The following is a 72089-nucleotide window of genomic DNA, read 5'->3' as shown; positions in this document are numbered from 1 at the left end:
GAGCTTTGCATGCTCTGCACAGAGGCAGTCTACACAGCATTTAAGTTAAAAAACAAATAGCGGCCAATATTTACAGATTGGGAGGTTCATATAGAAACATTTGGAGTTTATTTTTTTGTTGCTGTTTTTTATAAGGAGGCAGAAATAAACAAATAAAAATTCCAGAAATACCAAGCCCATATTTCCCCATATTAACAGTGAGCTATAGCTGATAAAAGGCCTACCCCTATTAAAGTAAACTACAAAATAGAGACCAAACTTGAAAATTTTCTGAGAAGAAAAAAAATCATTTAAGCCATACAAGCAAAACTAGATCTCTGAGAATCATAAAATAAATTTAATTCATCTTCCTAAAATGGTATAAGATAAATCATTTTTAACCAATCCTCTCCCACTGTGATAACCAATAGTTGTAAAGTTAAAGGACTTCATTTTCACTTTATAAGCCATCCTATCACATCAGGCCTCCGAGCTTCAAATCAGTTTTGGGTTTGAAGGCTTCCAGTTCACAAACAAATTTTCTATGCACAATGAACTATTTTACTGACTTGGTTTTAATTTTTACTATTCCTGGATTTGGCACTCTTTATAGTACACTTTCTAGTTTGCTCAATCACTCCTCCTCCTAATTACTTCTCAACCTTGAAGCCAAGAGATGATTGTCCTTTTATATAGTAATTATGCTTAAATTCTCAGTAGTTTTATTTTTTAATTAATTAATTTATTTTATATATCTTTATTGATTTCAGAGAGAGGAAAGGAGAGGGAGAGAGAGAGATAGAAACATCAATGATGAGAGAGTCATTGATCGAGCCTGAAACCCGGGCATGTGCCCTGACCGGGAATCGAACCCCGATCGCCTGGATCCTAGGTCGACGCTCAACTGCTGAGCCACGGCCAGCCGGGCGAAATTCTCAGTAGTTTTAAAGCAAAGGAAAATATTTATTAGCTTCATGTTTCTGGCAGAAGTGTGACCATTAAGCTAGAACAAAAGACTAGGATGTTTGTAATGATTAACGGATACGCAAGACACCACGCTTTTCTGTAGAAGTAAAGGCTATGGCCCTGTTGTGTTTAAATAAGCAAACTAAATTGGAATTTGGGGAGGAGGGGATCAATCCTGGTTCACAATTTAATCTATGAGTAAGGGTCCAAGAAACAGAAAAAATACATGTCATTTAGATACAAGTACTATTTAGATATTGAAGAGTTGAAAAGGTAGAAAGAGACTTAATGTATTATGATGCTAACAAGATCTGAGACTCTTGTTAGTTTAAAATAGTATTTCCCTCGCCCTGCCACTGCCCTACCAGGTGAATTACTGTGACTTATAGAAAAAGAGAATGCACCCCTTTCTGAAGTGATGGCATTCCCTTTTGCCATCTGCCAAAAACAAACAATGGTTTAAAGGCTACACATATTTGTGATGACTATAAGGTTAATGGTAACTGGCCATTTTTAGTTGTGCAGTATACAACTTAAATAATTCTAAGTGGCAGCCAGTTTTCCACAAAACACCAGTTGCATAGGTCTTTGATAAATGCTTTTTTGGGGGGATGTGTGTGCATGTTTTTTAATTCGTTTAGCAAGCATATGCTGTTTTAACTGCTAGACTCACCAGTCTCTACTATTTTAATGTGCACTATGGAGCTTTATATATTTAATCTCCAAGCTTTTAATGCCAAAATACAAACAAAACTTTTTCTAGGAGCATTTGCAGAGAATTAGGCTAATGGCCCATGGAACATATTTGGAGAAACACTTATTTAAGAAAATAACAAGGCTGGCCCTACCACTCATATCTTATCCAACTCTTACTAAAGATTTGTCTGGAAAGAAAAATTCCTCTTATTCTTAAGTGTTTTCTTAAACTCCCATTTCATATCACACACTCATACACACAAGTTGCTTTTGCTGTTTAGTACACAGCTATAGTTCTCTTACAAAAGACACAAAAGATTATAGACAGACAGTTCGCCAAAGAACCCTCCCCAAGTCTAAGATTTTTCAACAGGGTCATTTCAGTTTACTCTGAAATGTCTTCAAAATTCCACAATAGTCTCGGCTCTCCAAGCATTCGTCTCTTTTCTTCCTAAAAACCCAGTCCATTCCCTCCACTCTCTAAAAATGTGCCTTGTCACTTGTGAAATAAGTGTAGAGATTCCTGCATCTTTTTCTTGTGTCCCTTACCTAGTCTCAGACCCTCCTCAAAGTCAGAGGGAGATTGGGGTGACTGTGGCCTTTCCTTTCTCAGGGGCAAAGATGGACACAGGGAGGGAGGCATGAAATTGGCCGAGATACTTCTATCTTTTCATTTCACACTGCCTTCTCCTATCACTGGGTATTAGAACTAGAAAGGGCATCTGAACATTAACTTATCCAATGAAGAAACAAAGCTGTGAGGGGACCCTTTCCAAAGCCCACAATAAGTTAGCATCTGAGCCAGAAGTAAAGATGGGATCTCCTACCCGTTTCTCCTGGTCGGAGCTCTTCATTCACTGAAGAGCCTTCCTAGAGCAGGCTGTGTTAGGCTACAATGACTTGCATCTGACCTAAATCAATGCCATCCAAGCCCGATTAATCAACAGATTCACCTGGGTTGCCCTTACATCTCTAGATTCACAAGTCTCATCCCACACTATGTGGTATCAAAATCATGGAGCCCATACTTCTCCAATCTAAAATCTGTCCCAGGAGGTCTGAGATCATAAAGGTTGGGTAATTCTGGAGGACCATGAGATATAACTCCATTTGTCCCAGACTTGCTTTTTTAAAATATATATATCTTTATTGATTTCAGAGAGAGGAAGGGACAGGGAGATAGATAGAAAGGTCAATGATGAGAGAGTCATTGATCGGCTGCCTCCTGCACGCCCCCCCACTGGGGATCGAGCCCACAACCCAGGCATGTGCCCTGACTGGGAATCAAACCGCGATCTCCTGGATCATAGGTCAATGCTCAACTGCCTGAGCCCTGCCTGGCCGGGCCCAGACTTGCTTTTATTCTGTAAGTATTAGACATGGACTTTCTTAGTCAAAGAAGTCAAGGGTATAGTTGCTACTTTGACCAAACCTAGCTAGATCTTGCCATGAAACTATGGTAAGTTACTTAATTTTTATGTTCAAGTCATATCCACTATGAAAGCTGGGTTATAAGGACCTGCCTCTGGGGCCCTATCAAAGCCTAATTGATTACTAGGAGAAAGGAGCTTTAACTTTCCCATAAAAAGTATGAAAAAACATTTAATCTGTCACTCTCTCTTTTTTTAACAACACTCTGAAGCCCAAATATGCCAAGGTGATAGAGAAACTTCCAAGTGATTAGAAGCAAACAAACAAAAACATAAACAGAACAAACTGAAAAGCCGGATCTATAGCTGGGCCCCGAACCTGGAGCTCCGTATTGAACCCCTGGCTTGGCAGAGAAACAAGTGCTCTGCATTCTAAAAGCATCTTTCACCTTAAGTGGAATAGTCTCTCCCATTCCTGTCTCTCTCACTCTCCCTTTCAAGTTGGCCGATCTCACCTTTTTTTAAAAAAATGAGAATAAAAGGACAAGTGGTATTTTCATTACAGATAAGAAATCTATGTTTTGGGCATAGTCTGGGGACATTTACCAGCTGATCGATTACTATTAGAAGGAAACTGCGACTGAAAACGCAGCTCCACGGGGGTCCCTGAAGTCTCTGCGTGTTTGCAAGGTGCGAGTGTTTGTGCCAACAGAAAAGGGGTTCAGATCTTACAGGCGATAAGGCCAAACGACACATTTCAATCAGGACAAAGCAGAACCTGAAATCTGACGGCTAATTACCAGAAGTCTCTTGTGATCTGTTTTCTCTTTCATTGCAGGTACGAAGAACCTAAACCGTGTTGGAAATTCTGCAAATTCCAACCGTGTTGGAAATTCTTACAAACAGCTCGCTTTCTTGGACCGGGTGAGAGCAGGTGTCCCCTGAGTCACCGCTACCAGCAGCCTTCATTGTCATATATACCCAACACCCTTCCTGGGCACGTGCTGCGTGTGAGGGAGTCACGGAACCAACCAAACGCAGTACCAAGTGGCAGTTAAGAACACGACAAAGAAAACAGAGGACTTCAGGAATAAATTATGTATCTGCACCAAAAAAAAGAAAAAAAAAGAATATGAGTTCTGTCTGACATTACGCTTTTCGGTACCAAAGCCTGGGTCTGTCACTTGCCAGGTGTGTACATCTGGGCAGGTTACTTAACTTCTCTGTGCCTCAGTTTAGTACATGAAAGATGACAGAGAATACAGTATCTTCCACACTGAATTTTTTTCCAAGTGTTAGGTCATGTAGTGAATGAGGAATACCAGCAATGTATATATTGAGCAGTGGGAACACAATGAACAGAAACTATTGATATACAGAATGGGGGGAGCATCCCGCAGAGTTCTGACAATTAGCAAGTGCACACACTCTTACAAATGATGCCATTTGTTTGTGACCATGCCATTTGTTTATAACAATAACTCTGAATGAGTCATCTGAAACTTTATTATATAATATTTTTATTAATGTATAATAACACACTGTACCTGGCCCAGCTCCCTGCTTTCAAATGATTATTCAGAAGGGTCTCCCCCAACCTGAGCAGATATCACAATCTCATACTACAGGAAACCGAAAGGTCAAGAAACAGTAAATGAAAAACAAGTGGTAACTGAAAGAAAATTTGTAGATGCAAGAAATAAATACAAGAGGAACTGTAAAGGGGCGTTGATAAGAGCATTATTTTACCAATGTATTAGCAAGCTTGCCTTGAGCCTCTGTTATTTCCTACATATATGCATTACTGGAAATACTGAGCAGGAATTTTTGTGAATTTTGTGAATGTGGCATGACAAAATTCTCAGAGGCTGAGATTTTTCTAGAAGGAGAGTTCTGTGCCAAAATAGAGAATGTAGGAGAAATTTCCCGGGGGAAAGAAAACCGAGTTGGGCTTCAAAGGCTGGGTACAACTGAAAAATATAGATAAGAGATGAAACACATTAAGAAAGGAAAATTATAGAAATACAAATCAGAGGTCTAAATCACAGAACATGTTGTATCCGAGCTTGGATTGATTGGAAAGACGAAGAGTGGTAAGTGGAATGAAAAGAAGCAGAGAAAGCCGAAAAGATGGGGGGAAAAATTGAAAAAAGATGGGGGAAAGATGGGGTAAAGAATGGGGAAGGAAAAATGAAGAGGAGGAGAAGAGTGAGAGACAGCTGTAAGGCAAACATCACTTGGGATGTTCACAAATTTCTGCGCTTGAACCCACCCTGCTGGTCTCAGAAAGCCTGGTGCTGCCCAGGAGTTCTGCCCTTGTCACTGCGCGTCGCTGTTGGTTTGCCAGATGGATTGTGGGCAGAGAGTCCGCATGATGTGTGGGTGCGATGTCTTGAATCATAGTTCATAGTGCAATAGAAGGTATTTTTAAAGCCTAAAGTAAAAAGAGAGAATCGAAACAGGAATATGTAAATTCATTCGGGGCTGTGTGGGAGAGTTTCTGTATCACATTAAATTTCTTTCAAATATTTTATTAATGATATAAATAGGAAAGGGTTTGGTTGATTTGCTTTGCATACTGGTTACTAATGCATTAATAAGTTATCACTATTGAGATTCAATTATGCCATCTCAATTATCAACATTTCTATGGGGGAAAACTCAAAACAAAACAAAAACCGTGTCAATCATACGTATCCTTCACGATATCCAAACACTTTAACGTGGTCTCCTTGGCAGCTTGGCCCTGTGTCAGTTTAGCTAAGATGGAAATTTGTTTCCCAGACAATATGAGGTGATCAAGCAAAGTTTTTTTCTGAGCAAAGCTTCTTGAAGAGGTGATATTTTGACTGGGAAAGGATTTTGATAGGCAAAAGGGGAGGGCAGAGCACCCCGAGTAGAAGGAATGGCTGAAGATGAAAATGCAGGAGAGGGCAACACACGCTACAATCTGAATTCAGAACATGTAGGAGACAGTGGCAGGAAATCTGACCTTGGCTTCCAACCTGTCCGGGAGGATTTGTCAACCCTTCAATGCTCATTTTCAGAAAACTTACTTTTGCATCCAGACAACTTTGCATCCAGCCTTTCTGATGGCTCAGAAACAACCTGGTAAAAACTGGTACACCAATTTGAAGACACAGAAACATTCAATTAGTTCCTACTGTATTCCTAACGTAGGTCAAGTCCAAACTCTGCTTCCCAAGCATGCTTCACTCTTTCATTTTTCCTGTTCCATTTTAATTGTCCCTTAATTGTTCTACTATTGACTTTCTTCCCTTTGACTCCAGACTATATTTATTAACAGAAGTCTATCCAACCTTTCTCTAGAGTCTATATATTTGGGGACATAAAAGGGGTAGCAACAGAGACAAAGACCTAGTTAAAGAGGAAAGTATTATAGAATGTCGTAGAGGCTGTATGACTTTCAGCAGAGCCAATGTGTCTGAGTAAGCAGAATTGTACAGCACAATTGCCTCATTGTTTTCTGCAGAAAAGTAATTATCTCTAGAGTTAATAGGGTGGTATATTTACAGTGCTGTTATGCATATAAAATAAATATACTCACCTAAATAATAATTGCCTCTTGCCTCTGCTATTGATAATTCTGGGTATATAGTCTATGTTGCACTAGCCCATAATGATGGCAGCTTCAAGCCTCTTGATTTAATAAAAGAGCCAGAAGCAAAGACAGCTAGACGTCGATTGGCTGTTAATGAAGAAAGTGCCAAGGCTAACCTGACCTTTACTTATCCAGGTCCCATTTTAATTCAGAAAAATTTCATCAGCTTGAAATGGAAAAAAAAAAGGGAAACATGATTTTCTTGTTTCCCTTTTCCTACCCTGAGGGAAGGAATAAAGCAGTAAACAGAGCTGCCTATTATCACAAAGGGCCTCTTGGTCTTCCTTTGATGTGAAGACACGGGAAATTGAAATTTACAGCACCGAGGGCACTGCTCCCTCCCCCGGGACAGGAAATCTTGACTGTGTTTGTGCTTGGGGATGGTTCTACATGTTCATCGCCTTTCTGCCCAGCCAGCTCATTGGGAGAAAGCTCTGTCTTGCATTGAGAGCAGAGCTGCATTACACACAGGCAGGCCGTCCGGTACGTTAACTGCAAAGCCATCATTCCATTTGAAAATGAATTTTTCTCAGATTTTCTTTTGCCTCCTTGCCCTTGCCCCTTGTCCCTTCTTCTTGAATTAATTTTACTCCTAAACTCACAGAAGCCAGCTGAGATCGCAGGGGAAGGTTGAGAACCTGGCAGCCTCCGGTGCTCCCTTTGAATGTTCTGCTCACAAACCCAAAGGCACGTGTTTTGTCCAGTATTCAAGAGCGCCCTGCGCTTTCCAGGCATAAAAAAGACACTGTGCGCAGTATGCGTAGTGACTGAGAGGAGATGAAGTCACAATCGTCTAAAATAAAATTACTGCTCCATCACGTACCAGCTACATAACCTCTCGAAGCCTCAATTTTCTCATCTTTAAATGCCTATGTACCCCAGAGAGATGGGATAAAAATAAGATAATACAATGAATGTAAAGAGAAATATCACAGTATCCAGACCAGAGTATATACTGAATAGAATATTTTAAAAGAGAACCTCTGGGCTAAAATGGGCGTTTAGAAGAAACCCTCTTACTCTATGACTCCCATGGGGAACACAGGCTTAAAATGGGGACATCTGGATGGACTAGAAAAAGCTAAGTATCGTCAACCTCTAGTCTCTCGTTACCTATTTCTCCCTCACTATGTCTAATGCTAAAACCCATTTGGAACAGCCCCATCAAATGTTACTTTAATCATCATTTGCATATCTCCACTGAGAGAAATTCACCAGTTTTTCAGAAGCTTTGTCCATATTGAGCAGCGTTGGAAATCTTTCTAGTATCCAAGCAAGACTGGACCCAGTGCCTTCCACTCACTGATGCTAACTGTAATCTTGGGGTCCTAAAAAACAAATTTAACCTCTCTCTCCATTGGACAGCTCTTTGGATATTCGAAAATACCTACAATGTGTTCCCCTGACTTCAGTCCTCTAATGTTGTAATATACTGTCCCAAACTATCTGTCCCTGAAATTCAACCTTTTGTTTGCTGTCCTGATCAAAATGCTCTTGTCAGATACATTTCATATCTTAGTTGTCTATGTTCTTTCTGTTCTCTGACAAGTAATCTACCTTTGGCATTTTCCCTTTTCCTGTTGTAATCAATCCTTCCCTTGACAAGTGAAGACCAAAGTTAATTTGGGGAGTGGTATTGTTTAGGCATCTATAAAATAATTTCCACATTTTAAAATCCATTTTCCATCTCCCAATAATGCACGATACTTAAAGACAAAGATCATTCCTGTTAACGTGACAATCCAAGATTTTTAAGTTAAGACTGGAATGGGGGTAAAGAACATACATCAGAAGAACATGTGGCCCAAATCCATAAATTTATGCAATAGTAGTAGGTTCCTTCCCACTGTTCAAGGGCTCCTTGTAACAACAGGATTTTCCACAGACTTGGCACGGATATCTCAAGTCAGAGCCCAGACGTATTTTTTCTACCTGAATACCTTTTTTTAAAGATAAAATTCAGATTTTACATTAAAGTTATAGCTTTTTAGTCTCCTTTAAAATGTGAAACTCTTGCACTTCTGAATGCACATTCCCACTTCCTACGGAGATCAATGTTACCTGTGCCATGTAGAAAGTATCACTCTCTCCACCCGACCTGGCTGGCTTTTGTATGCATATAAATTGACTATGCTACTTTTTCTATGGCACCACATGCTTTTATAAGAATTTTCCTATCTATCTTTTTCATTTTAGCCCATGATGATGCTATATAATATCTCGGACTGGTATAATAAAACACGTGTGTTTTAGTTGTATTGAGATGAGATTACCATTGGGTTAAGCAGGGATAAAGTGATGTAGTGATTTAGACTATGAGTTCTTAATAAATGTTAGCTATGGCCATGTCTTTCAGAGTAGGCCATAGAACCCAGATATCCTGGCAGATAATACAGGGATCCTAGCAAGTTGATACTAGCCATTCCCACCATAACTCACATTCCTCTCTTGGGTCCAGTTTCTGGAGTATCTTAAAATGGGCTACTAATGAGCAGTCTATCATCGTCAGGCACCATATAAGTGATTTAAACATCTCAACCTACTCCCATATTCCCATATGAGAACTGTGTAAAATATCATGTGTGCAAGGTGACCTCTGAATCGTATACTCAGATTGGATTCTGAGTGAGATCAAATGTGTTTCTGTGACCTGTTAACACTGACTGGTAAAAAATATATTTTAAAAATTGGATAATTGAATGTCATACTTCAGTTGGTAAATCATTGGACATAGGATTGCAGGTGAAATCCTTTACAAATCTTTCTAAAAGCCTTGAAAATTGATTAGTTACCCAGATGCTTGGTTTTATCTTTGTGGTTCATCAGTCTAGAAAAATTTTCCTGTGCCCAAAATCTAGGCTCTTTATTCATCCCAAAGCATACAAAGATTTCAAATAAGTTATGCATATAGTCAATAACTTCATGGGAATATGCTCAACATTATGAGTCACTAGGGAAATAAAAATAAAAAGCATTAGATACCACACCCACTAGAATGGCTATAATTGAAAAGAAAAATAATAACAAGTTTTGACAAGGATGTGAAGAAATTGGAAACTTCATATATCACTGAGAATGTACAATGGTGCAGCTACTTTGGAAAAGTCTAGAACTTTCTCAAAAGGTTAAACATAGATAGCTTCCAATATGATCTCAGAATTCCACTACTAAATATATACCAAGAATAGTGAAAACATGTCTACACAAAAACTTTTACTCAAATATTTTTGGCAGCATTTTTCATAATTGTCAAAATGTAAAGAACCCAAATGTGTCCATCATTTCATGAACTGAGAAACAAAATGCCATATATTCATACAATGGAATATTACTCTGCAATAAAATCAATGGAGTGTCAATACATGTTGAAACTTGGATAAACCTTGAAAACTTTATCATATGTGAAAGAAACTAGCACAAAAAAAAAACAAACCCAAAAACACCCCACACACATATTGTATGATTCCATTGATATAAAATGTCCAAAAAAGGTAAATCTATAGAAAAGGAAAGTAGATTAGAGCTTGCTAGGGCTGTGGGAGGGGGAGAGATAGATATGACTGCTAAATTGTTTCTGTAGAGTGATAAAATTAGATTGTGTTTTAAAATTAAATTGTGATGCTAGTTGCAAAACTTTTGAACATACCAAGAAAATTGAATTGTAAAATTTATGGTTTGTGAATTTTAGCACCATAAAGCTACTAAAATACATTAATAAAATAAAACGAAAGGTTAAAACCTCTTGGCCCAATTCTTCATATCATTCTTAGCAGGGCACATACGTAGTAATAGCTCCTGAAGATTTTTCTAGGGTTCTCGCCCACTCTGGATCTAGGAAAGTAGACCTGAGTGCATTATATTTTCCATTCAAAGAGGATTTTTCCCCCGTCTTTTATATCCTGTGCCTTATTATAATTCTCATTTCCTGATCTCTGAGAGTCTACAGAGTCAAATGCCCCTGCGATGTTTTGAAATTTGTAAGCACAAGGCACAAAAGACTTAGCTGAAGAAAATAGAGAGAGGGGAGAGGAGAGTTTTATAAATCATGGGATGAGGCTCACTGACCGCAGTCTGCTCTGTCTATGGCATCCTGGAGTTTTGTGTTTGGGAGGCAGCTGTTTTAGCTGCTTGTGCATAAGGGTGTGTGTGAACGCGCACGCACCCTTTAATCCTTGAATCATATGTCAGCACAATGAAAATTAGACAAGTATTTACTCATTTTAAAAAAGCAATATTCCATAAACAACTACCAAGTACTGAACATCTAGGGTAAATAGGTCCAGACTCTTTTGGGGTAGAAAAGATAGCTGATTCCGTGTATGTTGAAGCACAATTGATGTCTGGTGGTTTCCCTAATTTAACACTTTTATTTTCTAATAATCTCTTATTTCAGAATAAATGTTATCATTAAAAATTGATTATTTTGTCTTCAAGCCATTGATTTTTTTTGAAAATGTATTTTATAGACTACACAGTGTCATACCAATATAAGGTATTATGTATAACAACACAAAACTGCCTTTGCAGGAGTTAGCCTATTTTTTAATGCTTTTTTAAAAATATTTTTTTATGGATTTCAGAGAGAGGAAAAGAGAGGGGGAGAGAGATAGAAACATCAATGATGAGAGAGTCATTGATCAGCTGCCTCCCGCATGCCCCGAGCTGGGGATGGAACCCACAACCCCGGCATGTGCCCTGACCAGGAATCGAACCGCGATCTCCTGGATCCTAGGTCAATGCTCAATTGCTGAGCCATGCCAGCTGGACTTAACCTATTGAGTGTTAACCATCTTTAGGTTATTGATTAAGTTCATTTGTCCCCTGCTAGTTGAGATACCAATTCCTCTGAGAAAGGAAAAGTTTGAAGCCGAAAAGTTATTCTCCATTAGGATAAAGAGTATAGGAGGAGAGGTAGGCTCTTCACAGTGATGGGATGAAAAAGGGAGGGGGTTGTTTCTTTCTGTTTTTTGACCTGTTGATTTTGAGACAGTTGCGCTCATGTAGCTAAAGATGTCAGTCATTCAGGCTGATATGATGGTCTGGAAATTTGGAGAGATACCTAGATTGAAGAAACAGTTTGGAAATCATCTGTATTTAAGTGGTAACAAAAGCCAGGGTATAAATACAGTCACCTGGAAAGGATGTGAGACACGGTGATGCCAGAAGTTCAACAGCAACCCTTAGAGAACATTCTGACAGAGAAAAATTAGCTAAGGAAGATTATACAGTTGTCTTTTGTTTATATGGCCAGTAAGTGATAATTTCAAAAAACAGAACCAGTTGCTCTGTCTTAGTTTGATGCACTTTCCTCAAAGCCAACCTCTCTTTCTCTCTCTGTACCGCAGATAATTTGAGCGCTCACCTTGTATTCAACATGCATAAGGGTCCACGAGGGAAGAAGGCAAGAGAAAGCAGGACCCCTTGCAAAGAGCGTAGGCATCGTGAGAGTGTCCTTTCTAACGGCCCCAAATCCTCCTCGCCTTTGCTTTCACTCACTCACCTTATTTAGACCTTCACTGTGCCATCGGTGAACCATTGGATGTTTCATATATTCTGATGCCTCAACTTTGGGTCCTTCATTTTAACTCATGATCATCACTCGTAAGCCAGAATTATTTTACGAAGTTGTCTCTCTCATTGTCAATCACTCCCCTTTTCCTATGGGATACAAATCCAACACTCTGGATCCAAAGCCTTTTTCACCTGGCATAACCACGCTGGCCACTCTTATCTTCATCCCTGGAGGAAGCCTCAGAAACAGTCACCCAGACTCTACACCCGTAAAGGTATTTGTTAGGCTTACAGATTCTTATTCCATTTTTCTGCCCATCTAAGTTGCACTTATTTAAAAGATCCGCTTATATGTCCAGTTCTTGGAGAACATGCCCCTTAGAATCATAGCCTGTGCTTATCTCTGGACTACTGCTCTCCACAATTCATCTGACTTAGCATACACTGTTAGATGATTTTCTGAATGCATATTATTATGAGAGCATCTGGAGGGTAATGATGCCTTTAAAGTATGAGTTCTGCTTTATCTGTGTTTGACCACTTGTCTAATTAAAGCAATTAGACAAATTTAACTGGAAAAATGACAGAATTGAATGTAATGTAAGTTTCATGAATAATTAAAACAATAGGCATTTATTAACAACTTGGCTGTGAGATATAGGTAGAGTCTTACCTATGGTCATTGGAACACTTGAATTTCAATTCAAGAATTGCTCCAGAGAGTAATCTTAGCTTCATCTTACCCATAAAATACAAATAAGGTTACTTGTTCCGAGTTATAGAAATTGAGCACACTAATGAAAACTAAACTGTACTGCACATTCTTGGATGACATCCTATTTGAGTCCGGAAACCTTGGGGCTGTTACAGTTTGTTCTCCTGAGCCACTCCCCACTGTACCTGAGGGCTTTGACAGCCTCTAATCTTGGCAAATGTTCATTAAAGTAAAAGGCTGCCTGGAGACCCCGGAGAAGAACCCTATTAGGAAGCCAATTAGCTTAGGTCCACCCCTGACTCAGTCTGCTCAGTAGTTACTCCAAGGCTTCTTCCCCGTTCCCTTTTTATTTTTATAACCTGTAATTAGTTACTCTGACATATCATTTCCATGACCATAGGAAGCATTTAAGCTGCAGCATCAGGGTACGTGGGAGAAAGGTCAGTTCTGGGGCGATTATATGTTGGGTGATTAGAGCACCTCAGAACAGAATGCCCCGATTGTCTGAGACACATCCCTAATTGGAAGATCGAAGGAAGACTCTCTGCTCCTGTATTATACCAAATGCCCTCCACCGTGACCGTGTGATCCAGCTGCAAACAGCTTGGGCTCCTGAGAGAAGTGTCATTGTCACATCTGGTTTCTAGGTTTCTGGTTTCCAGATGCCAGCTTTGGTTCTGAAAGAAATAGAACCCTCTTACTTCTACCAAACAACAGAAGAAGGCAGTTGGGTTTCTCATTTCAAATTATGACACAATTGTACTTTGGTAAAATAGTCAAGGTTGGTTTAATTTGACATTTTAGTCTTTTCACCCATTATGCCTGTACAGGTGCGCTCTGGTGTGCTCATGTGCACACACACACACACACACACACACAATGATGCTCTCTCATAATCCTCCACCTACTTTCAATCTTCCACACATTTGAAAATGTCAATAACTAAGTTACTTCTCCCAGGAGCATACTCCTTGCTATTTATCCTTCCACTTACTATTGAATCCTCACTGTTTGCTTAGCACTCAGCCACGTGATTTGGAAGATATTTAGATCAAAACATAAAGGGCTGCTGCCTTCAAGGAATATTCAGATTAATAGGAGGTAAAAAAAAAAAAAAAAAAGCCAGCATTTGTGACTCAATTCTATGTACAGAAAAAGGTAGTTTATGTGTATTATCTTGTTTAACACCTACCAAAAAAATCAGTACTATTATTCTCAAAGATAACTAAGATTTGGAGATGTAACTAAATATTTAAAATTCACAGATGTATCAATATTAAAGCTGCAATTTGAACTCAGGACAGCCTGTCTCTCAAATTCCTGTTCATTTTACTACAACATTGTTATAATAACTATAATACAAGATAGAAAGGCTATATCTTAGGTAAGAGAGAAACTGTTGTGGGAATGGAAATATCCAAATGTCTTTGTTTCAAAGCCTATTCTGTGCCTAGTATAAAATGTAGAACAATAACAAAAAAACACGTAGATATTTGGCAAGAAAATATGATAGAGAAAAACAGTGCTTTGTGTCCAGGACAAACATCAGTGCAATCATGCATTCCAGGGGTCCCAGGTAAGGTTGGTCTTGAAGATTTTCCCCTAGAATGGTTCTCAAACACACAGAGCTCCTTTCACATAGGGGACCTTCTTCATGTAAAGGCATTTTGTAATAATAAGAAAATTATAAAATCATGTTTGTGGAACACACAAATCATAACGGTGTGTCGGACATAGGTAGGAAGAACTTGCTTACCCATAGCTCTGGATAGGAGGTCACCTCCAAGGGTTTAAAGAAGGGGAAAGATGTAGAACGGAAATGGAGGGGATGCATTTTAGATGCATGCAAGAGGACTGTCTAAGCAAAAATTACAGGAGTAAGGATGTGTGCCTCTCTTTACTTACTAAGACTGTGGGCCCATTTTCCTGGCAGTAGCTTCTATCGAACACCTTCCCTCTTTATAACTGTATTCCATTCCATATCCTTGAGCTGGAGTATTATTCCAGCTCTCCTCATTCGGGAGTTAGGACTCCTATTATCTGCATTGCTGACTTGCAGTGAGTAGCAGCACCGTCTTGTGCAGCTAAGGAATGTGGATTTAAGATAAAGTTAAACAAATTATGTGAAGCCCTACAACCGCACAAAGTATGAGGTCCTAGCTCATAATCTGTGGCTCCAGCCATTCTTAATTTCTTTTCATCTCCCAAACTTTGAATCTCTTCTATGGTTCCCCAACATCTTTGCAAGTGTTCTTTCCTTTTTATGACGTGCTTTATGTGCATTAGTTTTCTAGCTAACTCAGACCTTCACCCCTGCAAAGTTTCTGTGGTTCCAGAAATCTAGGTTGGTTTAGATGCCTCTCCTTTGCCCTTCTCTAGCACCCCCTGGTGTTCAGGTGTATATTTATGCATGCTACACCTTTATTTCTGTGTCAGACTCCTTTTGGATGAAACACTATCATAGGGTGGCCTCTGGCTTACCATCTTTGAAGAAAAATAATTTTTTCTTCTTGTTTCGAATAAGATATTCTTGAATCTCTTACTTGGTCAAGCTTAGGACAGAAGCCAAACCCTAAAACTGGAATTCAACTCACTTGAAACATTTGGGCAGATAGGAGAAAGATTGTGTGTGGGGAAATGTTTCCTAAAGAGACAGTTGTTTTCTGTTACCTAGGAAAGATGAAAGGCAAACATTTGAGGGGACTAGATTATTTGTTAGTCACCTTGGGGAAATGAGGAACTTGGAAACCCTTCTATTCTACCCTAAGGTGGACATCAGCATCCCTCAGCAAAGAACTGAACCTCCCTATTGTGCAGAGCAGATTTGTTTTTGTTTTCTTTTTTATTAAATAAGCAAATAAAACTTTCCTGAAATGATAGGGATTTGGAGCAGAAATAAAATCCCATATTATTTCCTGAGGGATGGGGAAGTGCCAGGAAAGAAACTAGTGTTTATTGAACTACTGATGGCTATATTTTATAAACTTCATTTGTCTGTATAGTTCGTTATGTATCTCATTTCTCTTTGGCCAGTTTATTTGTATGATATAGACCCTATGTGCACATTTAGTCATTTAGTGATCACTACAATCCTGGCTTGTCATGTCTCAGTTTCACAGATGAATAAAAAGTCTCAGCAATGCTATGTAACATGCCCACTCACCTCGGTGATTAGACATGGTCACAAGATTTGAACCTGGGTCTGGGGAAGTCCAAAGTCCTTTCTCCATTCATGATAGCATGGTTTTTGCTATCTTTGTCACATATTTCATTTACACTTACACTCCCACCTACATAATTATGGTACTTTCCATTTGGTATGTAGCCTTATGCTATTGTCTGCCACTCTTCAGTTATAAGACATTTTCTTTCTAGAAACATGGTACAGAAATGACTACATTTCTGCCAGTAAAGCCTTTTCCCCAAGATGTTTGCTGTTTCTCCAATGAAACAACAGAATAATTACGGGAATTAAGGAGAGTGTTTTTTGCCTTCCCAAAGAGGATGCACATGAGAAACAGTGGGAGCAGTCAGCCAATACTCTGCTAATAATGATAATGTCTGAATTTAAAGGATTATTTATGTGGCCTGCTGCTTACCTATATGAATTACTCACCATCTGTATGTGAGGTTTCTAGCAAAAGGGCTGGGGATGAGCATTGCGCGATTTGACCTCACTGGTCAAAACAGAAATGGTACTTTAAAGTTCTAACAAAAATAAATTATTTGAACTGGATTCTCAAGAGACACTTTATGTAAAGGAAGGGAGGCATAGCTAACAAAAGATACCTTCCTCCTCCTCTCTACTAACGTTTCAATTTCCCTTGCAGGTTTTGGCCCTTAAACCATATGAACCTGGACAAAGAGAAATGAGACACAGCAAAGTATAAAAACAAGTGAGATTTATGAAATATTCACCTGCGTTGAAGTTGTGTTTGATATTATCTTACAATAAAGACAAATATACCATTCCACTACTTCCAGATCTCCTCTATATTCATAATTCAGCGCAATTTTATTAAAAGACTCCATATAGGGAGTAAACATTGCCCTCCAGAGTCTTGCCCACTTGTTTTTATCTTCTCAGAAAGGTAATCTTCTAAAAGTAGTCATTAAAGATAAGCGGGACTATAATTGTTTCTTATTGTGTATCAATTCAGTTTAACTGTTGAACCATGCCAGTCACTGTTTAGGAATATTCAGTTACCCAACAGAATCGTTGTGGACATTCAGCGGGACAATGCATGTAAAATGCCTAGCCAGAATTTGAATGAGTTAGTACTGAGGCTGGTATGAAAGAGCAATTTACGAGTTTGAGACTGTTCCTACCCAAGTATCCTGCATCTTTATCTCAATTACTGCTATCCCCTAATAGCAATGTAGTTAACCATGTTTTGTAACCAAGAATAAATACTTCACTTTCCAAAGCCTGTTTTCTTTTCTTTCTTCTTTTTTAGAGAGAGAGAGGGAAGGAAGGAGAGGAGAGGGAGAGAGAAAGAGAAACATTGGTTTGTTATGCACTCATTTATGCATTCATTGGTTGCTTCTTGCATGTGCTGTGACCAGGGATTGAACTCGCAACCTTGGTGAATCAGGACAATGCTCTAACCAACTGATGCTCTAACTCCTCACTATTGACTCAGCACTGCATCACCTTCAGTCTTTAATAACATTTTTGAGACAGAATTGTGTAGTTCAAATGTCACAAGTCAATGAAGAAGTGCTTGTCCTAGTTAAGGATTTGTGAAAGGATCCCCTGCACAGTTGGTCAGCTACATGATGGACCCAAACTAGAAGGCTGGCAAAAATTCCTCTATAGGCCAGTTTCCAAGGCTGGATATTTCCCCACTTGGATAAAAATTAAGAGGTTATTGTAGACATAGTCTACAACCTATTCCTTTCTCTTGCCTCAGTAAACCCAGCATCACTTATTACTTCTTTCCTGTTAGTTCCATGATAAACTGGGCAATCGGAATGTCATTGCCTGCCCCTCTTTTTATTATAAAGATTTCTTAGTACTTGACACAACTCATCGGCAAGAGTCTGATGACCTCCATCGGTCTCCTTCACTGCTTGAATGCGCACACACAGAATGTCAAGCAGTGTTAACAAATATTGATGAAGCCAGCAGTGTCCCAAGAGTGATGACCCTGGGGAAAATGGAAAAAGCCTATGAGAGCACTCAGAAAAGATGTCAATGAACCTTAAAGAAACCCTTCAAACACCTTAGAGATCTGAGGCAAACATCAGAACTAATGAAGTGTTTGTAAAGAGATGTGTATTTGTCAGAAGAGCAGGGTAAATGAGGCCTGAGACCAAGGATGTGGTTTTGAGGCAAAGGACTGGACTGGAAAGAGAAAAGCAATCTCATAATCTTCCATTCTGGCTTCTTGTAAGTCAAGTCAAGAGAATGAAAGCATAGACTAAACAATTGCTTTGGTTGGTCCATTACTTGACCCTTCCACATTTTCTTTTGTTAATGACCCATCTGCCACTCTCAAGTCATGTTGTTGTCATGTTGTTGGCATAGAGAAGTGTGTCCCATCCTCAGCTCCAGGAATTGGCATGTGATTCAGAAATGGCCAATTGGAACATCACTTCTGATTGGTTGAGGGGTAGACATGTGACCCAAGCCCATACAACCTGAGCCAATGAGACTTATCCATATAATTTTATTAGAATCACCGACAGAACATTTGCTGGTTGGAAACTAATAGGGTGTCTACCCTGAGCTGCAGGGGCCACCATAAAAAGGGAACGGGCTTTATGACGAAGCCAAAATAGAATGCAGAACAGAAAGATGGAGAGAAGCCATTTTAATCAATAATCGCTTGAGCCTTTGAATCCAGCCTTACCCTAAACTTTTCAATTTGATGAGCTAATACATGTACCTTTTGCTTAAACCAGTTTATATTAGATTTCTGCCATGTTCAACACAAAGAGTTCATACTTCTAACAAGTATTTACGAACTTATTTCCCACTGATGTTTGAACCCCAAAGAGAATGCTTTTCCCTGCATATCGTTACTTGGTAGCATATACAGTGTGCAGCATCTGTTTTAAAAATACAGTGTCCAGTATAGTATGAAGTCAGAAAACTCCCCTCCTCATCTAAGCTACCTGAAATTGTTTCCTTCACTTGCGAGAATGTTCACACTCTACCCTTATCATCTTCTCCGAGTCGCTAAGGGCTTCTGACCTCCAATAGCTCCCTCTCAGGATTATGTTTCTTGCCCCCATATTTTGATGTCTCGACTTAATGAATACATTTGATCTGCTTTTTCTCAACCACTGAGATTTGCCTCTCCAAAACAAACCTGATAACCTGCAATCTGGAAACTGACCTCTGTTAAATTCAAGTTCCTTAATCTCCGATATCTTTACTCACAGAAGACACTACTGCCCTTCATGTCATGGGTAAGAACCTTTCTCAGTGGAACAAATAACTCAAACTTCCCAACAGACAGGATGGGATCAGGACTTCATGCAATAGCAATGGGTGCTAAACACACATTTGCTTCTATTTCCTCAGAAAAGGGATCTCAGGGGAGAGACGGCAAAGGAGTTAAAGAGAGAAAGCCGATATAAGGAGGCATCATCGAGTTTTCTACTGGTGTGGGTTACTTGAGTTTGATCCTAAGGAACCTTCTAAGGAGGCCTAAGAAATGCATCTCAGGTATTTTCACCTGAGGAATGAAAAGGAAAAGCATTTGCTCAATTTCTCCCACGTCCATTGCTCAAAGATAACCCGTTTGTTGAGTGGAACATGAAATGAGGCTCTGTCAGTTTTCACCCACACAAAGCAAGTCCACGATTATGAGGAACATTATTAGCACAGTTACGTGTATAAAATGTGGGGTCTGGATGTTATGAAATTGTACAAAAGAAGTGACCTGATATGGATTTTTACCCATTTCTTAGAGTTTTAATCTGTTAGAGCAGGTGCTGTCTCTTTCTTTAACACTCCATCAAATCTCACCATTTAAAGAAACTGTGTACAACTACTGTGAGTTTCTCAGGAATTACAGTCCTTGGATCCACAATCTAATAATTTAGTTCAAATTCAAATTTAATTTCTGGGCATAGTAAATCCATGCTTTTAAAGCTTAAGACAAAGCTAGAGCACAGGAAACAATATCAGTGACTTGAAATGAATAATGCAGTATGCTAATAAATTAAGATAAAAACAGCACCCCTTTGAAAAATTTTGCCCTGACATCTTGTTTTCTGGAAGAATATGAATTTCATAAGATTTTGAGGGATCACACAATAAATAATACAATAACTACAATAATAATAAAGCAGAAACATAACACATGTTGAGATATAAAGGTATTCTATAATGGGTTATACATTTGTACCTTTGTTGCCTACACATTTTTGATGAAGATGCAAAGTTTCAGAACTTTTAAAACAAAGAATAATTTTCTTTTATCCATAGTAGAGTATTTTTAAATTCATTATTAAAGTGAATACTTTTGTTAATCCATGCATCATAAAGCAGGAAATAATTTTTATACGTATTCTTGTTTCAGAAAGAAAAACAATTATTTTCTGCTGATTCCAAAGGTAGAATTAAGGCCAGTATGGACATGAGCCATTGCAGGTAAATGGCAGGATTTATAGGTAGAGCTGCTATTGTTAGCCTCTCTTCTTTGGCATGATGAGGATTGTTGCTACAGGTGCTAGAGTGCTTATGGATACAGTAGAGACCATTGATTTTGCAGAGGAATAAAGAAGCCTGACGTCTGAGGCCACTGGTGCTGCCACCATGGTGTGCTGACTTCCTCAGTGAGCCTATGGAGAACCTGGGTTCTAATGTCTGCAGGCCTATCCTAATTTTATGTGTGTTGAGAGGGTGGAACTGGGACCAATGGATGGAAGTCACAGCGGGGTTGATATCACTTCTATAAAACAAAGAGATTTCCTGTGATTGAAATTGTATGACGACAGAGGTCTGAGCATTCCATCCCTATAGTTACTCAAGGAGAGCCCAAAATTCTCAGTGCAGCAATAGGGCTCTTTTAGGCTCTAAGTAAGATAATTTAAAGATTCTTGCATTTTTCTTGGTGCGATTCTAGAATGTGAGAGCTGTAAAGGACTTTCAACACTATTCCATCAAGCTGCTCCATTCTACAGATGATGAAACTAAGGACCAGAAGCATTGAATGGACTCAAACAAGGTCACATGACAAACTAAGATGGAACAAGATACCGAGTCTCCTTGAATACAGTCTTGTACCCTTCTTGCCCCTTTGAGACTAATCCAGAGAGAGAGAGACAGAGAGAGAGAGAGAGAGAGGGAGAGGGAGAGGGAGAGACTAAGATATAGATGATAAAACGATATAATGAAATAACAAACATGAGGATTAATAGTTTGGGACAAGGGGCCAGTGCTTAAGGAGGGCACAAAACAGAACTATGGCTCGGAAATTTATACTTTACCTCTGAATTCTTATGAACAGAAAGGCTGATAATGAGCCTGGTCCAGAGATTGGCAAACATTTTTGTGTAATGGGCTAAATAGTAAATATTTTATGCTCTCAGGCCACATATGCTTTCTATCTTATATTCCTTGCTTTATTTATTTGGATACAACCACTTAAAAATGTAAAAATCAATTTTATCTCAAAGGCTATACAAGAATAGGCCACAGGCCAGGTTCCTGACCCCTGGCCTAGCTATTAGCAACAGAGAGTAGGGTAAAAAATGTATCTTGAGAGGCTGAAGTTGTGGAGAAGTTGGTGTAGATAGATGATATTATTGTGAGCAAAAAATAATTTAAGGACATCTAATCTATTAAAAAGTCAATTTCAAATCTGTTAGAAAGGAAAAAAATAGTAACAGCCAGAGAAGAGAGACAGAAAACCATTGACCAACTATGGGCTACGTGTGATCACTGAGAATTTGTGAGTTTTATGCAGAATAATATTGTTAGTGGCTTGATGTGACATCAATTAATGCCATAACATGGTGATTATAAAGTAATTATAATTAACTACAACAATGAACTTCTTGGGCAAAGAGGAGATGAAGGAAATAAGATGCATAATTCAGTAATGAAAATGTTGTTTACTGACTAATTAATCAAAAATGCAAAAATGATGGGGAGCTTATCAAATCTCCGCAGTGTCCCCTTTCACAGCAGGAGGAGGGATAGACCCCAGTGTGCAGCCATTAAGTGGCTGATTTTTCTCCTCAGTGCAAAGTAAAAAACAAGTAAACAGAAATTAAAATCACACCTGTCCTCCTGCTTAAGTACTTTTGCAATGCTTCTTAATACAGAGCTTCCCGGGGGCAGAGTCTGGAGATAGGTGATTAGATAGACAGACTGAGGGACAGACAGACAGACAGACAGACAAGCAGACAGATGATGACGGAGGGAGAGCTAGAGAGACACAGAAATAGACTGATATCCTGTATGCTACTGCTTCATATACATTAATTAATCCTCACAAAGAAAGTTGCACAGTAGGCATTGTATTTCCCTTTTGGAGGCAGAAAACTGAGGCTCACAGAAGTGGTGGAGTCAGGCTTTGAATATCCGTTGCTATGATACCGAAGCTCCTGCTTTTCACCATCTCCTGTTGCTTCTCTTATAGCCACCTTCCAACTCTGATAGTTGACATAACTTCACAGGTTCTAGATTTTCTAATGCAAACATAGAAGACAGTCTGTGGCTTTAAATTAACTCCAATGTAGAGCCACAAAGAGGGCCTCTAGCACACTGCCTCTTGGTAGGTGAAGCCTTAGAGAGAGGAGATGCCATGGAGGTCTGGCTGGAGACGTGGTGTTGCAAGGAAGTGTGACAACGGGAGAGGTCAGAAGGAACCAGCTGGCCCAGCCTGTACCTGGATTTACTGAATTAGTTTTAATGTTACTACAGGTATAACTGCCTCCTGCTCCAGCCCTTAACCTCTGACTCTGTCCATAAAAACTACTATTACTACCACCAACAATGATTTCTTTCTTTCTTTCTTTCTTTCTTTCTTTCTTTCTTTCTTTCTTTCTTTCTTTCTTTCTTTCTTTCTTTCTTTCTTTCTTTCTTTCTTTCTTTTTTTTTTTAATATCTTTATTGATTTCAGAGAGAGGAAAGGAGAGGGGGAGAGAGAGAGAGAAACATCAATGATGAGAGAGTCATTGATGGAGCCCGCAACCCGGGCATGTGCCCTGACCGGGAATCGAACCCCGATCGCCTGGATCCTAGGTCGATGTTTAAGCGCTGAGCCACGCCCGGCCGGGCGACAATGATTTCTTTCAACAACACTCTTTTTGCTAACAGCTTTTAGCTATTAAAATCTTCAAAAAGTTATTCTATAACCCTTCCCAGAGTCTGTGTTGTCTTTCATGGATTTTAACTTTGTATTAAAATAGCCAGATTATTTTCCCTCTGTGTCTTGTGCATAAGAGAAGGCTAAAGTACCAAAAGATTCAAGCAAGTGGGAAAAAACTAAAACATACCTATGCTGCTTTGTGGGGACCATCAAATGCTTATTAAGATTTAATTTTAAGACCAGAGAATGGCTCCAATAGACATGCATTTTCATCAAAGCCCAGAAATACCAGCAGAAAACACAGAAAGGGAAGCTTGAGTGGGGTGCAGGTACAGAGTGAAAGAGACCAAAACCTAGAATTTAAAAGTAGCAAGGACAACAGGAGTATACGACAGTCAAGTCAAGAGTGACCCCTGACATTGTTCCACAGCAAGAAGCATGGCTGGTAACTACGAACATCCTGCAGCTTCAGTGTTGAGGTAGATCTTTCTCAGGAAGGCAGTCTCATGAGCAGAAGCAAACCCCCCTCCCTTCACGGTCCAGTTCTGAGAATTAACCTCAGTTCATTGAAGGGGTACCTTTGTCTCTGTTTCCTAACCAGCATGAACATACATAACACAACTTAGAAACAAACAACTGAAAGTTAGAGAGAGAGCACAGAGGAGAGAATCTACCAGATAAATGAATAGACCAGATAACTGCAAATCATTAATTGTATTTATTTCTATCAAGTTGCCAGAGTTTAACTTTAAACTTAGAATCATTAAAGCAACCAGCTTGAGAGCAAAAGAGACATTGATAGGACCCACGTTTGTTTTAATACTTTCACATAAAGGTCATAAGTGAGAGATGGCAGAAGTTTTGACTTATAAGTATCATTTTTTTCAAAAGAGTTGAGTTTGCTAATAAAAATCTTTCAAATTTGCTTGGAAAGGTGGAAACAAGGAGAGAGAGGAAAACCCTGGTCTGGGGCATCCCTGAGCAGTTGCATCATCCTAAAATCGGGTGTTCAAAACAAACTTCTGAGGTCAATGTGATTGTTCCTTGCTCTCAAAAAAAAAAAAAAAAAAAAAAAATATATATATATATATATATATATATATATATGCGTACATGCATGTGTATGTGTACGTATGTTTGTGTTCATGTAAAAGTTTTGAAAACTAATTTATTAAAAATCCTTCCATTTTTCTCAAATACTGATCAGGTGATTTCTCTTTTCCTTGCTCTCCATATTTTCTCATAGACTTGACTTGTGTTGCATTTTTCCTTCGTATTAAAAATACAAAGTATAATAATCTTGTCATCTCCCTCAATATAAACAACCCCTAATCCTTAAAGGCTAGTAAATGTAGGCACATCCTCACAGGGTGGGATTTATGAAATCACGAAGCCTACCCCCGAGAAAAGGTGGAAATTTGAGGGTAGGAATCTAATTAAACTATTGAATCCTCTCCACATTGCTTACCTTTGTTTCAGTTAGAAGAGTAGGTGGGCTCCTTCCACAGTCAGTAAGAAATCTTTGGGTTGACTATGGTGTTGATTCATCTTAATAATAAACACAATTGCTGGCATTTTTTCATCCTTTTGGCTCAGTTTGCATGACCCCAATCTTCTTAATGTCTTCTTACTTATTACTGAGAGTGGCTGGGATCTTATATATGGATGGACACCCATACATAATTTTTATTTTTTAATGTTTAATTGGTACTTTAAGGGTATTTATCCTTTCTTCTAATATATTCTCATTCCCATTCTAGTTCACACTCAGAAGCCATGGAAATACGGCCATTTCAATATGGTCATTTCATTTGGGTTGTAATCTAAGCTTGCTTGTAAGTGTCTACAAAGACAAAACTAAGACTTTCTTCCACAAGTAAACATTAATTATTTGGATGGAGTCCAAGATGTCAAAATAAAGTTCTAAGAGAAATTCTAAAATTACACAACAGCCCGCAGCAGGACATTTGGTATCAAAAGAATTGGGGTGAGGGCTCTTGACCGAAGACTGAAAGGGCCCACGCCCATCCAATGGATAAGCCGAGCTTGCCCAGAGCAGAGGTCAAGGGCTCCAACTTGGATCTTAGGGCTCACTTTATGGAACTGCTATTCATCTTCTGCCACACATATTCCTTTCTCCTGACTAGGTTAGATGCCTCTCAGGGTTTCTATGTGTCTTTGATTTCTAGCCTGTGTAATGCCTTGGATGTCATTGAGACTCAATAAATCTTTGCTGTTAAAATTTATGAGAAAGAAATAGCAGCTTCTGCAACTTACGTTGACTCATCTAGAAAAATTTTTTGATTATTTGCGAATAAAAAAAATAGGAAAAGATGTTGACTTTCTAAAATATGTTTACATATCTAATATAAAATATTAAAGCTTAAGTGAGAAGTAAAACTTATTTGCGCTACAAGCGACATAAGCAAACAAATCACATTCTGAGGCAAGGTAATTTCATTCTCCGACCAGCCTGCTGACTACAGAAGTCAGCCTATGACGCCCGCATCCTGCCACAGATATTAACAATTTTGTAAAAAAGGAAGCAGATTAATAATGTAACAAATCTGAGTTGAATGTTTTTTTCCGTTATTTTGCCAAATAGGCAGCATTGCTGTCCTACTTTAGAATCTAGTTTAACTTTATTTTCTATTATGTACTTACTATTGTTCCAAAACAAGATAAATTTATTTTCTGCAAGCCACTGAGCAGTCCCCATTAAATACGATTGATTCTGAATCTCTCTAAAGCAACTCTCCTTTTATTTTATTTTTCATCAGTGTTAAGGAAGCCGCAGCCTTAGTAAAATTGAATTTGATATTTATTTCCACATGGACTGCTTTTTTAGATACTTAAAAATCTCAGTTATTTCTGAAACACAAGAGTTAAAAGTCATTTTTTCCACAGTATTATTTTTAAATAATATTCTAAGAAGAACTTAAGAAGCAGCAGCATTATGCTATTCTCAAATAAATCCCCTTTGAGGAAATGAACAATAATGACTCTTTTTGAGGGCTTATGGTTATTTTTGCTTAAAACACGCTAAAGTGGAACATGTATTTAAGGTAATTTCAGTATTATTCACTTAAAATTAAGTATTTACCGATAACTCAAATGTAAGACTTATTTGCTGTACTCAGCGTGCTTACAAAATAAAACATCCTTAGAAATTACATTAAAAAAACCTCACTATGGGGGAGGGGAGGCTTGGGGAACTGGATGGAAAAGGTGAAGGGATGAACAGATACAAAGCAGTAATAGTACAGTGTGGGAAATACAGTCAATAATATTGTAATAACTATGTGTGGTGCCATCGGGGTACTGGAAATATCAGGGACAACACTTTGTAAAGTATGTGAGTGTCTAACCACTATGGGTACACCTAAAACTAATACAAAATAATATTGAATGTAAATTGTAACTGAAAAAATTGAAAAAATAAAACATTAAAAAAAAATCTTACTAGGTATTGTGTCCTGTGTAATAAACTTTTAATCTTAGTAAATTTTTCACTTGTTACAGAACAATAATTTATTATTATCATTTACTCAACCTTTCACCAATATTTTATTAAGCACTGACTTGATGCTAGAAGAAATTATAGGTTCTATTTATTATATTTTTATTATTATTTTTTAAAACATGTTTTTATTGATTTTAGAGAGAGAGGAAGGGACAGGGAGAGAGAAACATCAATAAAGAGAGGAGCATTCACTGGTTGCCTCCTGCACGCCCCCTACTAGAGATCGAGCCTGCAACTTGGGCCTGTGCCCTGAATTGAACCTGAGACCTCTCAGTGCATGGGACAGTGCTCAAGCACTGAGCCACACAGGCCAGGGCAGACTGCAAACATTTTGATGATAGAAGAAAGAGGGTTTGTTTGTTTATCTTTATATCCCCAGCAAGTAGAACACATTCATTAACTATGGAGCTTAATATGCACACATATTTTGTAATTCAGTTGTACACAGTTTCAGAGCATCCGTATGACCCAATCCTTATTGTTGACATAAAGATGAAACTAGGAGTATAAAATATATTAAAGGACTGTGGAAATATTTAGATTCATTATCTCTGAATTATCACAGGCTGTGTAATATTGGAGGCAGTCTCTTCATTTTTCATACAGAATCATCAAGACACCTTACCACACAAACTGTTGTGCATGGCCCTTTGATTTTATGGAATTCTTAAGACATCAAATTTAATTGGGGTCTACCATGTATATCACCAAGAAAAATGCAATAATTTCCCTAACATGATAATAATATAAGACACAGTAGGATGTGTCCAAAGAATGGAGCCATTAGATTGTATCCTAACAAATAAGACAGAAATGGCAACCATGAGTTGAGGCAGGAGGGGAGCCTATATAGAGAAAATATAACGAGAAGAGGTAAGACCGAAGCACGGGGGTGAAAACTAATTTTGTATTTGTGGAGCTCTAGGTACTGAAGCGCCATGTGAGGCTGCAATCCATCCAGCATTCAGTTGCAATGAATATCTGCTGTTTTAATTTGTGTGCAATGATGGGAAACAAAAGACAGCTACAGGTGCAAAATAACAGCAGTTCCCTCTTTGTAACATGCTGGCTGACAAATGTCATTATGTGACCTGAGATGTGGCTAGAAAATGGCTCGGATGAGAATGTGGAGATCACAAGAGGCGGTGGCTGCAGAAACAGGGACCTGGAATGGACTCGAGAGGCGTCACGGAATCCTAACTGCTCAGAGCCACCGTGAAAGCCTCCCCTCCGCCTCCTCTCACTGAAAGGCAGATTCTGACTCGATTATGTTGCGTTTACAGGGGGCGAGTCACTGATTCTGTTCTTCCCCTTTTCCTTCAGGAGAGCTCCTACCTGTTCTGAATGCTGATGCGTTTGCTGAATAACTCAGCCAGGCATTTGCATTTGCAGCCCAAGTCAACAGAACTGTGATCATTAAAGTAAGGGGTTTTCACCAGCAAATATGATAAAAATAGGAACCAGAGGCCGCACTGTGACCAGAGCAAAGGAAAGCTTCTGTGGTTGGTTTTGATGACAAGGCTTTCCCCAACCCTCCTTCGCAGCCACTGACTTATAAACAACATCCTTCTAAGCCCCTCCAGGTTACTGTTCTCCAATTACAGACTTGGAACTTGTCTTTCCATTTCCTTTTTATCGGCACGGCATTGCGATCCTTTGTGGAGGTGACACACAATCTGTACACTTAACAAACATTCAGAAAGGATCAGGTCTTGTTTCAACCCGCGGTGACGCTCCTTACTGCATAGACATTGCACTTGGCAATCACCCGCCCACAGACCTGGATACAATGAATAAATATTTACTTTAAAGGAACAATAAAGTCCAAAAGAAAAATTGTCGAATAAAACCCTGTTTGGAAAGAATTAAGATCGCTTATCACAACTTCATGTGGTGTTTATCTTTTGAACTCAATCCACAGAAATGGGAATTTAACAAACTTTGGTTCTCAAAGAGCCAAAGATGTCAGATACAGATACTTAGAAAGAGCTCATTTTTTATATTAAGACACAGCTCTTACTTTTTCCTTCTTTGAACCAACTCGCTTTGGTATTTATCAGACTTTTGTGGAAAGATGCTATATATTTAGATCCATGGTAGAAATAACAGTTCTGTCACTAGCAATTCACCTCTCTGACCTTCCTTTTGGTCACTTGTAAAATGAACATAGGCCCAGAACCTGCATTCAGGCTTTCAGGCTTTCTTTCAATCAACCTGTACCGGGTGCCGACTATATGCATGGTGTTACACATACATTCGCTTATGTAGACTTCACACAGATGCCCCATGGTTTGGTGGTATCCCTTTTACCGAGGAGAGAAACTGAGGCTCGGAGAGCTGAAGCAATTTGCCTAAAGTCACACAGTTTCAAAAGTGGCCTGATTCTGCTTGCTCATAAAGTGTTCTCTCAGAAACCACATTTAAAAAAAGGTAGCTGCGTGTTGCACTGCCATGCCAGCAAATTCTGCACCCTGTTTTAGCATAAATATAACATTATACTATAATTACATGTAAACATATAACACTAGCACACTCACTATATGCCAAGAACCTTGCAAAGTGCTCTGCGGTAATTATTTCACATAATCTTACCATCCTATGAGATAGATACAATTATTATTCTCATACTTTCGATGATAAAATTAAGAAAAAAAATTAAGTAAGCTCCCTGAGGTCATATATGTGACGTCAAGTGGAAGAGCCAGGGTTTTAATCTATATCTCTGTCTGACTCCAAGTTCAAGGCCTTAATGGTTGCTACAATTCAGTTTACCAAGAACTTTTCAAGGACAAGTCATAGACAAGATGAGATGCATATGAATAATTAACCAAGGCTACTATAATCAATAGATATAATAAATGGGTAGAATGTCCACATGGTGACAGGTTGGCATGACATAGTCAAATAATCTGGGAAGATGCTTTCCAAATTGCACAGCTGCCTCCGTCAGTCCCTGTCAACATGGACACACGGGGACCAAATGCGTCTCCAACAGGGTGCTGGAGAGATTTCAGGGGTGTGCGGGACACTGGGGAGATTCTGGCTGCGGGGACAGCTTAGGGGGAGCAGTAACGTACGCGTCTCTCTCCGGGTGGCAGTTTGCAGCACTCGCTGGCGCCCGGGGAGCACGCGCGCAGATTCGTGAGTTTGCCCGGGGCCTTAGGCGGGCCCTGGGGGGTGCGGCTCCCCCAGATCACTCGGCCCTGTCCGAGGCGCAGACTTTCCCTTCCTACTGGACTGCGGCTGCTGGCCTCGCCCTCAGCCACACACCCTGTTCTTGGGCTGGGTAAACATGCTCCTCGGTGTTGCCTTCGGGGTATTTGCGCCACGTGAGCATGTGATGGTTTTGTTGCAAGGAAGTCCCATTGCTGCTCTCATAAGAGGGTATAATGTATTTATTTATTACAATAATAAACACAGCTGTACTATGGACTATAAAAGTAAATGATATGAGAATTTCTGTACCTAATGTGTCAGCTCTAACGGAGAAATAAATGATCCATCTGCTTCCCCCCATCGAATCCCCTGTTTTCTTCAGTATTTAGGATATTTAAAATGAAGTCAGCATTATTTATACTAATTATTCACTAACAAAAATGCCACATTGGTATTGGGTATTGATTGGCTCGGTGATATAATTTTGCCAGCCTCTAACATCCTGCTCCTCTTTCCATTACCCTCAAATCTAATGAGCATATAAACTCTCTGTCTCGTTAATATTGTTTTCTTTTTAACTGGTACTATTAAGTTGTATCCGTGTAGGTGACTTACAGGTTTTTGTGTAATAAGTAGAACAACAATTTGAAATCTACTAAATTCATAGTCATGATTTCAAAGGAGAAGAAAAAATAAATGCATAAGTAAATGAAGAAATATATTGATGCTCCATGTATGTTAAATCATAAGCTGTAACCTTCTGCTAATCTGGTTTCATGATGAGAGTCAAAATAGCCAATAGTCCTTGGAATTAATTAACTATATCATATAAGTCCCATCAATATTTTTAAGTATCTCACAATGAGATAGTATATGTCTGTTCAGGGAAATCAGCAAGGACTTATTTTTATTTTATCAATTAAAAAATATTTTAGCCCACCTCTAATGCTAAAGCCAACTTTTTTCTACCCTTAAGCTACTACCCCCATTTATGTCTCAGCCCAGCAAATTATTTGCAACATTTTGGAGAGACAATGGGAAGGTAATATTGCATTTTGTGAATGAGTTGTCCTCCATTAATGTAATTATATCATTAATGTAATTATATAACTAATTAATTTTCACTATAATAGCAATAGGAAATACAGGTAAGAAAAACAAAACTGAAGTCACCCAGATGTAACAATCCCTAAGAGCTTCTTGTATGTACACTGTAATTATTTATTGTTATATAACAAACTACCCAAAGCAATGGCAACATTTCTTTTGCCAACAATTCTGCAATTTGTGTGGGGGCTCGTGGGTTCAGCTCATCTTTTCTTGTTGGCAGCGGCTGGAGTGGTTTGACTGCTGGCACCGGAATCATCTGAAGACTCGCTTGCTCACATGTCTAAAGCTGTGTGTCTCCAGGATCTCAGCTGGAGCTGTGGCTGGAAAAACTACAGGTGTTCTTTCTATGCAGCTGTTAACATCCTTCAAATACCAGCTAAGCCAGGAAGCCTTTTCTAGTGCCCTCAACTGGATCCGAACCTTCTTTGTTCTGAACTCATCTTTACTTGCATTCAGTTCTATTTGCCATCATATATTACAATTAAATACATGTATCACATCTACTAAGCCATCTACTCCTTAGAAGAAAATTCTCTCTTTAATCTTCTATCTAATACACCACTAAACACAAAGTAGAATTTCAATAAATATGTAATGAATTAATTTGTCTCACATTCCATCAATAAAAACACACCAAGAGATAGAGCAAATTTAATTCGTGCCATTTAAAAGGTCTTATATGGTCTCATAAGGGCTGTAGAGAACCCCAGCTTCCGAGCTTTATTTTATTTCCAGGAAAAAAGCCACATGACATACATCAGCTGTAGAAATTAAATGGGTTTAACTCGCCCATCTCAGTGAGAGGTCAGAATTAATTCAAATAAAAAGTTTCATTTATAGCACATGGAAAGCGAACCACAAAAAAAAAGAGAATTCAAGCCCTAAAGACTGGCGTTTCTCGTTTTGTGTCTTATTTAAGTAACACACAGTCGATCAAATTCTTATACACAAAACAAACAACATTACATTTATCCAAACATACATCTATCCCTGATTCTTTATCTATTTCAAGACTTAAAAATTGGTTCAGGGTACCAAGATCACCCATGGGCAAAGGACAGTCTCTTCAACAAACTGTGCTGGGAAAACTAGATATCCACATTCAAAGGAATGAAGTCGGATCTTTATCTTTCACCATATGGAGAAACTAACTCAGAGTGGATCAATTGTAAGACTAAAACTATAAAATTACTAGAAGAAAAAATAAAAGAAACATTTAATAACACCAGATTTTGCTCTGACTCCTTGCCTTTGGACACCAAAACCACAGACAAAAAAAGGAAAACCTGGCAAATGAGGCCACATCAAACTAAACATTTCTGCTCACCAAAGGAAATAGTAGAATAGAAAGCTGACCTACAGAATGGAGGGAAATATTTGCTAATCCCATATCTGATAAGAAATTAATATCGAGAATATGTAAAGAACTCTTACAATTCAAGCGCAACCACAACCAACAATAAAAAACAATTTTAGAATGGGCCAAGGAGTTGAGCAGACATTTATACAAAGAAGATATACAAATATCCAACAAGCACATTCTGAGATGCTCAGCATCATTAATTGCTGGAGAAATACAAATCAAAGCCACAGTAAGGTATCACATCATACCCATTAAAATGGCCACCATCAAGCATAAAAGCAAAACCAAAACAAACTCTAACATGTATTAGTGAGAGTGTGCAGAATTGTGCATCACTGGTGGACATGCAAAATGTTGCAGCCACTATGAAAAATATTATGGAAGCTCCTGAAAAAATTAAAAATAGAATTACCATAGGATGCAGACATCTCACTTTTGGGTATATATCCAAGCAGATTTAAAGCAGGACCTCAGAGAGATATTTGCACATTAATACTCCCCTTCACATTATTTACAATAGCAACCCTGACGTCCAGGGGTGTATGAATGCATAAATAAAATGTGGCACATTCATACAATGGCATATTATTTAGCTTTTAGAAAGAAGGAAATCTTGTCACAGGCTACAACATGGATGCACCTTAAAGAAATTATGCTAAATAAAATAAGCCAGTCACAAAGAGACAAATACTATATGATTCCAGTCATATGAGATATCTAAAGCAGTCAAACTCACAGAAAGTAGAATGGTGATTGCCGGGAGCAGGTGAGAGGGGAAAACAGGAGTTACTGTTCACTGGGCATAGGGTTTTGGCTTTACAAGATGGAAAGGTTTGAGAGATCTGTTTCACAATAACGTGAATATACCTAACACCACTCAACTCTACACTTAAACATGGTAAATTTTGTGGGTGTTTTTTTTTTTTTTTTACCATAATTTAAAAAATTTTTAAATTTGTTCAGAGAACACAGAAAACATTACCATGTTAGGATGGTAATTTGGAAGGAATTACATGGAACACCTCTTTTTTCATCCAAGATGTTTCTCATTCATTCTCTCAAAAACTACAACTCTAAATGCCAGTCTGCCAGTTCCTGAGACCAGGCCTTCCAGTAAATTAAAGCAAAACAACATTTCCAGAACATAAAAGAAGTTAGGCCATACTTTATTTTTTAACTTTCTTCCATGTTTCCCTTTTTCTTCTCCTGTTTTTGGAGACATATCTCCTGGTTGCCCATTGCCCAAATAACCTGATCAGTTATCAACCCGGATGCTGAGTATGTGCCTCCATGTCCTGGCAATGCTGAGATAAGAAACAGAGTCACCGTCTGGGCTATGCCTCATCAGGCTGGGCAGGCCCATCCTCACGTCTTTGGGGGAGACTATAAGCTCCTTAAGGGTAGGATCTAAGTTTGCAGTCTTCCTCTATTGCTTCAAGAGGCCTGTGTACCATCTGCAAGCTTTGAATATATGAAATGCCTGACCAGGTGACAATGTTTTCCATCTATATAGGCCAGACAACAACTGCTTCTATGTTCCAGGCAAAGGTCTTGTTTTTCCACAAGTGAACTGATCTCCTGGGAAAAGCCCTGACTCTGTTGGTACCTATGAGGATGCTTTTGGCTGCAAAGAACAGAAATGCTATCATAGCTGGCTTACGTGATGAACACACATTACTGTGTTGCATAAGAAGAACTGCAGAGGCAGGCAATTTCTAGGTCATTAAATAAGCATCTTAATGACAGCATCGTGGCCCAGGTTCCCCTAGCATTCAGCTCTGCCATCCTCGGTGTGTTTGCCCTTCCCATGGCCACATAATGTGTGCAGCACCTCCTTCCATCTGGCACACGCTGATAAGTGGCACTGCCCAAAACTGAGGCTGTCTCTTCTCATGGGTCTCTGTAAAAGGTAAAAAGGAATAAAAAACACCTTTTCCCCTCTTTCAACCCTAGCAGGCCTATCCTCAGCTTTCACTGGCAATCACATCTCAGCACATTCTTTGGTCATGGGAATTGGATTACCTTGTGTTGTAGGCAAACAATGTTTCTTACACTCCACTACTCACCAGCGGTATAATGTTAGATACATGTATTTTCTCTCTGGGACTCAACTTCTTTGATTTTCCTATTGAAGCATAGTATCTATCCTTAGCCACACATTTGCTTGGCAAATCTAATTATATGTATTTGCTGAGAGTAGGATTCTGCGCTAGACTCAAGGTGTTCAAACGTGACTAAGTGACAGTTGCTGCCTTTGAGAATCTTGAGTAGGAAAAAAGATCCAGCATGCCATTAGGTTCAACCTGAGAAGACACAGATCCAGAGCTGCAGGCAAGGAAATCATGTGAGATTGGAGTCAGGAGGTAGACAGAAGACAGACAGGCTTCTGAGGGCATAATTTGGGCCTTAGATCACACCCCCGTCAAAGCCAGGGCATTCTGGAACTTTCCATAAAAGGGAACAGTAAAATTCAATTTAAAGGATCAAACTGATAAAATAACAAATGCATGAAGCTGGAGCAGCTCTGAATATTTCAGAAATTGCCAAGGAATATAATGAAGATTCTCTTGAAAGGAAAAATAAATAAATAAATGAAGAAAAATATTCTGCAATGTAAGGTATTACTGTCTGTCAACAGCCAACACATTCAGGGGCTGACATTTTCCTCCAGTGTCAGCCCGCGTCATATATTTCCATGAAAATCAGTCTAAAAGGAAATAGAATGTGGGGCCAAGGTGATGAAATGTCATTTTCCCTGTAAGCCTGGATTCCTTTAACCCCCTTCAAGTCGCTTTCCCCAGCGTGTAACACGTAGGTGAGTTGACACCGATGGTTTTCATTAAATGTGGCATTTCCTGCACGCACAGCTTAGGTTGTGTCATAGAGAAGGCTCTAAGCCAGACCGAGATGAGATGTGATTATAATAATGATAATGATAAGATTATGTCGCAAATGTGTAACATCTAAAATGTTTTGAATGTTTCCCATATCACAGACACTGTGCTAAGAATATTTAGTATGCGCATAATTTCTTGTTGACGGTTGCTGAAACTCTAAAAACTTAAGTTCCTTGCTTATGAAACTATAGATGGTAAGTGATAGAGCCCAAACCAAACCAAACTCTGCATGACTCCGAGCTGTGGCCTTTAACCTAGCATGTTGGAATTACTCCACATCTTGTTTTAAGGGTGACCCATGAATTTACAGTGCGCTGAATCCACGCTATGCACCCGATAAATATGGTGATTGTGGTAATGGAAAGCTGCCACCCTTCTCTTACTGGCAGAAAGATTAACACCTGTTTACCTGGAGAGAGTCTAAGGGGGTTGATTGGATGTCCAGCTCAGTCTAGATTAGCTCTTCTCAATCTCAGCATTATTGATGTTTGGAAGCAGATTATTATTTGTTGTGTATTGAGGTGGGAGGGGGGCTGTCCTGTGCCTGGTAAAGATATTTAGTTGTATCCCTGACCTGTATTATTCTTTAGTAGATGCCAGTAGCACCCCTCTTCCAGGTGTGACAACCAAAACTGTTTCCAGGCATTGTGAAGGGTTTCTTGTGAGGCAAAAATCACATCTGGTTAAGAATCACTGGCCTAGATCCTTGCAAAACAAGTTATTGATAAGGCAGAGAGATCAAACTTTGCTGTTTGTTATTGGAATGATCAAGTAACACATTGCTCTGAAATATGTCATGTTATCAATTAAAAATGTAAGTTTTATTGATTTTTTAAAAATATGTCTTTATTGATTTCAGAGAGAGGAAGGGAGAGGGAGAGAGATAGAAACATCTATGACAGAGATTCATTGATCGGCTGTCCCCTGCATGCTCCCTACTGGGGATCTAGCCTGTAACCCAGGCATGTGCCCTGACCAGGAATTGAACCTTGATCTCCTGGATTATAGGTCAATGCGCAACCACTGAGCCATGCTGGCCAGGCAAGTCTTATTGATTAAAGAGAGCAAGAGAGCAAGAGAGACGGGCTCCCTGTCATGCTCCAGCACCTTTGTGGTAGCAGATATAGCCTCTAGAGAATCCCAGAGCAACCTAGAAAAAAATAGTCAATGCACAATAATTCGTGAAATATTATCTTTGTGAAACCTACAGGTTGTATGGGAGAAAGCAATGTGACATTTCAAGCTCCTGGCTAAGAACATGTTGGCCCCATCAGGGTACACAATTGAATTTGAAGGGGGTACAAAAAAAATCAGCATTCAAAATAAATAGTATTTTAATATAATATTTTTAAAATTCAAAAGAAACGAAAAAATTCATGAAAAACAAAATGATCCATACAGGATCGATATAGGGCCGAAGCCTGCACTTACATAATTGGGCTTCATTTTCCTCGCCCTAACCCTGGCCCTGGTCCTAGATTTCAATGCATTCCATAACCTGCTTTTCCCAGTGTCCAGCAGCAGGACCAGCTAAAAAGCTCTTGTCCAGAGCAGAGCAGTAGATTCCACTGGATACCGCTGGCTAAGAGCACCTGCGATTGTTTCCTGGCCTTTTCCTACTACCTGAAACCAAGATCAGAACCTCTCTTCTGGAGGTCTTGAATTCTTTAACTATTAGAGAGAGAAGAATCTATGTCCAACGCCATTAAGCTGCCTAGGCTGGACTCATTACGGCAGGAAAAATGAGTGGGGTAAGAAAGGGTACCTAGTTGGCCCTTAGTAAAACAACACACAAGTTAATTTATTCAGTACCCACTCATTCCTATAATTGGACCTTTATTTAAATCTTGTTTGGGTTAAGCAGAGGGTTATCGCTATTCGAGAGACCAGTAAAATTTTGAAAATCACAAAAACATGAATAAAAAATAGAACTGAATAAAAACAGAGAGAAATTTTAAAGTTAGAAACAGCCAAAAAACCTACAAAGGTTATACTCAGAGAAAAAACCCAAAAATCTCCATTTTCATCAACTTATAAGGAAAAGAAAATTTAAAAAAACCATGAGCAATAAATATGTCACAGAATTATATTTTCCTCATGAATGGTTATGACCTAAAGGTGCTTGTAATCCAATTAAAGATAATTAATATCACATAGAAATAAATAAGAAAATATTAAAGATTAAAAACATGCCACCTGTGAGAAAATAACAGTGGGGCAAATGAGAATAAATTATATCAGAAGATTAACAATTTTATTATAATTCATTTTGATTTTTATGGTATAAAGCAAATACCAATTTATTGTAGCAAAAATAACAAATGAGAAGAAATAAAATGAAGGGTATAAAAATGATCTCTAATCCCTTAGACAGACATAATTAAAATTTCATGGTGGTTTCCTTCCTACATTTAATTACTATTTTAACTCCAGTAGACACAAGCTTGGGCTAGGAAATAAAAGAACTAGAAAATAACTACTAGATGTTCATGAGAGAAACAATCAAAGGAATTTTTAAATAATGCTATTGGGACATCATGCCAGCAAAATTCAAGACATCATTTGGTGATTTTTATGACAAAGAAAATAGATGAATATGTATTCATAGAGGCAAAAACATCAAAGTTAGGGAAAGATTTAGGGCATCTATCTTGTAGCTCTAACCTTTAGTTAGACAATAGAAAAAAAATTCAAGTGGGGGATCAGCCCCTGTATGAGCCAGTATTAGAGCTCACACCAAGTGATTTTCCTGAGGGTGACATCTTGTAGGGCCTCAGCGAATGAGCCCTTTTTTGTAAACATTTCTTGGGATGAAAGTTCTGAACATTACTCTTTGGGAAATGCTGATTATTTTGGGGAATTCTCATTCAGAATCTATAATCTGTCTCATCAGCAAGATTCAGCCCACCTCACCAAGGTAATTAAGCAACAATTAATTCACTCCAGAGGCTCCACTAGGAGGCCAGGCATCTCCCTCGCACCGAGGAAAGATGCTCTGCTCTTACATAGGAGATTGTGTTTATGGTATTTGAAGGGCCTGGCCAACCTCACCACGTACTCCCTTGGGATTTAACTCTAATTCTAGATGTAATCACACAGAAAATTGAGTTATTAAACTGATTAACATTGCTAGTAAGTCACAAATGCCTTATAGCTTAAATTCTACAAAGAAAAGGGAAAATGAATAAATATTCAAAGATGTGTCCCATTATCAAATAGTAGACATATCATATGGAGAACTCCTTCTGTCCCCAATTCAGGCTAATATTTAAATACCATGTGATGGGAAATACACCAGGAACATTCTGGAGGGACTTCATTTAGTTGTTTTGAAAACTCTATGAAGCAGGTCTGGTTATACATTTTACATGAGGCATCTAAGTTTTGGAAAAGTTAACTGATATTCAAGGCATAGGGCTTGTAATTTTTGAAGCTGGGATGGTAATCCAGGCCTTCTTGCTCCAAACCAATATCCTTAAGTTTCCCCAACCATGCCTTGGCCAAACTCAGCCAGCCCCTCTTGATAATTAGAAGATGGGACATTCTTGGAGTGACACATAAAATAAGAGCTATTTGGGGGAAAAAAAAAAAAAAAAGTAAGTTTATTACTTTAAGTGCTATAAAATCACATGTGCTAAAAGGATCCTGGACAAGCTAATAAAAATTACAACAGTTTTGAGCACTTACTATTAGCCAGAAACAGGCTAAGACTATTTTTCCATATTACTGTATCACAAAATCCATGTAGTGGCCCTAAGAAGATATTAGTATTACCATCCTCGACTTACAGACAAGAAAACTGAGAATCTTAGCTTCTAATTAATGCATCTCAGGTTGTACAATTTGGGATTTAAAATGAACAATGTGAATGAATTAATCTGTCCTTGATCATGGTAAATGTTTACATTTCATTGGAAGATGCCACCGGAGACATCGTCATTGAAAAGTGAGGAGATATTTTCAGAATATAGAACATCAAAAAACCTGGCTCTATTAGGAAAGACAAATGTGTTGTCCTAATTTTTGTCATTTCATTGGTGAAAACTTTTTCAAAATCTGGAGCTGGCCCACAGACCTGCATCCAGGAACACTGACCAAGATATCAGAGAAGCAGAAGTTCCCACTCCTCATCCGACATTTACTTTCCAAAAGTTCTAAAGCAAGAGCATGACCATGCTGGGTGTTTTCAGGATGCCATTCATACTTCTTCAAACACATATGCAAAATATATGAATTCAACCTCCTCTGACTCCATCTTTTTAAAATTATTTTTTTTCTACACAATACTTTTAATATTGCATTAATTGGGCTGAGAACTACAACCTTCAAAATGCTGAACTTGGAAATGACCCTTACAGAAAGAAAGGATTCTAATAAGAAGTCAAAGGATAAGTTCTAAGAATCTGAAAATTCCTAGAAGCTAATAGCAAAATTTTACCAGAATGAGCATACAAGCTGTGGCTTTAGAACCCAAATTGCTTCAAGATCACTACTCTAGTTTCTGTCAGGAACTCACTGGGTGACCCTGGGACTGTAACTTGACTAGTAAGTCAAATAAAAATTATATAATACTTGAAGGATGCACCTTTAAAGTCATGACTACTACATGAAGTGCTCTGCAAAACCAAGCAGTTATTGTTTCTTTGTCTCATTTTCCTAAAGAGAGAGCTTATACAGTTGTGTGTATGGTTTCATCAGGGTCATTTTGGGCAAGTTCTACTGTAACTGTGTTGTTTAGAATCTCTACTTCAATTTCCAATCTATTTTTCTTCTTTACCAATCTGTTAGCATTCTGTACTCATTGTTTTCTATAATTTTTAAAAATCTTTAGTGTGTTCCAAAATCTAATAAAATTAGGCTAACCCATAAGTAAAAATAGCTCATATTGCATTTCTGCCTGTTGATGGGTGGCTGGGAGGTCAAATGAAACTAGTTGTCTGGGGGACACTCAGTCGTTTCCAGAAAGATTAAGGAATCTTAGCAGGTATTGGTTTTCAATCGGAGAATCTCTTCTGAGTAGAAAGGGAGAGCTATGTACTTGCTCTGGGGATGTCTTCCACTTTCAAAGTATCACCACCCAGGAAAAAAAATCCAATTGGTGTGACTTTTTCCCATCAATAAAAAGCTCTCTTGAAAGGAAGACAGACAACAAGGACACAGCCATTATTGCTCTCTGTCAGTCTCGAATTGCCCACAAGGATGACACACCTACCCCAGTGACACTTAGCTTCTGGATGATACTCAGGAGAAATACTTAAGGAACATTTAATAATACGAATTCTATTGGTTATGAGTGGAAGCAGTTTGCCACCCCAAAATATGCCTTTGGGGATACTGATTATTTTAAGCTGCTTATTTTCTAGAAAAGACTCAGGAAAAACCTTTGACCTTCCCTACCTTCCCAACTGCCTAAGAGAATTTAGACTGAGGACATGCTCTAGGGGGGGAGATATCATCATAGATAAGTATTGTTTAATATGAGCTGGGCATTTTAGATAAGAAGAACCTAGCAAGGCCCCTTTGATCAAAGTCCTCTCTGTGTCCCATTGTTTAAGATGGCCCAGCAAACATTAATTTACCAAACATTTACTTTTCTCTTCTCTATGTGAATTGTCTTCTTGCCCATTGATGTCTCAAATTACAACTCCCTTTTCCTTAACTCAAAATGGCATATAGATTTTAAATCCCCAACCTCTCCTCCATGTTTTTAGGGGACCCTCATATATACATACATAATAAATTCTATTAGTTCACTTTTTTTCCTTTAACTTGTCTCATGCTAATTTGGTTATCAGTCCAGCCAGAAGAAGTTATAAAGGTAGGAATACAATTATTTTTATACCCCCTACAGTTAGGGCCCTGATTCTGTGGTGAGTTCTCTACAGATGCCTTTCTGGCATCACTTAGGAATTACCTTTTATTAAGTTATGCTACCAAGTGAGGCTTTGACTATTGGCTAAAACAACCTAAGTCTTCTAAAAGCTAGGCAACAAGGTTGCCGCATCAAGGTAGGTGATCTCCTAGGAGAGAACCTTCAGATTAAGTCCCAATATCCAAATAGATTCCTCTCCAACTTGGCTGCAGCTGAAACCACAAAGCTTTCTCTTCTTACCATTGATCAAGGTATTTTGATTCTTTGGAGAAAGGCTTTGAAGGTAGGGAAGGTAGATTTCCCTACCTAACAACTGGATAAAAAAGTAGTTTACGAGGGAAACACCTGATTAAATAGAATTCTAGAAGACCAAAATTAGACTAGAGAGATTGACATTGTGTTCTCTAATCCAACTTCTATGCTTTAATCCTTGCTGCATAGTAGCTTGGACAATTCTAGAACACTTACAATGTTAGGAAGATCACTATCCCTGTATGTGAACATATTTAATAACTATTTACATATTCATTTATGCAAACCCCCATCAAGTGAAATGTTTGGGTCCTATGGTAACTCTATGTTTAACATTTTGAGAAACTAACAAACTGTTTCCTAAGGTGGTCATACCACTTTACAATCCTACTAACAATGCATATGTGGGTTTGACCTGTCCCACACTCACTGACACTTTTTCGTGTGCATGGTCTTTTTGATTATAGTCATCTTAGTGGATGTAAAGTATCATTTCCCACATTGGCTGTTAATTTTATTTATGATCCTAGAATCTACATATCTATTTTTTTCTATTCATTTTGTAATTCATCAAGGTTCCTCTGTTGGTAGAAGGTCACACATTTTCAGTTATAAGAAAAATAAAGCCTGAGGATCTACTTAATAACCCTTGTTGATAATACTATTGAAATTGTATACTTGAAATTTGCAAAGAGAGCAGAATTAAGTGTCTCACCAGAAACAAAACACACCCAAAAAAGGTAAACTATGTGAATGATGGATGTTTTAATTAACTTGGTAGAAATCCCTTCACTATGTATTTATATATTAAATCATCAGGTTGTACTCTTTATAGTACAATTTTATTTGTCAATCATAACTTAATAAAGCCGAAAATAATAAATAGATTTGTCTGCAAAATCACTAAATTTAAGTTATTTTCAATTTTATAGTTTGTATTTCTGTATACTACATTATTTTGATTAATTATATATTTGACACATGGGTGTGGGATAAGGGCAGGCAGAGAATATTTAAACCACATATAATCTCTTTTTCATCATTCCAGACTTCAAAAGAAATTTTAGATTATATTTCTAACAGTTCTCTCAGTAATTTTTAACATTAAAAGTATCATTAATCATTTAGTTTAATAAAACATTTTGTAAAAGGCTTTGGCAACCAAGTTCTGGTACAGACACTAACTTTGTTCTAATAGACTTTACCAAAAAAAATCTTATTGTTTACCCAATTAAAAGTAATCTGATCAAAACTGGGGGGAAAAATGAACTGTATTCCATAGTCTAGAAGATATTCAAAATGGAGCACAGGTAAATATACTTAGTAGTATTTTACAAACATATAAAGAGTATTGCATTTTGTCAAGGCACGTCTAACATAATTGTGTCAGAATATATTGCTTTCCCGTGGAATATCATGACACTGAAATCTTAGTACACAAGAAACAATCAACATTTTGAACTAGTGCTGAAGTTTATCATTTCCTTCACTAAAAATATTTTTTAGGTAAACATACAATTATGCCTTAGCCATGGTATTTTATCATTTGGAGGTATCATCAGAGAGGACACTGGTTTAGATTAGGTTGTATTAATTTACAACTTCTTCATGTATTATTGCTTATCAGTGGTATTGGTAGTGCTGCAGTGGCTGATGGTAGCATTTTTTTGTCACAGGTTTCTCTGCTCAGGAGACATACATTATTGCATTAAAACCTAATAACTCTGAGACATAGGTATTTGCATTCACTCTTATAAATGACCAACTTCAGCTGAGAGAGATTCAATACTGTAACCAAAATAACACGATAAGAGAGAGACACAGCCAGAAACAGAACCCCAGCTATATTGGGAACACTAGGACTGGAAAATTGCTACAGTGGAGGCCCATTAGAGAAAGACATCGATAGGAGAAACCATGGAATTGGTCAATGATTCTACCTAACTTTGCAGCAAAACAGATGATACTTGGGTTCCCATTTAAAATTGATCCATTCCGGAGTCGATTCAAATTCTATAAATGAGCTGTGACTCCATAACCCAGAGTTCACTGTCAGTGGGTATACAACTGCATAAATCCAATTGCTCTACCAAATGCCATCATAATGTGTAATCAACACTGTTGCTCCCAAGAAAGCAGGTTTAGCCATAATTTCATTTCACCCATTCATTTGTGCACCTAGGCATCCTTCTTCAAATATTTGAGTTCCTAGTAAATGTCAGGCACTTGGGTACACTCTGTCCCGCCCTGGAGGAATATATCTCACCTTAGCAGGGGCACTAGTCAAGAGAACTTTCCCAGACAAACACAGACCTCATACTCCACAGGTCTCCAAATGGTATTCAAACATCTCTTCTGTGCATTAAAGGTCAGTTCAACAAAATCCTAATCTTGGAAAATATTTGTCTGTCAAACGTATGCTCTTGAAAGATTCAGTTCTCTCTTCCAGGCATTGTTACAACCAACGGAACTGTTCAGCCACAAGTCCACATAATGCGCTCCTGATACATTAAAATAATGTTTTAAGCATAAATTAGTCTCTCTCATTGTCTTCTCTAGACCAAGAAGTATTTATAGCATTAATTAAAAAGAGAAAAATCTATAGAAAACATTTTTACCCCTTTATATAGATTTGCCAGCCATTAAAAATACTTCTTAATGTACTGAGAAATAAAAACCAATCACAAAGTAGAAAGGATTGATTTTTTTAAAAATTATAATGCAATTTTTCATTTTGTTTTATAATATCATTAAACATTCAGGCTCACCAAAGTTACAGAAAGTTTCGCCTAAATGCAAAACCTGACCCTGTGAAACCCAATTTCACTATAAACCACAGCCCTGACTTTTCTCTTTTCTCCTGAAGAGAGGCATGACCAACAATGGGTGCATGGGGGTGCTGGGGCCTGATACATGGTGGGGGGAGAAGGTTTGACTTTGGGTGGTGGGCACACAGTGCAATAAACACATCTTCTAACATAGAAACCCACACCTCAAATCTATATGATCTTATTCACCAATATCACCCCAGTAAATTTAATTTAAAAAAAGAATGGGTGAATAAACCCTGGAGTGTTAAACTTTAGAAGATTGTTGTCACAGTGTTTCTCCCAAGGAAAGGTAAAAATGTGACAATTACGCAAACCTCCTCAGGACAGGGAACAGAGTGTAAACTCTTAAATTTATGCACAGTCAGGAGAACATACATTGTATGAGTGTAAACTGGCCAATGCTTTGGTTTCTTTTTTGTTTTCTGAAAACAAAACAAAACTGCATTAAGAGAGCAAAGGGTAGAAGTCACTTCTCGCATACAGATTTCTTACCTTCCAATGCCTGGTTAGAAAATCAATTCTTTTCACCCATGTTCATACCTCTCCTCAACCATTTCGACATTGTATTATATTCTTCTTCTTAACCTTGAAGTTATTCCACGAGAAAGAGAAAAGCTAACAAAGAAACCTAAACAAATTAAATAGAACCTCTTCTTTGACATGCAAATGTGATTTAGTTTAGCCCCACTGAGGTCTTATGTTTCATTATTATTAAAAATGTCAAGCAATATTTGCCTGCTGGGAGTGTAGGTTTTACTCCCGTTTTTCAATCTTACTCAAAACCCTTTACTGCATAATTTATAAGGTGCAGCACAGCCTTTGGTGGTTGTTTTCTAAAACTACACACCATGAACCCCATGGTGGCATTTTGCTAAATGGTTTTGCACATATTGGCTTTCGAACATGTATAGAATAAAAGTGTACAATGAGAAATAAGCATCCATTTGGATGATTATTTTCCTGTGTGCGCCCTTCAGAAGTGAAAACAATCTGTCCTCGTGAATGGAACGAGTGAGTCCGCCACCTATTCAATTCTTGAGCTGTCCTTTCCTCCAGGGTGGTGCAATCTTTGAACTATTTTAACAGCCAAACACTCTGTCTCTCCTCACCAGCACCCTCCCCTTGTATTGAGAAACCCATTGATTGGGGGTTAGGTGGGCAGACCTTGCTGAAAGCTTGGGTGGTGTATTATAGTCTCTCCTTTCTCCCTTACCTTCTGGGGTTCTGTGAACTTAATCAGCTTGCCATGTGTGTGTGTGTTCAGTGAGCTAAGGCTTCTGAGAAAACAAGTCCCTTTGTAATAGGAAATATTTTGAGGGTACTCATGGGAGAAATGGAACAAGATATTTGGAGAAAACAAAAGAGTTGAGGACATGAATTTTATAAATAAATGTTAAAGTAGTTGTGTTTTGCGAAATAACTTTTTCAGAATAATAGATTAACATGGTCAAATGCTTCTGTCAGGATGGACAGCGTAGTTGTGAGGGTCTAATGAGATAATAAATCGCCCACGGTGAGTATCTAGTAAATGTCTGGTATTTATTAAGTTTCCCCTTATGTAACAGTCACTGTAAACCCATCTAGAGGAGGTGGAATAGGACTTATTTAAGAGGAACCTTGATGAATTACAAAATGTATAAAAAAAAAAAAGAGAGATTTAGATTCTAGGACCATAACTGAAATTAACAGCCAATATGGGAAACGATACTTTACATCCACTAAGAAGACTATAATAAAAAAGACCAAAGAGAAAGTGCTGGTGAGTATGTGACCCATGTGCTTCGCTAACAGGACTGTAAAATGGACTGACCACCTTAGAAAACAGTCTTCCAGTTCCTCACAAATGTTAAACATAGAGTTACCATATGACCCAGCAATTTCACTTCTAGGTATATACTCAAGAGGTGTGAAAACATATGTCGACAAAAAAACTTGTACATGAGTATTCATAACAGAATTATTTATAATAGCCCCAAAGTGGAAACAGCCCAAATGTCCAATTGATGAATGGATAACCAAAATTGGTATATCCACATGATGGCCTATTACTTGGCCATCAGATTAGAACAGTACTGAAGGTGCAATTGAACACCCACTGGACTTTGTAGCTATATTTGCAGACACAGAGAAAAGTCACCATCGGCATCAGCATCTTGAAACACAAGAGCCTCTGACAAAGGAATCACAAGTGTTTGTCACAGCCAAGCACCAATGGCTAAAATCTGGAACCGAGAAAAATAATAATGGGTAAATATAAGGTCAGTCACTTATTATCAGTGAGATAGTCTGTTTAATTCAAGTCATAAACGGCCATCGTTAAATTAGAAAGGGCTTTGTGTGTCTTCACTTGTATATTAATTTCATACATTTCACAGCAGGAACCTAATTAGTTTCTACTTCTATAGTTAATCTAATAAATATTAGAGAATTAAATGAACTTTTGAAAAACAGTCCAGCCAGATTCCTAATACATTAATTTATGGAATGTTCTTCATTTAATGTCTATAGACAGTAACTGAGGTTTCATACTTATTTGCAACATTTAAAAATCCCTGCCTAATAGCAAACTGGGTATTTTTTTCCCTTTACATTAAAATTTGGTGAATGTTACTGAAATAGGCCCACCCTAAGATGAAAAGGCAAAGTACATCTGTAGAAATCGGTTTGTAGTTCTTCTATATCTTTATTAAAACAAGTTCAGGTAGCATTTTTTAGCTTTCTAAACAATATATATATACCCAAGCATAATTTGTTGCCTTTTATTGACATATAAAGGTATAAATAAAGCATTGGGTGGCATTCCTTTGACTCTATCAGTGAATTTATTATCTCTGGCAATGTCACTGCCACCTCAGTTCTCTTTCTAAATATGCATTTTTTAAGGGTAAGGAGATCAAATATCTTTAACTTAATGTTAGTAGAAGGCAGAGGGCAGAGGGTCACTGCAATCTTGGTAAGCAAAGAAGCTCAATTTCCAGTGTTGTTTTGATTTGGACCAACTAAAAGAGAGGAATTGTCACACCTGGCTAGTGTGATTATCACACCCTCAAGATACAAATCTGACATACTTTTGGGAATCACCAGATTCCCTCAGGCTGAGAAGCCACAAGCTAATCTTTGGTGCTTCTTTTTTGCTCATAATCACATATAACGTTGGCCTCCATATTGGTAGCTAGTATGAGAAAAGTGAACTTTGAGAACCATCTGTCATAAGGCAAGTCAAATTACTTTCCCAAGGACATTTTTTGTTTTTTTTTAAGATTTTACCAAAGACACTAAGTATTATGAATGATCCAGCAGACCATCCTAACCCTGGCACTATCAGCTGCATTTCCATGAGCAAGTTACTTAGTTTCATCTGTAAAACAGAAATAATGAAATACTTACTTCATAGGGGTGTGTGTGTGTGTGTGTGTGTATTAAATGGGATGACACATTTAAGTGCATAGCTCTGTGCCTGGTTTGTATGAAATATATATTTTTAGTTTTGTTTTGTTTTTAATGGTGATGATGATCATAATGATGAGGATGGTAATGATGAAGTTGGTAATAATGATGTCATGAAGGGAAAAAAACACCCAGACTTTAAGAAGGCTTAAATATTCTTATAAACTTTTTCATGAAGGACCTTATTTCCACCATTGCTACGGACATTTAACCAGACCATGGCTACAATACACACAGTGTAAACTTACTCCCTACTACAGGACAACTGGACGCATCACCTGCCAACACATGAGCTCAATATGATGAAGGGTTGTTGGGGTAATCCACTGAGGAGCTTACTAGCTGTACTGCTTGCTCTCGGTGCTGCAGGTAGTCATGGCATCAGCAAAAATACAGTCAAGGGGAACTTCAAATACTTACAGTGGCCCCTTGAGACTCCACCTGAAATTAAATCCCAGGGAAACGACAATACAGAGGACAAAGAGGTTGGCTGTTTATAGCAATTCTTTTAAAAACATTTCATCTTCAGGGAAGGCACACAGAAGATGTTTAGAGCAGACTGATTATTAGAGTAGATAAATGTTAACTTCAGATACACATGAGAGGTATTTCTGTCCATCTCAGGGGTCTGTTATTCCTGTACAGCCCATAAAGCATCACCTGCTCTTAGAGCCCATGACAAGCATGTACCAGATCCCATCTAGGTGTCACAGCCCAAACTACCTACCTCATAGATCTTCAAATTCCAGTAATATAACTGAAGAAATCCTAGTATCTAGAAATACTATGTTCCGTTTAATCTCATTCTCTCCACCTTAACTAGATATGTGTCTTACTTACTAAATATCTCTCTCAAATAACTTGCATTCCCTCTTCCCTAAGATGACTTTCTAAATTAGATTTTTTCCTCATGAAAAATGTTTACAAATTGGGCAATTGCTTATCTTGGAGATTCTCTTCATGTACCTGGAAGCTTTCCAAGCCTCAGAGGAAATCATCTATTTGGGGAAATCTTCTAGCCTCTGTGGCTGAGAGTTACAATGACCTTGTCTGTGGCCACCTAATCCTCTGCCTGACCTTGGGGTGAGCATCCTGTATTGTAAAACAGTCTATATGTAGGTCGTGGAGCTAGACCAGCCCTGTCCAGGAATAGTTTTTTTACCCTGATAACATTTTGTTTTCATTATAACTTTATTTACTTGCAGAAGAAATTTATACAAACCAATTTTCAATTTCCCAGGGAATATTATACAGTATCCAAACTTAATATTATAATAAAAACAATGATAATACGGGAACTAACTTATTTTGTTTCCCCAGAAGATAAAAAATACTAGGCCCAGGCAAAAGAGGCACTCTCTCGACCATGCATCTCCTCCCATCGGTGGGCTGTTGAAGAGGTCCTGGGGAAAGGAGGCAGTAACACACCCACCCACTGCAGACTGACAAGCCTGATGGGAGCAATCTGTTATCTTGGCTAGTATCACAAGATGCTTTGGGTGATTAAAAACAAAGACTCAGTGGTCTGAGAAATAGCAGAAAGCATTAAACAAAAGTGAAATTTAGCACCAAGGCTGACACCAAGGTTTTCGGTAATAGTGGATGCATTGATTGCTGTTCAAGGAAAACCAGCTGAGGAGGGTGTTAGAGCTAAAATCCAGCCTGCACCCCATTCACTGAGTGCTGTGCACATAGGATAAAATCTGGTCAGAGGGGGTGCTGCTTTAAAAATGAAAGAAAACGTGGGAGTTAGTTCAGGATCTGGATCAATGGATTCGATTCCAAATCAATTACTAAATTGCTGAATTTGAAATTAATATTCTTTAATACTGTGTGTGTGTGTGTTGTACTTGTAGGCATGTATAGAAACATCAAACAGAAAAGATAATACAGAAACCTAAAACAGAATTTCAGATAAAATAGAGCCATTAAAGTGTGTTCTCTCTCTCTCCTCCCTCCCTTTCCTCTACTTCCTTCTAGATACTAGCTTCATCTCTCTCGTTTCAAAGGCTTTCTCCACACACCTAAACTTAAGGCTATAATTATGCTCCAGTTTCGCAGCGCACAGCTTCCTCCCCAAGAAGGGCAGATTTCAATATCTTTCCTTATTCTGTCCCAAAATCTCAGGGAAGAGTTTCATTTGCTACATTTAAATGTATTAGTTTGCTAGGGCTGCTGTAACAAAGTACCACAAATTAGGTGGCTTAAAACACAGAAATGAATTGTCTCACGGTTCTGGAGGCTAGAAGTCCAAGATCAGTGGCCAGCAGGTTGGTTCTATCTGACAGCCCTAGGGAAGAAGGATTGGTTCCAGGCTTCTCAGCTTGTGGGTGGCTGTATTTTCCCTGTGCCTCTTCTATAATCATCCCTCTACGCATGCCACTCTTGTGTCCTAATTTCCTCTTTTTATAAGTAACATCAGTCATATTGGGTTATGGCCTATCCTAATGACCTCACTTTCACTTGATTAGCTCTGTAAGAACTGTGTCTCCAAATACAGTCACATCCTGCAGTACAAGGAGGTGTGATTTCAACACATGAATTTTGGGGGATATGAAGCAACTCCTAACAAATGTATAGGAGCACGCTTTGCAAAACTCTCATGAGTATTATTGGCTAACACCTCACAATAGCTCCTTACCCCTGAGAATCGTTTCAAACAGAAGCTGCCTTGCTTGGAACATTGCTCTCCATCACCAAAGGACTAGGTCAGCACAGTCAGTGGCTGACTCAGAGGCACAAAAGCCCAGCCTCCTTGCCTCAAGATTGGGCCAACAGCATGGCACAATTTAGGCTCTAGAGCTCCACTTCTCTGACATCATACTGGACAAGAACTTTCAGATGATAAGGGGAGGTTTTTTGCTTTTTTAACGAGACAAAGGAAGCGTTTGCTTCAACGCAGAATTTCATCTTTGCCAGCTCAGGCATTGAAAATGACTAGCATACTGGTTCACTAAGTGAAGTGATGCACATTTTGAATTTCTGAAAAGAGTTATGGAACACATTTAAAAGACACAATAATCATAATCTGTCTAACAAAATGCTATAAGAAGCCATTCCATGGAGAGAACCTGTTTTACTGAACTAATTCTGAAATTTTATCATTACCATATTTATTGTTAGGATGAAAATAACACTCCCAGAGAGACTAAAAAGAGCTTATTCTCTGAAATAACGTATTGTCTCTCTTATATACTTGTCTATATCGTTTCCTGAATTTAATCCTGACGGTACTTTCCTACATTTGTGTTGGCCTTTATAATTTAAAGGCATACTGTCAGAGGACTTCTGTTTCTGGCCAAGATGGAGTGGCCGCTTCCTTTAACCCAGCTACAGAGCTCTGGTTGTCACATCATGAGCAGGCAGAGGGACACCCTTTACTGTGAAAGGAGGTGAGCTACCTGGCGAATGCAAGGCTTGAGGAGCAGCAGGGCAATGCATTTCCTGGGGTTTCCTGCTGTCTCCCATATATCCTGGGCAGGGCATTGCAGTGGCCTCCAACCCAGAACTGCTGACCGGCACAGAAATATTTTTTAAAATTCTCCAAGAAGAGCCTGAAGAGGTGGCTGTTAACAAGGCTGCATTTCATAGGGACAGGAGTGAGCCTGGACATGGGGTCATTCATTCACGTTGCCACATGGACTTCACCTCCTGCCTGCTCCCAGTGACCAATTCGAGCGCCCTCTGTTAGGAATGGATTAATCCAAGGTAAAGATTGAGAAATACGGTCAGAGCCACATAGACCTGGAAAATGTCAGTGAGGACAGGGCCACGTTACTGAGCGGCATTATTTTGTGAAGAAGAAATTCGAGGCCCAACATAAATGCATGGCCATTGAAGGTGGCATTACACAGAAGAAAACATGTATCTGTTACTAACCTTCCTGTTACAGATGTGCTTGTTACTAATTCATTATATTTTAAGATGTTCCTAAGCCTAAGGAACAGTGAAACCTTACAAAAACAACCCTACTCTCTGCTCACTTCAGCATGTTAATGGGCTCTTTACTCTGCTTTCACCTATTTTCTAAGCTGTTCCTTACAATGTTCATGTAAAATCCCTTTTATATATACTTTGTTCAGGTCAAAAAACCCCCAAACAGCAGAAGAAGCCAGATGGCCATTAAGAACTTTGCATTCACACCACTAATATGTTCCATTTAAATATTATACAGTATGAATGGAAGTGAGTTAATGACCAAAGAAAATCTGTTGGGGGCAAGAGATGGCATATATTCCTCACCCTGGAGCAATTCTTTGATACCAGGGCTGGCATCCTTATGACCATTTCATAGGTGAAGCAACCGAATCCCAGGCAGTTTAAGAAAATCATTGAAAGGGATTTAAACCCAAGACTGCCTATTTCTCCCATCCAAGTACTAACCAGGCCTGACCCTGCTGAGCTTCCGAGATCAGATGAGACGGGCACGTTCAGGCTGGCATGGCCATAGACTAGCCTGCCTATTTCCAGGGCGTACACTCTTTCTACTACTACAAATCACACCCAAGACACAAATTTAGGCATCATGACTTCTGCAAAGCTGCTGCTGCTGCTGTTTTCTTTTGGATCAGAAGTAGGTGTAATCTAAGGAATCTAACACCTCATAAATAGAGTTAGATCTCCCTCAATTATGAACAATATAAGGGGGCATACCCACCTGTCTATAACATTGTGGCTTTTAAAATTTTCACATAAATTTCATAACAGCTCATAAGGAAAATAGAGTTTTATATCCCCTTTTTAAAAAATGGGAAAACAGAGAGATCCAATGAACTTCTGTATTTTATAAGGTGAGTTAATGGAAGGGCCTGCTTGGAAACTGGACCTCCTACCTCCAAATACAGATCTTTTCCCGAGGCATCACACTGCTCAGACTCCCACTGATACTGACATTTTTGACATTAGGTCATTTTTTTCCCCATTGAAGAAGCTAAATTGTCTCCTTCACTCAGGATAGAAGGTGGGAGGTCAATGTTTGCTCCACCACCGGGATCACAAGCTAGTGATCCATTCTGGATTTAAGCTCTGCTCCCTCCTGCTCTCAATCCTTCCTGCCCAGAAAAAAAATTGACAATAGGAACATTTCCCTGGAAGACCTCCCCCCAGAAAAAGGGCCAGAACTGGAGAAATTTTGATGAGCCCACACTGGGACCTGGCTTAGGCTGCTTGGCTGCTTCCCGCTGCTCTGTAGGGACAAGTAGCACAGAGAGAGGTTCCCACTGTGCCACGTTTGAGCATTGATTTGTTTACTGTATATAAGCTTAACCTGAAAAAAAATTGGTCTCTGGGTCTTGAAAGTCCCAGGGACATATATTTATCCTTTAAATAGATAAGCTAACATTTGCAAAGAGCTTTACAAAGTTCTACCACATCCTTAATTTAATTAAATTTTGAGCCAAACCCAAAATGTACATACCTGCATTTTTGTCATATGTGGAAACTGCTTAGTGATGAAATAACTGAGTTGACTTAAGGTGTGTCATTTAGCCCTCAAAATCCCTTACCTTTTTTTCCATATCACTTTTTTTTTTTTTTTTTTAATTTACTTAATGACTTCACACTACCTAAGCCTTAGTGGTGGGAATTTCCCAGGAAAGGATTCAGAGAACTTACCTCTCAGTATCTCAGGGATCGGGCGGTGAGTAGCTCCTGAATGCCACAGGAGAGCCTCCCAGGATGGAGCTATCTCAGAGGGAAGAAGAGGCTAGACCTCTCAGACACATGCCCCCTTTCTACTCTGTGGAAAGGGGGGGATAGGCTTTGTCTTGATGGTCAATGATACCATGTGTGCTCCTGACTTAAATTTTTAATCTCATCTCCTCTCTCCATTTGCTAGCATAGGCCAGAGTCCCTTCATTGTCAAAGCCCCCATTGCCCTTCTAATGTTAGCTCATTCCAGAAGCTTCCAGCTCCTAAGTTGATTTTCATTCTATTTTTGCAGAGAGAGAAACTTGTGTGTGAGAAGCAGGATGGAAGGGGGGTGACAGACAGTAGATTTGAGCTTATTGCTACACCCTTTACAAGCAGGGGCTCTCCCTTGCAACTTAACAGTCTATTTGTATGAGTCCTGGGACATTCACCTCTTCCAAGCAATTGCCCTTCACTGTTTTCTGGCTTGACCCTCTGTGCTTTGCTCATTTCTATTATTCTACAATTTTTGACTCCACTGTCCTAGATTCCTATAAATTTTCTAGTTATTTACTTTGTTAAAAAGCCAAACTTCTCTTTCTGGCTTAGTGAATTCATTGCCCATGTCAATTCTGCAGGTGTGGTCCTCACCTTCTGTCTGTGTATTTTCACTCCCACCATTCTATCCCAACAACTTCACATAAAAATATTCCTTTGGCAAAACCTGATTTTAAAACATCTTAACAACATCCAGTTCCCAAACAAGAGAGAAACCAACCATACGACCTTTGGAGAGTTGTTCTGACTCAGTAGAACTTACTTTCATCTAAAACGTGAGTGAATTTGACTACATTACTTATGATGAAGGAAGAAAGGAAAGGAGAGACTCAGTGAGCACACAAGATGCATAGTCAGAATCAGAGAGGTAGAATGGAATTTAGGGAAAATAAAACTTATTTTCTTCAATTTTACCTATAGAGAAACAACAATGTCACTAGAAATTAGATGGTATGGGTCATGGTCTTCTCTGAGAGTCAGATGAAAGCTATGAACACTTTACAGAAGGAAGTATATATACATATAATTGTAGACATTCACATACTATCTCACTGACGCCTTCCTAACCTCAGGTTAAGAACCCTGCCAACGGTACTCAGTGCAAGGCTCAATGCAACTGTTGTTTGGGCTACACATTTGGTATTTAATTTAGAAAACATGTTCGTGTGTCAGAGAATAATTGTGAATTTTGTCTAGTTGTTCCATGCATATTAAATTAGTGTACTTAACTACTGAATTTGCCGAAAAGGTTTTACATTGAATATGTAGGAAAAACGACCAGTAGGAAATGTGCAAACACCTAAGTCAAATAAGTAATCAAATTTCTGGTACAGCTACAATTTTACATTATATACACTCATTTTCATGAAGTTAATAAAACTTTTTATTAAATATGTGTACCAATCAGCAAACAAAAATCATTTATCACATGGAGAATTCTATTTTTACTATGGATAAGAGGATCTCCACATTGAGGGTTCTGATGACTGAGTTCAACTTCTCATCCCACGATATTTGAATTTGATAGATTATCAGGTTAGGTTTTATATTAAACTAACAAAGTGCAAACTGGAGGAAAAAAGAGGTGCCTCTGTGCTTGGGTGATAAATGGTTGTGCATCTAAAATATTATTATAATTTCACAGAATCATGAAACATAGTTAATATAATTAATCATAAAAACATACCAGATCTGCTGAAGAGAGTTAAAGAAAAAAAAGTAAACTCAGCAATATTCCAAAACCTAATAAAGGGTGCTTAAAATGTTGCTTTAACCTTGTTTTCAGGTGACTTTATATTTTTACTTAAAACCAGTCTCATTATACTCCAAAATAAGGATGTGTAATGTAATCCCTAATGGGGTAGATAGACTTGGGCCAAAAACTGCAGGAATTATCTGGAAGACAAACAAATGACAATATATCCAAGTGTCAGAAAACTTTTAGACCCATTAGCGTGTTTTTCTTAACATGTTCAATAAGAAAGGCCAGTGGATGATGAATCCTTAGGCAATACGAGCGAAGGAGAAGTTGCCCAAATAATTCATGAAACAGAATCAAAGTCTTAGGACAACTGCTGATACAGCAACATTCAGTTATGAAAATTCGCAGATGTCTTAGTTTGCCCTAAAGTAAGGGGTTCAAATTGGTCATTATACAGAGAAAACGTCTCAAGATCTTTGATCTGAACACAAGTCAGATTTAGGTGGATGCAGAAAATAGGGGGAGGCTGGTCACAGGGCACAAATTTCCAACTACAAGAGGAATATGGTCTGAGTGTCCAATATTTAACATGGTGACTATTGATTATACTATGTAACACTGTTATACTACACTATGAAGTCTATCGTCTGATAATATTTTTTCAGGGAACCAGAGAGATTTATTTGTCTGATCACCAGAAGACCCTTAAAAAGTAAATTATCACACAGATGTTATAAAAAATACATTTTATAGTTTAAACATCTCTTATTTTGTGCAAAACACAAGAGTCTGTAATGAAAAACACAAAGTTCCAATGTCATTTGAGATGTTTTGGTTACAAGTATCAGACAACCACACTTAAACCATCAAATAATAAGAAAACATTCTTTCACATAACAATAATTCAATGTTGGGCAGCTTCTTGTGTTCATTGGTTCAGGCACTCGGTGATGTATATTATCAAAGACCAGGTTATCTTTATTTCCCTACTATCTATTCTTGAGAATGTCTTCTCTGGACTGGTAGCAAGAGGCCAATTCAGGTATTACTCAATAACAGGTCAGTTCCTGGGGCTCTTTCATTCTATTCTAACTTTTCCTGATTCTCCTTTGCCAACCCAAACTGACCTGTGACTGTGGCAGGGTGTTTCTCAGTTTTATTCAGTGTTTAAGATGATCTCCTTTAGTCAGAAGATGTATGCAACTGGACCTTTTGTTCCAGTTCACTGACTTTCTTCTGAAAAGCCTATTTCCTGCAATTCTTCCGTTTCTTTTTCTTTTACTTCTGTAGCAAATTGGTATTTTTACCTTTCCTCCTTCCAAGGAAAACATCTTCACTCACAGCTGCCTTTTTAAAAAAACTGCTTCCTTGTTTGCTTTGCTAATGTTTCCTTTTGATTCTGAAGAGTTTCATTTTGCCACTTAAATTTGTATGTCTCCACAATAATTTTACCAATATGCTCTTCATATTAAGATTCTGCTTCCTGAGACATAAAGCACTATGTACTGATCAGGCTATAGCTGATCATACTATATAACACAGTTATTCTATATAACACTGTATAGTGTAATTGAAAATAGCTAAGAAAGTAAAATTTACATGTTCTCACATACATTTTCAATACATTTGTACATATTTCTATATATATATAAGTTAATATTTGAGGTGATGGATGTTTTAATTAACTAGATGGAAAGAATGCTTTCACAATGTATATGTTTACCAAATCATCACAATGTATGCTTTCAACATATTACAATTTTATTTGCAATTATACCCCAGTAAAGCTGGGGGAAAAATAATTTAAGTGGCTCAGAGTCCAGTTTTGATCTAGAGAATTCAAACTCAGAAATACTCATGTCAATGACAGACCAGGGTGGAGAGGAATATGCATTTCTAGCTCTAGCCATAACACCATGTCGCTGGATGGTCTGGGGAAAACCATAGACTTAGAACTGGTACATAGATTATATGCTATATTTATCATAACTTTTCTATTTAAAAATGGGTAAAAGGCAGCTCAAAACAGCTTAACAGATAAAATAAAACAAACAACAAAAGAAAATGTACTTAATGCCCAACAAAAGTAGGAAATTTGGAGGTAGATCTTTAGTCACATCTGAATTCAGACACTGAAATAATATCAAGGGGACTTCCTTTCACTTCTCATTGCTGAGACAAGTGTGCCATTACATCAACGACAGCAACATACTTAAATATGTCCTGGAATCTAATAGAAGCAAGATAGCAATTGATTCAATGATCTTTATAACCTGTTTTAATCTTTAAATTCAGACTCTAAGAGAGTCTTAGCACACTAATATCCAGCAGGCCAGGTATTTCATAGTCATAATATTTTGAGTTAATTCTTTTATATCAATGTTTTAAATATTATTGAGTCTGGCACACTGTGTCACTATTTGTACTGTGCCTGAAAGACTCGTCTAGAGATTCAGGTTAAAATCAGCACAAGAATATTTAAGAGGCACCATGAAATTTAGAGCCACATAATCCTGGTGGCTCTAAAGCAGGGGTGGGGACTTTTTTTCTGCCAAGGGCCATTTGGATATTTATAACATCATTTGCTGGCCATACAAAATTATCAACTTAAAAATTAGCTATAAAACCCATGGACACAGACAATAGTGTGGTAAAGGCCTGGGGTGGGGAGTGGGTGCGGGGTGGAAGGGGTCCATGGGGGAAAAAATGGGACATCTGTAGTATTTTCAATAATAAAGATAAATTTAAAAAAATAAATGAAAATATAAGAAGAAAAAACATCTCCTACATTTATTGAATTTTGAGTCCCACATAAAGTTACCTTGGCAGGGCCAGACCAAATGATTTCAAGGGCCATATATGGCCCGAGGGCCATACGTTCCCCACCCCTGAAACCGTCCATGCTGCACTGAGAATCAGTCCTCTCTCCAGGTGGCTTTATAAAAAAAACTGAGTACCTGAGAATGCGTTCCCTCCCAGGATGCAACTTGGTCGCTTATACAGATAATTGGCAAGCCGCCCCTAACATACACAGGGTGGGGCAAAAGTAGGTTTACAGTTATTGAGTATGTGAAACACAAAGTTTACTCTTACATTATTATTTACCCATCATGATATTATTTTCTATGTGAACAACAGTACACCTGCTTTTGCCCCACTCTGTATAAAAGACAAGGGTAGGACAAAGCATAAAATCAAGATGCTGATCTCATTCTAAACTAGGAATTCAGAAGGTGATAAATTGTTGAGCTGACCTAGCCCTTTAAATATATCCTGGTATCATATAAGTGTTGGGGGCAATTATTTACTCCCTTGCTAAGAGAAAGTCAGCAGAATTATTTGATGGACCCAGAAAAAGAGAATCCATATGATGTGCAGTCACCTTGAATTGCATCCGTTTCTCCCAAACATAAAGTCCTGCAGTTGGCAGCTACCTCGGGTCCCGAGGGGATTTTATATGTCACTGTCACTGAGCCCAAAGTGTGTATCCAGCCTCCTTGAATATGGACTACTGGAAATTGTATTTGAACCCACAGCTGCTGGACGGAAATGGTTGCTGAGGGATTGAGTTTCTAAATATAAATGTAATAACTCTCTGTGGACATAGCTAAAGCACCTTCCGGCCCCTTAACTTGATATGTCCTGCCAATCACAAGGGACAGTGGAGAGAAGTGTCCAATATTAGGCAACTGAAAGTGATTTTCTCAATTCACAATTTATTCCTCAGCTTTCCTTGGACAACTGTTTAGAAAAAGAAACTACTTGATTATAAGTCATAAGAGAACATGAATCATGTGTATTGTTTCCACCACTGGATTCCTGAAACTTAGTGCAGTCCCTGGACTATTACTGGTGCTCAGTAATGAACTCCCAATGTACATCATGGCACTTACAGAAGGGTTTTCTCTAAATAGCTGTTCACCCTGGGACCTGCTTCTCTCTTCACAATCTGGACAGCTGTCTCTTTATAAAGTCCTACTTAATATCACCATCTCACTATTCTGCTCATCTCAGTGAAAAGCTGGGCACCCCTCAGCAAACTACACTGCTCTGGGGTTGAAATTCACATTGCTCAGGAGTCTCTGGAAGCCTGTTGAGCCAATCAATTGGAAAACATATGATAGGAGTGCATGGCAGGCTGGGGGCTCAGAGATAAGTGAAAGCTTCATCACAAGTCCATTAAGATAGGAAATAGTTGACGAAGAAGAAAAGAAAAGCTTAGATCAAAACTATTATTTCATTAATGCAAAAATAAATTTTCTCTAAAAATAAAATGTTATGCTAATTTTTAAAGCAATAAGGAACACAAGAGAACTTCTCTATGAATGTTAAGTTCAACATTTACAACACGCAAGCAAATTGATAAAGCTGGAATGTCTTTTCAAATGATTTCACTCTATCTCTAAGTCTGTTTCTTCCTTTGTAAATGGAGATAGTAATTGCATCCATCTCACAGCGCTATTCCAATGATTAATTCAGAAATTGCATGTAGAGCATCTGATGTACAATTTTGCTAAGATGACATATTTTTTTCAGTTATTTAAGAGAGAGGAACAAAAATTTTGATAATCAATAATTTTAAAAACAATGAATTACTTCAAGGTAAACAGGTGTATTTCCTGTAGAGTATCTCATATCAGAACCAACAAATAAGATGTATTATAAATCTCCAAGATGGAAATATAGTATTTTACATTTTCTAAACTCACCATCCCCCATCCTTCAAAAACTCATTTTCTGAAGCAGCCAAAAGACTCTTATTTGATGTATCCCACATTGGGAAACACTGATTAAGACGACCTATTCATTTAAAAGAAAGGAAACTGAGCAGGGCCTGAACTAGGGTGAAGTAAGAAAGGGGTTGATGGTACAAAATTTAAGGACTCACTCATTCCAGGGGCTGACACTGCCCTTGCGCAACCCTGAGAGTGAGTATATTTAAGAGCATCCTTGTATTTTGGGCCCTAGGAGTCAGAAAGTACCTTACTTTCGCAAGCATAGTGAGGAAACTAAATGAATGACAAGTGGAAGTGAAAAAATATATACAGAGAAAGATTATAAAAAGGAGACACAAAAGGCAAAAAGTACAGACATTTATTTAGTAGGTGGGCAATTAGCTCTATATATTCAAAAACCCTGGAGGACCCTGCCCAAATACACACTATTTAATTAATAATAGTCATAATATTCATTCACTATTTCAACACAGAACACCGGACTGTGTGTCAAGCGCTACTCCAGATGACAGAAGATTCTGGAATGACCAAGAAAGCCAAAGTCCCTGCCCTTATGAGTTTAAGGTGTCACGATAGAGGCAGATGAGATACAAGAACAGATACAAATACACATAAATCTGTATATATGTATAATATATATACATATTAATGGCTATGTCAGAAAAGACAGGATACTCACTTGAAAAAAGCTAATTAAAATACCTCTATCATAAGATACACATAGAAAGACATATCCTACGTGACCTCATTTATACGTGGAACCTAATAAGGTCAAGTGCACAGAAGCAGAGAGCACAATGGTGGTTACCAAGGGGGGTGGGAGATGGGGAGACACTGGTCATGGGGTACAAAGTTGCAGTTACCCAGGAAGCGTAAGTCAGAGGGCTAATGGGCAGCGCGGTGACTATAGCGGGTAGCACTGCACTGAACACTGGACAGTTGCTAAGAGAGCAGATTTGCGGGGCTCCCACCACAGGCTCACAAAGACATAACTGTATGAGATGGCTCCATTAACTAGCTGGACGTGGTAGAAGCTTCATTATGTAGATGTATGACAAACTATCAAGTTTTACACCTTAAATATATACAATTCTTACTGAAAATTCATTTTTCAATCTCCCTTTCTTTCCCCGTCTCTTCTTTCTCTGTTTCTTTTTTCATCCATGCATATTGGTACCTGCTGTTTCATTAATCAAACAGAGGTTAACAGCTCCTGGAATCCGGCTATATTTCCTTTATATTCTCCATGCTTTCTCCTTTCCTTCAGTGTGAAGAATTTTAGCAAGTAATTAACATGGTCAATAGCAAATCAGCAAAACACAGGAGGAAGATGCAGACCGAACATACTTAATCCTCAGACAGGGTCCCCAGACCCGGGGCGACTCAGAGTTACTTCTGCACGTGGCGGTGACAGAGGGCAACTGAATTGTGGTCTGTTGTCAAGCACTTTGGAGCTCTGCAGACCTGACTTTTAACTCCCACCCAGCTACCTAATAAACTATGCAAATTGGGCAAGTATATTTGTCTCTCTGGACTCCAGTTCCTTTGAGTGTAAAAGCGGGTTTAGAGTAATACCCCTCTGAGAGCATTACAGGGAAATGCGCTTGAGCTGAGCTGAGAGCTTTCCCTACCATGCTAACTAACGCTTCGAGAGGAGCAACGCAGAAGGGAGCTCCATTTCCTCTCCCGCATCCTTTCCTCCGCGCAGGCCCCGGGAAAATGTGGACTGACCGTGCAGTCTCTAGCGCAGAGGCACCCATCGGGTATGTGCAATGGCTGGTCTGGTCCGGGCGTGTAGATATTCTGTGACCATGACACCGAGGTTTCATCTGTGAGAAAGAACCTACCCGGGAAGCCCGCTCTCCAAACCCCCAGACTCATTATTCAAGTCGCTGAGCTGAACAGCCTTGACCACTCGGCACTAAGAGCCGTCCTGGCCCGAGAAGCAGAAGGAGCGCTTTGCTCCCACAGCCCGTCCACGGAGTACTTGGTCATGCGCCAAGTGCTCTCTTGAACGTCCCCCCGAACCCTAATGGTCCTGAACATGAAAACATGCATTGAGCTGCCATAAGCACTAATGACCGAAGGCGAATCGGAGGGAAACGAGAGCACTAATGAGACCTGACCCGATTTTGGACCCTGGCCAGATGTTCGCCGAGGGCCACCTGCTTTCGGCGCAGGTCACACCTGCTTAATTAGCAGTCATAAGAGATTTTGGAAGATCACGGGGAAATTAAATAGTTACAGATAAATGATGTAGCAATTGTGTTTCAACCAGAGAAGGGACTGGATGTTATTTAATGGCATGATCACAAGTGGAATTGCAGGTTAATGACCTTGCACTTTACAATTTAATGGGGCACACACAGTACCAGGCTGAAAGTAAACGGCTGTCAAATACAAATGCATACACTGGCATTTTATAAATAAATTATTACAGCATTAATTGCAATTAAATTGCTCTATTTAAATATGGTCTAGTAATTAAGTCATGAGTGGGTGTGCTGCCTAGTTCTTGCCTGAACTAGCATCAAATAAAACTATTCGAATCGGCTGATGTTGTTCTGAATATACCCTTAAACTTTTGCACAGGCATTGAGGTATATAGGAATCTTAACTACATAAAAAAAAATGTTTCTCCCCCTTGCCTTTTTGCTGAGTATTTAAAAAGGAGACCACCACCACAGTGCACTGGGTAAACTCGAATCCCTCTTGCATCTCAAGAAACACTGCCAATTCTGACTTGGTCTTCTCCTAAAATGGTATTTCCCCCTAAGCTTTGAGGGCCCCTCAAGTCACTTAATTTCACCATCTATTCTTTGGCGCTGGATGAATGGACACCCTGGCCGGAAATGCCACAGCAGTCGTGAGCTCTGGTCGTGTGCCACGGGACCACCTTCCCTCCTCTGTGTCCCATTGTTCCCGCATTAGCCATGTCATAGCATTGTTCTCCACTTTCCAACCACCCATTCACGGCTCTATCCACATGGTTTCCTAAGGGCAGGACCATGATTCTCCATATTTCCCCAGGTCCTGAAATATATTATATGCTCAAAAATATTGCTTGGTCAAAGAAGGGAAAGAAGAAAGGAAAGCCAACTCACAGCTCTTCACAATCACCGAGAGATCAATTTATATTTATTTTAGCATCTGCCAGCTGAAAGGGTTTCTGTAGATACAGAGACATATGTGTTAAATTCCTGTCCTGCCTTGAATTAGTCCCCTGTGTTCTTTTTACAATTTTCAGGAGAGTTGGAATTAAAATATCTCAGAACCGTACGATTCTTATTCCCAAAGCAAAAGAATATGGCAGGTAAATAGAGTGCCTCAAAGCCCAGCAGGCATGGCTCAATGGTTGGGCATCGACCTATGATCCAGGAGCCCACGGTTCAATTCCTGGCCAGGGCACATGCCCGGGTTGCGGGCTCGATCCCCAGTGGGGCGCATGCAGGAGGCAGCCGATCAATGTCTCTCTCATCATTGATGTTTCTCTCTCTCTCCCTCTCCCGCTCTCTGAAATCAATAAAAACATATTTAAGAAAGAAAAAAAAAAAAGAGTGCCTGAAGTAAGAACTGAAAATTGCTTAAACAGTATCATCTAAAAGGCAAGCTAGATGGCAGATCTCAAATCTGTGTTTAAAAGTTTCAAAGTTATTGAGTTCAGGAAAAAAAAAAAACCTTCAATTTAATATTGACAGTCATGAAAAAAATAAAACTGTACAGTTTTTTATGTTCCACTAAACCGAGTTACCTTAGTTTTATTTTATTTTTCTATATACTTTCAACCTCTAGAAAGTGTTCAGGCACAATAAAGGGACGTAGGAATAACATTCTTGTGAGATAGGTCTGGAAAAGTCCAGCAGTTGCCTGGCACAGACTAAGTTCTCAACAAAACGCCCCTGCCTTCTTCCTGACCGAGGGCACCTCAGTCCTCTCTTTGAGGGGCTCCTACTGAGTCTCATGGAAGGGGGGTGGCTAATTCTGCCCAAAGAACTGGGCCTGAGGATTCTGAGTGTCTGACAGAAACCCCTACCTGTGCTAAGTCAAGGTTTAGAAGCCCCAGTCGTTCCTTGTGCACACCCAATACTCATAAACACCCGACCGAAATGAGAGCGCAACCCAGCCACCTGGGGAGGGTGGGGGACCCCGGCTAACTCCCTGTCGGGACCAGCCTGGTGTGGGGGCAGGCGTAGTGCCTCCCGCCAATGATCACACGTGTCCTCTGCAAAAGGGAAGGGATTATCTAGAACTAATCAGACCTGATTTTAAACCCCACGGGAAAGGTTCTAATTTTCTCTGGAAACAGCCCTTTTGAAGGACATTTGAGTTGTGAATATTATAAATAATGCTGTTATGGACATTCGTGTACAAGTATTGTGTAAGCATGTTTTCATTTCTCTTGGATAAATACCTAGGAGTGTAGTAACTGGGTCATGTGGCAGATGGTCGTTTCACTTTTTAAGGAACTCATTATTTTTGACCACAGATCCTTCCTGACACCAGGGTAGGAGTGGGTCTTCCCCTTTTCGGTGATACACAGCACAGGTGATGATAAAGGGAAATGTTATTCCTCGTTATAGTTAGGCAAGGTAGTTACCTGTGCCTAATATTTACAGCCAGTTACATAGACGGATGAGTAATTAAATATCCTTGCTTCGGTAGAAAAAAATGCCCTGGAGGATGAGAAAAGCATTTTTTTCCATGAAATATTATTGTGTCATTTTCTGACACCTTGAGACAGAATTGCTGGATTAGACAAGGCAGCTCTCAGTTACAAAAAGGACCCGAGAATGACCTCAGGAAAACTAACAAGACCCTTTCTACCTGGTGCCAAAGAATCCTTAGATGCTTCTCTCGGAGTAGACGTAATTTATTCTCAAACTTTATTTTAGCAGCTGTTGTAATTTTTAGAAAAATTACTTTTAAGCATGTTCTCATACATACAAAAACACAGCTTCTTTGTTGATTTTTTTGTTCATTGGCTTGTTGTTTTTGCTTTTTAAAATCTTAGATTAGTAATAATGATACTTGTCTTACTTTACCTCATGCGGTTGTTGTAAGGTTCAAAAAAGGTAATATATATGAAAGAATTGTGTAAATTATAAGACCTAATATGCACATGTTAATACATGGTAAACTGACAAATAGACACTAGCTATTTTAAAAGCAGTGATAGGGAAGTCTCCAGGTACTTTATGAAAATGCCATTTTTTTAAAGTTACGTTCGCTCTATACAGACACATTATATGAAGGGTGAGGGTGTGAGATAAAACTGTGTGCGGTCATAGATCAGAGATTACACATAGATTTTCCTTTGAAAGGCTGGAGTCTTTGCTTGGAAGTTTACATTACAGCAGGTTCTGAGATATCCTTAGTACTCTGCATGGAAGAGTTTTTTGGTAGACTGATGATGTCTTACACAGGTAGGAAACAGGAGGGCTGTGTGTTTTCCATTCAAATCATAGGTCATAACTACTCTTTTGATTATTTATCCCCTTTTCTCATTATTAAATTCTTTTTAAAAAAAAATATATCTTTGTTGATTTCAGAGAAAGGAAGGGAGAGGGAGAGGGATAGAAACATCAATGATGAGAGAGAGAGTCATTGATCGGCTGCCTCCTGCATGCCCCCGGCTGGGGATCGAGCCTGCAACCCGGGATTGTGCCCTGACCGGGAATCGAACCCTGATCACCTGGACCCTACGTCGACGCTCAACTGCTGAGCCACGCCCAGCCGGGCTCTCATTATTAAATTCTTAATCCTACATTCTTGGTTTTATGCCCCATATTGTTTCATGAGATAGTTAAAATCCATAAATTCCTCAAATTGTTGATGGGACTAAATGATCAGTTTTTCTCTGAGCACAGTATCTTCTGAGTCTCTCTGCTTTAAAATTATGGCCAGTGGCCAGTCTGCCAGCTCATCAGTGGCCTTTCCTTTATAGTACATGTCATTCTTCATACCACAGCAACTTCAAGAAATCACCAAAAATTACAAGTTGCATGGTGCCCATTTCACTTAAGGACTGAATAAGTTATTATTACAGCATTATACATGCCTCTTCCCTCTTTCCAATACATTTTTTTTCAATTCAAATCAAAGCAGTGCTCTGTATAGGGGAAAGAGAGACCCTTTTGAAGAGATATTCGGCAGATTAAAGAATAAGAGCCTGGCTGGCGTGGTTCAGTGGTTGAACATCGACCTTGGATCCAGGAGATCGCGGTTTGATTCCCGGTCAGGGCACATGCCCGGGTTGCAGGCTCCATCCCGTCGGGGGTGTGCAGGAGGCAGCCGATCAATGACTCTCTCATCATTGATGTTTCTATCTCTCTCTCCCTCTCCCTTCCTCTCTCTGAAATCAGTAAAGGTATATTAAAAAAAAAAGATAATACTGGGGCTCTTCTGAGAGCAATGACTCAACCTTCAGCTCTGTTTCGAGCTGCTGCTTTCAAGCCCAGCCCCATCTACTTTGCTCATGAGAGGTTTTGCCACTGAGCAAAGGGGGGAGGGATGAAGGGAACATCCCTGCAGGTCTCCCTCCTGTGGATTTGGTAAGGAAACCAGCTCCCTGCTCCCAAGAGTCATCATGACTGCCTTCCACTGTTACACATCTAACACTGCAATGTGTGTTTCTGATTTGCTCCAAAGCCTAACAATACAATCACGGCTATAAAGAAAAAGTGGCAATAGAAGCCCCCTTTCTTTAATATTCCTTTTCTTACTGGATGGATCCTGAAGATACCGGCCCTCAATCTAACTTTGGAATCAGCAGAAAACAGTGCTTTCTTTTCTGGAACAGGAGCAATGAGTAAAAGGAGTGGGTATAAAAATCACTCTCTGCTTTACGGTGTGTGGGTAAATGAAGGTATTAAACAATTCTAATGATAGATAAGGAAATTAGATCTGCTGTTGTTGAGAGAAATAAAACTGTTTCATCATAAATTAAAGCGTTGTAAAATGCTGCAAGCTCATCAATAGCGCAAGGGTAGCAAAGAGGTAGAATTTTATAATCCATTACGAGGCACCTTAATTTCTTAACGTCTATCATTCTTTTCTGCTTCATATCTGTTGGTCTTATTCTCATAAACCTAGGGAAAAACACCAATTTCTACAGAGAGTACGAATAAATATGGGTCAGGCAATTATCATTTTGAAGAGGAATGCTGGGATTTCCCTATTTGACTAGTATGTTGCACTGTTAACTTTTATTTCATTGACATTCTTGTCTAGATAGCAGCTGTGCCCTAAGCTTGAATGGATGATTTATTCTTCAAAGATTAAGTTTGGATTTGTGGTAAATGATTAGATATGTTCCTCAAATGTCACAGCACCAGTGCCACTCCTTCATATGGGTAAAACCCTATGGACTTTGTTCATTCATCAGTACAAAGCATTACAAAGTATAATGTCATAAAACGTGGGTGGAGGAATCTCTTTATTGAAGTTCTGTTGTCTATCTATCCCTTTATGTCATCTCCACAGCTCTGGTGACCACCATGTGACCAGCTTTCTGCTAGTGCAACTAGTAGTGCCTTGTCTCAAGCCTTGTACCATGTACTTCTCACTTCTTGCCCTGAGCTGCTCCATTTCCTCCAGGGCCTGTGGGAAACTGCTCAACACCCACGCATGTCAAATCTGGGAGCGAAGGTGCGTTGGTACCTGCAGCTAAGCCTGACAAATTGAGGGTGAAAGCCGTTGGATACCTGCCTCCCCGCTTTCATCCTCTGAGACAATGTCCGTCTCATCCCTTCTTCAGGAATGGCAAGTAAAAGGCATGTCTGCTAACCCTTTATCTTCTCTTTCCCGTCCCTGATTAAAGATGGAGTGTTTCTTCTCTGTGTGGCCTCAAAAACTCATGAATTACAATGTTCTAGGCAAGCATTATCAATGGATTGAGTTAGTATTCATGCCCTAGCTCTTTTTCTACTGCTGCAAGGAAAATTCCTTTTATGGATTATCATGAATTCTCTACCTTTTATTCCGTAAGCACTGATTTTCATAAATACCTGAATAACTAAGGCTGCCCACACAGAACACACAGTTCATGCACTGCCACAACGTGGAGGCAGGACAGTAGGCCAAGAGCTTGCTTATTTACTTAGCTGACTCTTCTTATAGTAATCTCTGGAAGTAATAGGAAATAAATTTGTGTCTCAGTATAATTATAGTCACTATATAACCCTGAGGATAAGCTGAAAACACAAATATTGATTTTGTAAGTTATATAGTCTACCGCATAAAAGGCACAATCATAATCAAGAACAATCATAACCAAGATAAGGCCTGCCTTTGTGCTTTTGTTCCCCCAAAGAAGCCTCTCTTTTTAATTCAGAATTGCTTGGAACCACTGACTGCTGTCCCTCTTGTTTTCATGATTTTGAAAGAGAGATTCAATAGCAGTTATCCTATGTTTGCCCTTGGCAGCCATTATATACTGGGTGTGTAGCCAGTGGCTCTGCCATCTTCCATTCCTTAGGTGAGCGATACTGAAAATGTTCCCAGCAGCATTGATCACTCATGGTCCATAGTCATGATAAACTTGGTAATATAACCTTAGGTTATCTTTCTCTGTTACTCCATTACTATCTAGGCTCCACACCCATTCCTTGGGCTTATTTTATAAGATAAAGTACCTGTATACAAGACCTTGTTTGTGTGCTCTGCATTTTAAGAGAAATTAAGTAAGACAGGTGGTTAATAATCTGCATATATCATGAATACTCTAATAAATGCCAGGGACAGAACTCTAACCCAAACTAATGTAAAGCAAAAAATGATTATTTATTTGCTCATATACATGAATATTATTATGTCGTAACTGGATAGGGGTTCAGACAGGTTTATTAGTAATTGGCCTCTCTACATCTTTTGGATCTTGTGTGTGTGTGTGTGTGTGTGTGTGTGTTGGTTTCATTTTAAAATAGGCTCTCCCATGATGGTAACCCCTTATAGCTACAGATTTGTACTTCGCCAACTTCTGAGCCTAGCAGAAAGCTCTGTTCTCTTCTGAAAGATTTCAACAGAAGGTGTCGAATTGAGTCTCATTTTCTCAGGTTGGGCTGCCTGACTCCATTTACATGTTACCCTATGGCCAGTAGGCTGTGATACTCTGATCAGACATTTCTGAGCTACACGTCAGTCTCTATAGCTGATGCCTCCCCACCTCAACAGCATGGTTTGAGAGCACAAACATAGTTGTTCACAAAGTAAAATCAGAAAGGTAATGGCATTAAACTTGAAGATGAATGTTGGGCAGACCAAGACAACAAAGATGGCCATGTCATTCACTCTTCACAGCTCCTTTGACAGACAGAAATCTGACGGGTTTGTGCTTTCTATCCCTGCCCCAGTGCCCTAAGGACCACCCATGAATCTCTTGTTTGTTCTCTCGCCTCATTTATCTTGCTTTCTCTGGTATACACATTATTTACAAGCACTTCATTAGTTTTGATGTTCGACTCAGTGCAGTGAATTTGAAGGGTTTATTTAAGGTCAGGTGACATCTTTTAAATACTTACTATGGGCTTTCTCAATTTTCCTACATGGTGGCATGCTTAAGAATACATTATATCATCAATATTCATTTTCAGTGACCATCATTATTGTGGGATTCAAGCACTAAAGGGCACTTACTGAGGGCATCAGAATCCCCTTGATGTGTTTCACCTGCTAGGGAGTCTTTGTGATAAACAGAATGGCAGGATATAGCATCCTGACAGCTCACTTCAGGAAACTAGCAAGAGAGATAAAGTGAGGTAATGGTAGAGGCATTGTGGTGAGAGAAGGAAGAAAGTTTTTCAATATGCTGAGCTTACTCTCTTACTCATTTCTCTATGAAAGAACATCAACTGTTGAGGAACTTGTATAACTATTTTAGATTGGATTTCAAGTTACAATAAATAAATGAATAAAGCATCCATGGTCCAGTGGGCAGCTCTGCATCTGTGTGAGGGGTATATTGTTGTACATTCTTGATGGTCTTGGACAATTCTCTACTGACTCTGGTCAAGGGAATTGGAAAATGTGTGCCAAAAATGCTGTTAAAAATATGTTGAGCATTGCTAGTACATAGTATGAAGTCCATGGGGTGGATTCAGTTCTTACTTGCTCCCATAGGGGCATAATAATGGGCCATATAACAGAATGTAAAATTTCAAAATGTTTCCCTTAGATGCTCAAATGCTTTAAACTTTTCTCATTAAAAAGCTACTAACTAACGCCTTCTCTTTTGCACAATTTAATCCCTATTAATAATTCATCACTCTGAAGGTTTCATAGACTCCTAAAACCACTAACATACTTAGCCCCAGTAATCCATATGTAGAAAGCACAAACAGTACAAACATATAAGTTGATGTCCATAATTTAAAACCAAATAATAAAAAATACATAAGATTATTTTTTATTTAAGAAAAATCTAGTCAATAATGAACCAGACATGATCCTTATTTGCATTTCTTTATCAAAAGGCAAACCTGGTCATTTTCCCAGGAGCACTACTCACAGACAGAAAATCGACCTCCATACAGTTGCCTCGAAGTCTTTGACAGGTACCCACCCATCTACTGATTTTATTCTACCTAACACCTGCCTTTATACTAACTCGCACAAATTTTCAGAGATCAGAACCATAGGCAAAACTGCTGCAAATTATTTCCAGAAGCTCCATTGCTTACATATATTTATTTAATCTGCTTCCAAACACTTCTCTATGACCTTCAGTTTACACATTTGAAAATCAAAACAGAAATCTTTACATTTCTATTCATTGTGAGGAAAGAACTGCTGAGAGGATGCATTTATAATTGTAGTTGTTCTAACTCTCATGACACAAAATGGAAATGGCAGTGAGAGCAGACCTGGAGTATCTAAATCAATTAGACTGTGAGGTATCAGCTCTGCAGTGCTCGCTGTATGCCAGTGTGGGCTCTGCAAGCCTCAGAGGGGTGATAATAAAGAAAAGATAATTGTAGGCCCGCTCCTGAAGAAAAGTATCATCGAAAGGAGTGATGCACACACGTATGTGTACACATGTGCACACGTACACATAGACTGCATTATGTACTGCATACCTATTCTGTGTTTTCTATTTTTTAATTTTTTTACTTCTTTTTTGTTTAAGCTATTTTTCTACTTTTTGGAACCTGTGAATGTTACCTTAAAAGACCCAAGGGACTTGTGGGTGGGATTAAATTAAGAGTTTTGAGATGGAGATATCATCCTGGATCATCTGGGTAGGTTCTACATACAGAGGTGGGCAAAAATAGGTAAATAATAATAATAAATAATACAATAATTAATAAACAAATAATAATACAAAAATAAACTCTGTGTTTCACATACTCACAACTGTAAACCTAATTTTGCCCACACCTGTAATCACAAGTTTTCTTCTAAAGGGGACAGAGGCAGATTTGACTACAGAAGAGGGCAGGAGATAAAACAACAGAAGCAAGATGTTGGAGTAACACAGCCACAAGCCAGAGAAGCCGGGAGCCACTAGAAGCTGGAAGGGGCAAGGAACAGATTCTCCCTTGGAGCCTCCAGAGGTGTCAGCTCTGCTGACACCTTGATTTTAGCCTCATAAATTTGAATTTCTTGCCTCCAGAACTATAAAAGAATACATTTCTGTTATTGGAAACCAACAAATTTGTGGCATTGTGTTACAGCAGCAACATTAAACTAATACAGATTTATGTTAAGAAGGATTCAAAGGACTTTCCAGAACTCAGAAATAGCTTTGGGATTTATTGATCTTGCTTATACGAGTTAAGAAAAAGTGTAACAAACAGCATTGGTGCTGTTTATGTTTCATTTCTGCACATTTTGGAAGATACTACAGGACAGACAATAGTTCAAAAGGAACTACAGAGATTAGATGCCGTGAAATCTGGAGCCTGTTGTCACTGGGCTGGCATTTACAACATAAATTGTGGGCTCTCAGCATTTCAGAGAGGTATATCCAAGCACCCTTGCAAATCACTAGTCTTGGTACTATTACTCAAAATTTACCAGGTGCTTTTATGTACCATTCACTATCTGGACACTTGACACATATTCTCTCCCTCTCCCTCTGTCTCTGTCTCTAGTCTTCACAGCAGCCCCATGACTAACTGCAATGATCATAACCCTGTTAACCTCTGAGAAAAGTTACGTAATTTGTTGATTACACAGCTAGTGAATGATGGAGCCTAGGCATTGACTTTAAAAGTCTTATCTCCTGTCCTGCACAGTCTCCAGCGTGCAGGGGAACTAGAAGTAATTGAGACAGGAAGGCAGGGTCATTGGGGAGGCTCATTCTTTAACTGCTTAGCTCACTCTTTCACACCAGTCTCCCAACTGCCCTTATTCAGCTAGGGCTGGGTTCTCCGCATACTCTGTT

The sequence above is a fragment of the Miniopterus schreibersii genome (genome assembly GCF_964146895.1).
Source record: "Miniopterus schreibersii genome assembly, chromosome: 14".
NCBI lineage: Eukaryota > Metazoa > Chordata > Mammalia > Chiroptera > Miniopteridae > Miniopterus > Miniopterus schreibersii.
Note: the sequence above shows the minus strand (reverse complement) of the source record.